General features: G+C 39.4%; 1 protein-coding gene across 2 annotated transcripts; it reads right to left on the bottom strand.

Annotated features, from left to right (window-relative positions):
* Window positions 1-6,222: 6,222 nt before the first annotated feature.
* Window positions 6,223-19,099, bottom strand: hsd11b2 (hydroxysteroid (11-beta) dehydrogenase 2). 2 transcript variants are annotated; one of them, XM_081349011.1, is made up of 7 exons: window positions 18,591-19,078; window positions 17,884-17,912; window positions 16,483-16,612; window positions 12,088-12,300; window positions 9,483-9,668; window positions 8,288-8,425; window positions 6,223-7,651 (listed from the first exon to the last, which is right to left on the bottom strand). In XM_081349011.1, exons 1-7 carry the CDS (start codon window positions 18,862-18,864, stop codon window positions 7,221-7,223), a joined length of 1,401 nt encoding a protein of 466 aa, XP_081205137.1. In that variant the 5' UTR covers window positions 18,865-19,078; the 3' UTR covers window positions 6,223-7,220. The 2 variants fall into 2 exon arrangements, with proteins under 2 accessions (XP_081205137.1, XP_081205138.1); XM_081349012.1 differs by lacking the exons at window positions 16,483-16,612; window positions 17,884-17,912 and having other exon boundaries at window positions 18,591-19,099.
* Window positions 19,100-64,512: the final 45,413 nt, after the last annotated feature.

The raw sequence follows: 64,512 nt of genomic DNA, 5'->3' as shown, positions 1-64,512 counted from the left end.
CGTGGAATGGCCAATGAAGTGTGATCCCAGGTACCGGGAATGCACCTTGTCGTCATTCCAGAACCGAACGTGTATGTCCAGCTGTTTCTTCTTGCTTGTGTGATTTAAGCTTTCATCAAACATGAGCACATAAGGCCCCGAGACCTTGGAAATTAGGTCTTTTTTAATATAATCTGCCAAGCCAAACCGGGTGATGTATGAGGTCTTATCTTTCCCGCACGTAAATGTTTTGGCTATGTCAGAGTCTGGGAACATTGTTCGGAAAAGTTCGGCAATGTCCTCGTTCCCGTTGTACGACTGGTGTTTGGTCACAGTATTCAACACCCACAGGACCTCCGCTTTCAGTGTGGAGGTTGATCCGAAACCACTGTGTGTGGCACTGGATGCGACAGAAACGGAATCCCGCGCTGTACTTGGACCGGGTAACGTTAGTGACGGAGCCGAACAAAACTGACGGATCGCCTGCACCCGCTGCAGGCCTTTTACAGCAACGATATGCTTTTCCGACTTTGCATGCGACTTCAAGGCTTTTATGCCTAAACTAGACAGCTCCAACGTCTTCTTACACAGAGTGCAATAGGCTTGATGCCGATTGTTAGCGACGGGCTTGAGCCAGCTTCTAAACTCACCGTCTTCGAGCCATAGATCGTTAAAGGTACATTTTCCCATTGTGATAGCCAGGATGATTTCAATTAAACTAAGCAGTGACTCAGTATGAAACAGTATGTTCGGAGTTCGCGCGGGTTTCTGTGAAAGTCCGACACTCCGACAAGTGCTGCCGCATGGACCTTGTAGTTCTGGAACGCTGTGATACCAGTGTGATACCACCCAGATTCCTCATACAGAACTACAACATGCGAAACCAATGAATGCTTTTGCCGCCGCAAACGCATTTTGACGGAAGAACAAATTAATGGACGAGCAAATCAATTTAAGACGTTGCTAAATGTTTTTTATGACCTTGTATGGAAAATCCGGACGTTTTTATGACTTTTTATGGCCTTAAATTCTTATTGTTAAATTTATGACTTTTTATGACCCCGCGGAAACCCTGCAAGTGTCCTTCCTGTTTGCCTGCAGCACTGTCTTATGTGTCTAACATTACGGACATTGCAGTTTATCACTCTGGCCACATCTGCAGGCCTTAAGCCTCCCTGCAGCAGGAGAATGGCATTCACACAGGTGAGCATCCCCCTACAGCTGTGGGAGGGTGTATATTTCACAACGTGGTCGTAAAAAACTCACTTGCGGCGGCCTCCTCCCCCCTCTCTACTGCTGCTCGTGTGCGTTTGTTTTGATCGGAGCAAGCCATTAGGTGTGTTCGACATCGGCTGCGGCTGGATGTAACCGATCGGCGAGAGTAGCCGAGTGCAGGCGGGGAGAAGCTGCAAACGGAGACGTGAAATCGGACACTTTCTGGTTCCCGTAGTGACTGCTCACGTGGTGTTTGCATACTTTACCACAGATGAAGTGAAATAAATGCAATATTTGCCCAAATATAGGCAACAGATGTTTCAGAGACATTTTCATTCAATATGTACTGCTTCATACAGCGTCTGTTTTAGAATAAAGTTCAACATAAGCTACTATCAATGAAGTGGAGTCTACGTTTTTTAAGCAGTTTTAATTTGATAAACATGACACAACATAACATGACAACGACATGAAAAGAGTGTTCACTGTTATAATAAACTGATTTGAGAGCTTTAGAGGAACTAAAGGTGTTCGAATAAACACGAAACACACGTGATCGTTGTCATGCGGTGAATCCGGCCAATCGTGGAACAGCTGTGTCGTCATCAGACCACGTGCAGCCCAGTGCAGCCGCTCTTGAGAAGCTGCGCTGGCTGAGTTCTCCGGCTACTCTCGAATCGCTCTTGCGGTACTTTGATGGCACACGTCACAGTCACGTGGCGTCGGCGCTGTATCAAGTCGGACAAAATTTCTAACCGGCATGAACTGCTTTAAGTCAGCCGCCGATCGGTCTGCGCAGAGCTGCATGAAGTCGAACAAGCCTATAGACCAGGCGTTCTCAACCCTGGTCCTGGAGGGCCACTTTCCTGCAGAGTTTAGCTCCAACCCTAATCAAACACACCTGAACCAACTAATTAAGCTCTTCAGGATTATGAGATAACTACAGACAGGTGAGTTTGATCAAGGTTGGAGCTAAACTTTGCAGGGAAGTGGCCCTCGAGGACCAGGGTTGAGAACGCCTGCTATAGACTGTAAAAAAATATGGACATAGTGTCCGTGACGTCACACGTAGGTTTAACAGATAACAGAAAATGGGCAAAGAGTTTAACAGTTTAACTCACTTCCGTGTTGGTTTCAAGAGAGAGACGGGGAGGTTGCCGCTTGGAGCAAGCCAATTGTATCGTGTGGAGCTATGTCTACCGAGGTGGGTAATCTGGTAATACATCATACATGCGTGTTTGTTTATGTCGAATTGCCATAAAGCAATTCGTGTTTTGCTCTCATTCTCGTTCTCACTTCTCACGAGACCTTCCACCTTCTTGCCGGGATGGTAGTCCCCAAGTTGCAAGGTTGGTTTTCCGCCTGGGAATGCTGGGGGGAGCGGGGAAAATCACCAATATCACCAGAACAGTTTGTTTAACCATCCAAATGATTTCTAGGCAGTTTTATTAAGTTAAAAAAGTTACCAAGTTCTCCTTTAAGGTCTGGATCGATTAGATGGTAAGCAAACAGCAACAAAAAATGTTTCACACACAAAAGATTAGATGGTAAATGCAAACAGTCAGTTCTCATAATCAATATGTTGGATGCAGGAGAAATTGACAGGAATAAGATCTGAGTGACTTTGACAAGGGCCAAATTATGGTTTTGGATCTACTTCAGCCTAGTGTATCTGGCCAGCACAAACGTTACCATTTTCCATCCAAGTATGCTCAGTGTTAAGAACTTAGTATGTTGATGTTGGCAAACGTCCTGTTCTGGATTTTAACATCTGCAGCTCTGGGACAGTGTGCAGCACTCCACACTCCTGAGGGGAATTGGCAAGTGAGAACCGTTGCCTGTGGCACACCTGCAAAGGTTTTGAAATACTAAGCTTTTAAGCAGACTGAAATTTGTTGCTAGCAGCCCAGACACTCACTAACGTTAATCATAATATCAGTTTTACATACAAGTACTTCAAGTACGGCTAAATGTGCTGACAACATGAAGTGTTTGAGTGGAAAATCTTGCAGCTGTGAAGTGATGCTGGATGGACCTACAGTGTTTATTGATGTAGTGGTGTGTTATTGTTCCCTATTTTGAATGGCACAATCTCCTGCCCTTTGTCCTTAACACCCCACCACAACCCAAGGGTTGACTTGTGTGTGAAACATTTTTTGTTTCTTTTCCATTTTGTTTTAAATAATTTTCCTCTTTGGAATTGGCTGAACTCTTGCCTCAGGACACCACTAGCATTATTAATCTGAACTCTTTCTCAGAATTTTCTTTGCTTTTCTCTCTGCTATGCCAGATTTCTCAACTCTTGGACATACTTGGGTCCAGTATTTTGTTTAATTTGGTCCTTTTTTGCCACGTTAGCTATCAGTTGCAGTGTAAGGAACAGCAATTGATGGATAGTTGATGCAGATTTGAATCTGTATTGTGTACATGAGCACCACGTCTCAACATGTCAGAGCATATGTCTTGTAAACATAATATCTTGGAAGTAGTGCTTGAAAATTAACATTTATATATATATATATATATATATATATATATATATATATTATATATTATATATAATGATTACTGTTGGACTTTCAGTTCATCACAGTAAATAATTTCTTACTTTGTTAAAAAAACAAAAAAAAAAACACTTTCCCTTAAATAGAGTTCCCTTTTTGTGTTTTGTGTCCGAAACAACGTCCCTGCCCCGACCATTTAGTTGATGAAACATGAAACATCTTGAGTGTCTTTTCGTTTTTTTTTTTTTTTTTTTTTTCAGACTTGGCTGAACTGCTTCCCCAGGACACCACCAGCATTGTTAATCTGGTCTCTTTCTCAGAATATTCTGAGGGGGAAGAAGATTTGGCAAATGATGCAAGATCAGACTTGAACTTGCATCACCCATGTGAGCACCACATCTTAACGTATGAAAGCACATGCAGTAACTGCTAGAACATGCTGAGACTTTGAATTTTTATTTTTTATTTTTTTGATGTATTGATTTTTAAAAGTTGGAGTTGGATATATTGTCCTTAACAGCCTTTAGTTTTACATCACAGTCTGGCAAAACCACATATGACAGCTTGTACAGAGGATGAAAACAATGAAAATACTTTAAAAATGAATCTATCCTAGCCACTTCACAATTGATGGCTGGTAAATTAAATAGTCAATGTATGAGTGTGTTTGCATAAGTTTGATGTATAAGTTTGCACAACCATGAAACAATGAAGCAGAAATGTTTGTAAAACTTTTTTTTTTTTTAAATGAATGATTTTTTTTGATAATCACACAAATTGCTGCAGCTGGGACTGGGAGAGAGGCTAAACATACTTTTCTCTGTTTATTACACAAGTGCCACTCATATTTACAGTGTTTACTGGCAGGGACACATTGCATTGTTTAGGAACAAAGTTCTCATCAATTATGGACCAAGCGCTGCTTGGTTAATCACAGGACCCAGTGTGATGTGGTGTGTGACAATGTGTCCCATTTATTCCTTATTATGTTTCAGCTATCAAAGAATGTCCACACTGCTCTTTCCAAAAACAATAAATGCAGTTAATGAGATAAACATGATTACCAATAAATCTTCTGGGATTTTGACCTTGCTACAAAGGCTAAGCTTCTTAACTGTGGGTGTTTTGACCCCATTCCCCTGCTTTTTGAATGTCTGGATCCTAATTCCATGAAATTAGAGTATGACTTAGCTCTTGGTATGACTTTTACCAGGAACTGAGCCTTTCTGCTCTGGTCAAAAAGCTTTGAAAATCATTAGGCCTATATTGAAAAGTGTAAGGCAATGGCCTATAGGTCATAAGGGGACACAGATCACTATTTACACAGTGTCAAAGATTGAGACTGAAGCCATTGTAGATCTGCTCACATTTGGCTGAATCCTCTGTTCAGTGTCCAGAATCTCTCAAGTAGAAACCATCATGGTCAATTAGAGTGGCTCTCATCCTATTTTCACTCTTCCCTCTACTGTGTGGTTTATTAGTATTTACTTCCCCTATAGCAGATCAAATTTACTGCATTTCACAACAGGCCATATGCATGTCACTTAAGTTGTGTTTGTTAAGTGTTTTAAAAACATGAACTCTGGTTGTGGGAAATTAGTGTTTCAAGACGCATTCCCCATATCAGATTAGTGGTTTACTGATATGGGGTTGTCAGTGATTTATTCTTAAATGAAAAGTTTAAAAGTTTGAGGTCGGAAAGATTTTTTAATGTTTCTGAAAGAAGTATCTTATATGCTCACCAAGGCTGCATTTATTTGATCAGAAATACAGCAAAAACAGTAATATTGTAAAATATTATTACAATTTACAATTGTTTTCTATTTTAATGTATTTTAAAATGTAATTTATTCCTGTGATGCAAAGCAAAACATTTTAGCAGCCTTTATTCAGTCTTCAGTGTCACATGATTTACTGCTCAAGAAACATTTTTTTTATGATCAATTATAATAACAGTTGTGCTTCTTAATATTTTTGTGGAAACGGTGATACATTTTTCAGGATTTTTTGATGAATAGTGAGTTAAAAAGGACTCTTGTAAAATATGTTACTGTGACTTTTGATTAATTTAATGTATCATTGCTAAATTAAAGTAGGCCTATACATTTTTCAAAACAGAATCTTTCTGACCCCAAACTTTTGAACAGTAATATGTGTACAATTCTAATTATGTTATTTAATTAGATTTATAATTATATATGCTTACTATAATTAAATAAATGAAAATGTACTTAAAAAAAAAAAAATCTGGCTCTGTTGAATCTGGCTTGTAAGACTCTCGTTTCATTACACAAACTGACATTTTCAATTAGCATAGCTACAGCCAATTGCTAATTAACACAGCCGAGTTGGGTGGCTGGGTCTCAGAGAGGTCATTTAGCATACACAAAGATCTTGACCAGCTAAAGGGAGCCATTGTTCATGTTCTCTGACAGGAAATGCAAAAAAGCAGAGGTCAATTATGTAAAAAAAAAAAGAAAAAAAAGTCAACTTTAATATACTCTAAGAATGATCAGGTAACCAATTTATAGTTTTTCTGTTTTTATTTTTCATATTTGTATAAAATTCACAGTTTAAGTGATTTATTGAGAACAAAATGGCATAAATATGCCAAAAAAATATGACATTGAAAAAAAAAAAATATATATAACAAATGCAAACCTATGGAGTAAAATACATTTAAAAAAGGACTTCTGAACCACTTCAGCCCATTGGTCACTTGTCTACAAAAAACAACCAAACAAAAACAAACCCACAATATTCACTTGATGTTACACTCTGACTATATTTGACCCTGGACTGAAAATAGTAACATTATCAACAGCCTCTCAGTGCAGTACATAAAAAGACAGCCGTGTCAGTTTAATGATCTTACATGCCTTAGTGAAATCAAATCTATTGCACATCATTTGAGGCCTTTTCACACCAAGAATGATAACTATAACAATAACTATATTATCGTCCACTTCTGTTTATTCTAAGCGCACACTGCAGTTATGTCATCTGTCACTTAAAATGCTCCAGCTCTTTAAAGTTTGGTGAATTCTGATTGGCTGTTATTTTTTTAATCGTCAATCAGCTGGAATTTTTTTTTTTTCGAAAAGTGAGTCCAGCAATATCATTTCTCTGTGCAATAGTGTTATAGTTATTGTCCTTAGTGCGAACGGGCCTCTAATGTGTGTCCATGGCGCATACCCAGAGTTAATGCATTCTGCAAAATAAATAAACCATATGTTTTGTATCTATTTGGATTTTGCCTCACCTGAGAACTTGTATTGACTATAAGTATGGCCTGTGGGCATGACCTCTTTGTTATTATCTTAATGATGTTTCAGAGTGTCAACTGCCTTCTGAGCACTGGGTTTAGATGATTTGATGCAATTCAGTGATCCCCTCAAAATATTACACAATGTATACAACAAAACAAGACAAGAGAAAAGTAATGTATACATAATGGAAACAAATCTCTAAGTAGATCACATTAAGTGGTGCTAAAGGATGTTTTTACACTCTTTACCAGAACTAATCAATAATGTTTGTGAAGCTGTTATTCATGTTACTGTTATTCATGTTCTCCTTTATGCTGTTGTTATTGTCGTTGAGGCTCAGGCCTTGCTGTTTCCTAAGGCCGCGAGGCATTATCTTCTTCTGTACAAACAGTTTCTGGAGGAACCAGTCGCTGATGCTCAAAGGGAAGTAGCTGCAGATGAAGTACATGAGCGTTAAACCCGGCCCGGCGTAGTATCGCACCCGAGGTTGAGGAGAGAGTAGTGCGTCCACAATGGTGTTGATGACAGGACTTAGATCCTCATTAGCTGTTTTTGCGTAACTCTGGAAGAGTTCCTTTGTCTCCAGCATATATTCTTCCCCATATTCTTCAAGAAGGCTAGATGGCAAGTTCTGGATCATGTTCTTGTACTCTTTCTCCCAGTACTCTGTATTACTGCTCTGCCCTGCAAGGTAAGAAAAAAAGCAGAAAGCATGATGCAACGGGCTAACAAAGGTGGGGGACATGGAAAAATCCACACAGAACAGCTTGGAGACATAGAAGGGAACGTAAACAGAGGTCTGGGGACACTTTATTAAATATTTATATTGCATTTCCAGACCTGTATTTGGCTGGACTATCTGTCAGGTCTATAAAGTCAGGACTCAAATGTCAACTCAAAACCTGATGGATCCCTGAGGCTCAGTTGTAAATAAACAGCTAAAATGAGAACTTTTTCTCTCAAGATGTGAGAAATATCTGATGGGGCCATTCACTAGGAAAAAGTCTTAATTTAATTAGCTTGTTTTGTTATGTGTCCTATAACAACACAAAAAGGTATACGTTTAGAAATGGAAGAAATAAATGGTAATTTCACATCTTGCCTGTCTTTTAATTAATTTACAGAATGCTACAAACAAGCTAATATATACAAACCAGTTCATTCAATTACTGTAGATGTTAAAAAGGTGGTTGGCCTTGGGCCATGTTACACAATTATAGAACCACTGTGATGAGAATGGCAATATACAGGTAAGTGAATCATCACACTGGAGGCATACAGTGTTTGTAACTTGATTTCACATTGTAAAATGTTAATCACCTGTCTTAAAGGCAGAGGGTAAGATAGTGGAGACTTTGACACCCCAAGGCTCCAGCTCATGACGAAGTGTGCTGATAAAAAGATTCAGCGCAGCTTTTGAAGCCCCGTATGACGCCAAACAAGGGAAGGGATGCTCACCTGCAGAATTACAAAGAGAAAGAATGATTAAATGACACAGATATCCTAATTACAATTTACAGCACTTCACATCCTTGAACATTTTAATAAGCAGGCTTTAGTTAGCACATTACTGTTTAAACCTGCCACATTGGCAGTGAACCAGTACAATGATGAAATGCATACCAAAGGTATAATTGTAGGGTTTTTTTTTTTTTTATAGAGGGATTGTCATTCATTGTTGGTGTAATAAAGATCTGTATTGAACCCAGGAAGCCTGTGGAGGTTAATTGCAGATTGTGACTGTTTATAAAACGTGGTTCTGCCTCAAGCCTTTGACATTTAAAAGAGCTTCTGTTCAAATCATCGGGAGAATGATTGGGAAGACAAGAGGCCTCCTGATAGTCCGCCAAAGTAATGACTGTTCATCTCTATTGAGACAGTAGCATCTGCTGCCCATACCCAGCTAAACCATTTTGTTTCCTTCTGCACTGATGGGGACATCTTTATTTAAAAGGGCTGTGCGCCAGTGTTTACGGAGAACTCAACTGTGTCCTGCGCCAGGCTGTTACTCATAGTATCACACTGTTTTGGCACAATGGAGGTAAACAAATGGAGACAAAATATGGGGAGTCAGGAAAAGCTAGAAAATATGCTGATTTCTCCTGCTGACTGAATTCCAGCATGAGCTTTAGCAGAGAGTTGCTCTCTGTTGAGATTGTTAGTGGACACTTGAGAAGAAAAGAAAACAGGTGGATTATAGTTTGGGCTCGGAGTAGTGTTTGGTTAGGTGTGATGAAGCCAAATGGAAGGCATAAAATAAACATCTGATGGACAGAGATACATTTATAAGTGCTGGCAGCTTTATATGCATGGCAGAGAGAGAGCGAGAGAGATTCCTAATTAGATTTAGCACTGAAACAAGAACCTAAAAACACTCATAAACATGTCATCATGTATAATTTAATTTACTCTTTCTTTTCTTTCCCTTTTATTAGTGGTGAAGTCTGAGTAGAGTAACTTAACTGTGCATAAGTGCATTAGCTACACTGGTTCTCACATGTATGTGTATGTGTACCTGAAGGGCTGGAGATTGTCACAATCCGGCCTTTAGCCTGTCTGAGAAGGGGCAGGAAGGTTCTGGTGACATGGAGGGTTCCAAAGAAGTTGACCTCCATGCATCCTCTGTAGTTGGAAATGAGGGAGAGCTCAGCATCCCCAATATTCACACACAATCCAGCGTTATTTACAAGCCCCCACAAATCTAGAGGAAAAAATCATGCCAGAGTATTATTTTGATTTCTTCTCATTTTATTTATGAAAAAATGATGAAAATATAAGCTTTAAAGCAAAGGTCGAAGGCCCCCTGTTTTTTTAACACAATATTCGAAAGCTCCCCAATATAGACTAAGATATTTTCTGTTTTCTGCTGCAATTATGACAAAAATGCCTGTTTAAAAACTTTTTTTATTAACAGAAACTGGGAGTATTGAAATATTTAATAAATTAAACACTATTCAATTTGGGATTTTGTGTGTGTGTGTGTGTGTGTGTGTGTGTGTGTTTTTTTATTTATTTATTTATTTATTTATTTATTTATTTATATGAAGTTAGATTATTTTTAAATATTTGGTTTCACTTCATTTTGATGGTCCCTTTAACACACTGTTGACTATACGAAACGTTGCACCTTCATGTCTACTAACTCTCATTAGAATGTTAGACTGGTAAGGGTTAGAGTTAGAATAAGTTGACATATACTTGCAAAGTTACTTATAGTCAGTAGAATGTCTGTTGGGGGACCATCCCAATAAAATGTTAGCAGATATTAAGCAGACAGTCTACTAATAATGTAATAACTGCTAGTTGACATGCAGGTGCAGAGTTTCTTATAGTAAACAGAATGTTCAAAGGGGACCATCAAAATAAAGTGTTAACAAATATTTATAATAATTTATTAATTTAAATACTTTTAATCTATCTTGTGGACCACTTGGATGTTTGCATGCTGAGAACCACTGCTTTAAAGTTACTGGAGGAACACTGCATCCATTGTGTTGGTCATCACATTTTCATAACAACACCCAAATTGCTCACCATTGATTTTGTCAGTGTTTAATAGCTGGTTAAATGAGAGGACAGCATGTTTATTCTGAGATAATGGTTATATTCACCCCCATCCTAGATTAGGGAAATTATTAGCAGAATAAGGAAACCAATGCCTTAACCAAGAAAGGAAAGAATCAGGGAGAGGAAAGAATAAAGGAAGCCTGAATCAGTTAGTTAAAAACAATTCACTCTTAAAGGTGGTATCAGCGATTTCAGGCCCAAACATAAATGATCACATTAATCTAATATTTCGCTAGCTGCACGCCCCATAAGCATGCTGTCAAAAAACCGCGTCTCTCTAGGTAGCCTAGGCTCTGAGATCAGCACACAAAAACAGTTGGTATCAACATCACTCAAAACCAAAATAAATAGTGTTCCAACCAATCATCGACAGGGGCGGGTGTTGTGAGGTTTTGCGCTCGTGCACGGCTGCCTATGACGGCTGCACGCGAAAATCTCACAACACCCGCCCCTGTCGGTGATTGGTTGGAACACTATCTGTTTGGGTTTTGATTGTTTGGCCAAACAGACTGAAAACAGCTGTTTTTGTGTGCAGATCTCAGAGCCTAGGCTACCTAGAGAGACGCGGTTTTTTGACAGCATGCTTATGGGGCGTGCAGCTAGCGAAATATTAGATGAATGTGATCATTTATGTTTGGGCCTGAAATCGCTGATACCACCTTTAAAAATAAAGATTCTTTAATGGGATCTATGATTTTATAAAGAACCTTTAACATTCATGGAACCATTCCCTTACACGAGGTTCTTTGTAGTGGCAAAAGTTTCTTTGATTAATTTAAATATTCTTTACACTAAGAAAAAAAAAAAAAGGTTCTGAAAGGAACTATTCACTGAAAGGTTCTTAAGGGAACCCAAAATGGAGCCAAATGGTTATTCTATGGCATGGCTGCAAAACCCTTCTTTTGGAAACTTTATTTGTAAGAGTTATACAGAAGAAAAAAAAAATCTACAAAAATGTGAGCAATTAAATATGTCCTCACTTTTCCCTGCTCAGCATCTAAATTGTGGAGACCCCACCCAGGTTTTGAGAAAGAAAGCATGGAATTTTTTTTCTTTTTTTTTCTTTTGGTCCATAAGCCACCTGGCGCTGTGGTGTGTGTGATGTTTGAAAATAAAACAGCCCCTTGATGTACTGCCAAATTACGCACCACCCTTCCACCCCATCCCCTCCTATTCCCAACACTATCTCTGAGATTAGACATTTTTGTCTAATCTCAGAGAAAGAAAAAATCATGCTAATACACTATACACATACACATATACACCAGACTATGCTGGTTTGACCACTGAGCACGAATTAATTTACTTATTTTACCTACATTAAAGGTATTTCAATGAGGTGCTTTGTTGATAGCATAGTTTCAAGATTGGGTTCAACAGAAATGTTAATGAAAACCACAAGCTGGTTAAAGTGTATTAAGGGTAACCAAAAATCATTGGCAGTTTTAAAAATATAACATTCTTACAGGGGTATATTTTAGGTTCACTGTGTTCAAACATGTTGGAGTGAGATTGTGTGTATGTATTTTCTGGCATAGTGCGAAAGTCCTCACCTCTCATGCCAAGTTTGGCCTTGGTGTCGAGGAGGGCTTGCTGTACCTGCTGAGGCTGGGTGATGTCTACCTGCAGGAGGGTAAGGCGTGATGAACAGACTCTGCGCAAGTGCTTGGCTCCCTCCCCGTCCAGATTCAATACGGTAGCGAACACTTCAAACCCCATTGCATCTAACCACTTTGCTGTAGCGTTACCAAACCCTGAATCACAACCTGCAGAGACAGGGGAGGGAAACATGAATTTTATGCCAATATATTAGAAATCAAAACACTAACTCCTTCTAAATACTCACATTTTGACAACATTTGACAGTAATTACACTTAAATGGCATGCTATGCAACACCACAGCAACATTGTTAATACCATAATAGCTGTTTTGGAATCATTTTAGAACACTTCAGCCAGTTTCAGGAAACTTTCTTATGTGAAAAACGATAGAAAACTAGGCACGAAACACCATCAGCATTGGTGACATGTAATCTCACTACTATGACCTCTGAACATCAATAAAGTTCAGCGAAACCAGAACAGTACAACAGAAAACAAAACAAAAGCACAATTACATGATCCCACATCAAGTTGCATGACAGTGTGATGCATCAGTCTCTGAAACATGACTCTTATCTCTACTAAATTACACAACTGAAAGAGATATTGAAGTTGGTGTCCTTCAGTTTGAAGATAATGTCCTTACCGTCCCAAGGGAGATTGTGGTTTTGGAGCTGTATTACTAAAATGTTAAAAATGCAAATCGGGACTCAACTAAACAAATCCAGCCATGGTTACAAATGCATGCTCATGACTGATATCTGGGATGCATACACATTTACAGAAGTGGTGGCAGGGAACGACACATTAATGAAAAAATATAACATCCGATCTTTATGAGGGTCATTTGAGTACGGATAATGTGTAAACCCATAGGAACTTTACCCCAGAGACACAGAAGAATGTTAAAAAAAGACAAAAAGGAGAATAACAGCAGACTTTATGTTCTTTTTCTACCCCTGATGTGCATATAGTTCTTGGAAATGAACGGCAATACACTACAGATTCTGGAAATAAAAGTGACATAAATAGATACACAGACATGAATATTTCTCTCAATGTAAGGTCTACAACATAACTGAACTACTGGAATTTAGAAATGAAAGTTTTCTGTCAGTGCCAATTTTTATAATCTTTGTTCTTTTACAATTGATTATTAGGAATTTTGTTTCTATCCAAAACAACCTATTCCATTCTTTGTCCTTTTTGTTTGACAGGCAAGTCAAAGTTGTAAAGCTACAAAATAAATACAAAATAAAATAAAAATAATAATAATAAAACTGATGCATGTTAAGGAAAAAAAAGGTAGAATGACTCAAGTGTATCAGAGGTCAGTAGCCTCACTTTTCACCTCAAATTTGTGAATGTGTGGCAAACAATTATACACCAGTTATGATAACAGCAGTTACACAAAACCTCAATCTCACCTCTGTATTTTATCTCAAGGTCCTCTGAGGACACACACATATCTGTCAGTGCACTAGCTGGGCTCTTTCTTTGTCAGTGTGTTATCCGTCATATATACACAAAGTATTCCTCAATAAACACGCCGAGCCTGCAGAAGGGAGGGTCTTGGGATGGGGGAGTTAAAAATACATTAATCAAGACTAACATACTTTAGATTATTATTATTATTATTATTAATAAATAATGCAACTGTTCAGATTTACCTTCCATTATAACTGTTAATCACTCTATTATCATCACTTAAATTAAACATAGGAAGATCTTTTTTAAATTTTGCCATTACCCAGATAAGTTATTCCCAGCCAGGCGTACATGTTCCCCAGCAGGTACTAAGAAGGCTCCGGGTAATTCTAATTCTGGTCATTCTAATTCTGTGGTAATGCTGTAGGAACTACATGGAAAAACAATAATACTTTCCATTTGAAATAAACGAGTGAAAGTGAAAAAGAGGATCACACAGGGAAATCTGTGTATTGGTTCTGAATGTTTTTCCCAACTAAAGTCAGAACTGCTGTCAAACTATAGGCATCCAAATAAGTACCAGTGGGAAGAGAAGAGCCAACAGACCCAACAGACCCAACATCCACAGAGACAGGCATGATTTTCACTTGCAGTAACTGCAACAGAACGATGAATGAAATGTCTTCCAAGAATCGGGCTCTACTGTCACAGCAGATGATGTAACTCAACAAATGCCTAGAGACCCCAAGGTGCAGATTCCATTGTCTTTCGCGACAGAAGGATGCCAATGTAAAATGATGATGTAGCGAAGAGGTCAGACTGCATTTCATTTGTGCATCTGTGCCAAGTAAATCCTCTCTGAACTCTAGCCCCACGATGCCACGCTTAAACCTTGCTTATCCATTTAACCTCTTCACCTGGCTTGAACAACTAAGCATAGCGGGAATGCCACAGGTGCCCCTCCCCTACATTTTTCTCCAAATATTTACAGTGTACTGTTATGTAACATTGATATGGGTATTATTAGACACTTCGGGTTGAGCATATCTCATCCCACACTCAATTGGTCTGCATTCTGGAGTTGCTCCAGGGACATTGGGTAAGGAAAAGGCATGCCAGAGCCCTGATGAGCCACTTCTGAATCCCCACACACAGATATATGTGACAGCAGTGAAGCCCACATGGTTTGGAGGACAGTCGGTACTGGCAGTGTGTGCTAATCAGTGAAGCAATATGAGGAACTTCCCTGGCTTCAGTGAAAAAGTGTTAAACACAAAACAATGAGGTTAATGGAGAGACAATGAAGCAGAAACCAAGACACACATATAGTGGCCCAAAAACATGTAGGGCACTTTGCGACACTTGATGTCTGAATGTCATAGCATTAAACACAAAATAGCAAAGCAAGTAGTATCTGCAAACAAACAATGCTAGAATTTTAGAACTAACTAAGCCATTTTTAAACAGAAAAAAAATATATATAAAAAAAGAAAGAAAGAATCTAAATACTTTTTTTGTTTTAATTTAGCTATTAATAATAATAAAATGTATAATAAATTTAAGATAATTAAAATTACATCTATACATTTCTAAGTGTAGCTTAAGTGTCTAAATAATATTTGGGACCAAGATAAATGCATCTTTGGCCTCACTCGCTTGTGATTTCACGTGCAAAACCATGCTGATGATAGAGGGATTAGCATTCAGATCTCTGAATGGTGTGGGATTAATAGTGCTTCCTCCTGCTGTCCTCAGCATGTAAACACAATGAGTGTGTCTCATGCTACCTGATCAGATTTCCTCACTGCCCTTCATAACACAATTATGCAGACTAATGTCACCTGGTACTTAGTAGCTCATTTAGGGATCCGGATTGACGCCATACATTTCAAAGAAATGTTGGGGTTCTGAATGAATTATACACTGGTTGATCCTGACAAATAAATCTCCATAACTCAAGTGGGGAGAGTCAAAAGAAGCAAGTGTTAGTGCGGACAGATGAAGAGATGAGAGTGTGTGTTTATTTAACACTAGAAGTTCACACCTTCATGGTGCTAGAACCTGGTGTTAATCACAGCTTAGTTCAATCATTATGGTTTACTGGGAAATCAAGAAATAGAGAGAGGTAGTAAGATGTGAGTATACAAGTTTCAGCTAGCTATGCAGTCTTTACAGAGTATTATTAAAGTTAAAAGAAATATTTTAATCCTAAAAAACAACAACAAAAAAAAAAAACCCATTTATACAGAGAGAACATAAATGTGTGCACCATTCCTTTTTATTGGGCAATTTATGGAAATCCTCCCTAACAATAAGCACATTTTTATCAAAGAAAGCGGCTTCATTATGTAAGAAGGAAGCATTTTTTGAGCAACAGATGCCTCAGAATAATTATGAGTCAAGATTACAGAAGTTTGCATTCTAATTCTAGTGAACATTACACTTTAAAGTTATTCTCCCATAGCTGGTGATTAACATGTACAAGGTGTACTGGCCTTGCAGTCTATAGACGTTTTTCCAGCCTGACTCTAGCCAGACTAATGGCTTTAGGTTGCTTAGTCAGCCAATTCTGTAACCTTAACCCCCTGTCTCACAGCAATTCAAGCCCTGAATGTGCCTTTCAGCTGGCTTTGTAAGAGGTTTACAGGTTTTCCACTTTCGCTTGGTTTTTGCCATAAGAGTGACTTACAGCTTTGAAAACGGTAATTTAAGAAAATATTCTAATCAAAATTACTCAAAAGTATGATACCGTGTAATTATATGCTAGCTCTGGTACAAAAGAAACAAAGACAAGGAAATGAAGAAAACTAAAATCAAATCAAGTGGCGTGCTCTGTGCCAACCTCAGAAGCTCACGCTGGTTGTGTGTGCATGTATTAAAGCAAGCAATGAAAGAGGTTGACTGAGTTGATGGTTACCATGCCAATAGACGACAGACAGCTTTGGGGGATTTAAGGAACCCATATGAGTTATTTCTGAGAAACCCATGTCCATCAAACGATTATAAGCTTCCTTGGAGTAACTGATTGAATTTAACACCTTGCCCTGCTAAGTGAATAACAGACAGTTAGTTTGCCATGGCAGCTTATGGAGAAAAACTTGACATGGTCAAAAATTAAATGACATCACTATAAAAAAAAATAATAAAAAAAACCTGCCAAATATTCACATAAAACATTACATTTTCATTCTGAAAGTCCAGGCTAATAATATAGTTTGCAGGTGTACTAGTGTGATAGATTTTTCATACATACAATAGTGCATGAGTTACTCAAACTCTTCAGGGTTCATGTACTGCTCTTGTGCTTGTACCTACCTTTTTTTTTGTTTTTGTTTTTTGTGGTTTGTCATATAGGAAAAGGTAGAATAGTTAGCAAAGAAAGTTAGCAAGAAATTGTTTGCAAAATAGGTGTTTAGAGCTGCTTTGGGCTTTAAAGGATAAAGAGATAACATATTCCTGAACAGTAAAGGTAAGTGCTCAAATGAAGTACATGACTACTGAAGGAGCTTATGATCCAGATTAAAAATGAGTTCTAAAACTGCTTAACAGTAAAATAAATCATCACATAAGTGCCTTTATTCCTCAAGGTCTGAGCAACTACACAGTGTTGTTGAGATTCTTTTTAAGAGCTGCTTATTGCACATTTCACATGCACACAGTTTTCATATAGAGCTAATATCATTTTCTATCCCCCATGCCTAAGCTAACCCCCACATAAAACTTTAATCATTTGTACGATATTAATTTGAACATTATTTTTTATGTTTATTAAGATATTTTCTCTTGGGGACAGAGGGCACTTACCCACACAGAGAAAGCGCAACAAGTAGTTTTAAAGCTTGGTGACTGGACAAAAAGTGCTGAGCAATTAGAGCAAAAAAGGTATAGTTTACTCAAAAATGAAAACTCTTGTCATCACTTATTTATCCTCATGTCATTCTAAACCTGTATGACACGAGGGTGAGAAAATTATGACATCATTTTCATTTTTGGGTGAACTACCCTTTAAAGCAATGCACTCAATGCAACTACAGAAGTCTCCAAAGAGCACTTTAAGAAACAGTGCACAAAGGTGCAGGTGGAGAAATACAGCTATAATTTGTAAATGAGTTGTAAGTAAACCACCAGGTACAACACGGCAGCTCTTTGATTTGATTTATGGCTTACACTGCATTTATGTTGCATAAGATCATTTAACTTATAATCAGATTAGCTCAGCCAATTAAGAAAAAGCCAAATAACCTTAGAGTACTCTCATCCAGCAGGACACAATTGACGTTAACACACAACACATAAGGATAACAAAATTAGAACATACCTTACAAACACCACTCAAACTTGGCTTACCTTGAATACAAAGGCACATGACCAATATAATTTGGTTCATACCACATGTTTTCCTCATTGCCATAAAATATGGGTCAATACAGTTAGTGATTAATCATAACACTGAGCTGAACATTACATTCTCTTTAGCTTGATATGATATATGGATAGAGAAAGTTGTTATACAAACATAGTACAGAGTGTTCTGGATCAGGACCAAGTCTGTACTCAAACACATGCCACAGAAAGTTTTGTGGGGTAAAAGTGAGTGAAGTAATTCATATGGAAATTCCCATTTAAGAACATAGTACAGTATGTTCTGACAAGGAGGGTACAAATTTGCCACTCATTCAGTCATAATACAGGTGGAACACATTCTAATTTTACCTCTAAAAGTTACTGAATCACTAAATAGAAAAACAACAGCAATCATAATATAATTGTGGCAATTTTGCACAACAGAATTCACCCAGCATGACCTACATTTCCCAGCTCTTTGTACAATCTGTGCTTATCAATTCACGTGCATTTTATGTCACTACATAATGATCCTCTCAATCAGCCATGAATCACAAGAAGAAATCAAAACTGTCATCAAGCACTGAATATAAAAACAGTCTGAACAATGACAAACATGATCACACATTTTATTCTGTAATTTAGTTTCGGTTTGGTTCTTCTTTTTCTTTCTGTTCTTACCTGTGATGAAGACTGCCTTGCCTTCAACTGGCAGGGAAGGTTTGGGGATGGCCCACGTAAAGTACAGCCAGCAGGACACACAGAGGACCAACCTTGCCAGCACAGCGGGCATGCACAGGGCACACAGTCTCTCCACCAGCAGAGTGGCACCCAGCCATGCCACCACTGAGGGCATGGCACCAATATGGAATGCCAGAAACTTCTTCACCGCTCCACCAACAAAGATGGACATTACTCCGATGTAAATCCAGAAAGACACTGAACAGTCTTCCATTGTACTAGAGGTGAAAATGCTTTGTACTCTCTCCCTGCCTCTTTTTTTTCTCTTTTACTGATACTGGCACCCTTCCCTCTTTTTCTCTCTCCCTCTCACTTTGTCACTGTCTCTTTCTCAAGTGGGATCACACTTACAAATGAGCAACCATGTGCCTGCTCGGTTCCCTATAATCTCGAGCTCACACACATCTCACACGTTTCAACTCTGAGTAGGCGAGTAAGAGCTAGTGAGCAGATTCGTCTGACTGCATGTGTGTATATATAGTGTACTCTCCAGGAGAGGGGAGGGACTATGCTCAAGCAGATGTAATCAAAGCCCAATAGCCCCCCCCCCCACACACACACATGCATATGTTTGTCTTCTTTCCAACAAAGCATGTGATCTTTTTCACCGTTTTACTATTTTATTTGGCTTCAACAATCCATTGTGAAAACTTTCTTCTGTGAGTTAATCGAATTGTGAGTGAGAAAAGTATTAAGTCTTTTTTTTTTAAATACTGCTAAATGGGAACCTTACACAATTTAAGACAATTTAAGCTGCTCTGAAACAGTATGTACTGCAAAAATTAAAACTCACTTGACTTGAATTACAGGTGTCAGTGAGACACTGTGACTTTCCCTTTGTGGCTGGTTGTACTACATACGTTGTGCTTCTTTGTGTGCACGTGTGGTGACTGTCTTTCCTCTGTAATTACTCCATAAAATGTCCATTTGATGTGTTTTGGCATCAGTGTATATGTGTTATAAGCCCGACAGGTCTAATTTGCTGGTTCTTTCAAAATTACATTAAACAAAATTGTATTCATGGGAATGTACAAAAGTAAGCAAAAACAGAACAAAAAGTGCTGCTGGCAAATACAAAGTAGAGAAGGTGTTTGTATGTGTGCAATGAGGAAAGAAAGTTCTCATTTACAGGGTCATTAACTTTTCTTCTTAGTGCAGATGTTTTGCATATTTTCACAAACTTATGACCAAAAATTCCAAGAAGATACATGTAATATCAACAAAACATTTAAAATATTAAAGATCATATTTACATATAAATCTCCTTTTGGTAACACTTGCAGATTCATGCTTCCCATAGCACACATTGAGAGCTGTATTACAAAGATATCAACAGTACTAAAAATAAAATCATTAAAAAAAGCATCAAAGAATAAAAAGTAATGAGGAACAGAGGGAGGAAGGGGGACAAATGGTGGATGTGAGGCACCTATGGACATTGACCTGATTCCCTCATCAGGTGTGTTATTTCATCCTGAACCTCATGTCATCATTACCCTATTTCTGTCGTTTACACACATCTTTCTTTAGAACGTGTGTGAAGTAGGTTATAAGCTCTGTTTGTTTCTTTCCATCTCTCTTTCTCTAAATTTCATCCCTCCCTCTGAAGCTATTCACATTGAGTTTGTCTAATTACACATGACAGTACAGTACACAATAAGAAATTACACAGCTCCTCCTTCACCCAGCTCAGACAAAACAAACTCCAACCCCCATTATTCATCTCTAAGCCTTAGTAGTAGTTAAAATATTTCCTGCACATAATTACTTTGGTGCTGTGCTGGACACAGTGCTCCTTGGCCTTGAGGTGAATGACCTTTAGAGGTAACAGAACATATTGCCATTCATCAATATCACCACTGGTCAATCCTGTGCCACACACGCTCCACGACATTGCAATACAGATCACATCGCATGATACTCATTCTTATGTAAGCCTCTGGCACAAGGACTAACTTTTATCATTTTGATGGGTTCAATGTTTTCAACCTGAGGTCATATAAGAAAGTGATTATAGGTACAGAATGCCTAATAAGGTAGTGTTATATTAGTTTATGATTACAAATTGCATGTGAGTTCTGCACTTTGGATGTGGAAAAAATAATGTTAATACTTAGGCATAAAGGGGGAAATTAGTTCTAAACATGCACCTGCATGAACAAGTGCAGTGTTGATATGCTTTTACATATCTGAGGTACAAGGCCACAGTAGTGAGATTCCTCCTCAAGTCTATCACTGTTTGTCCATGGGGGGCGATAGAGAGCTGTAAAACTATCACTCCTTGAAGAACAAACCTTCTGGAGAAAATGTTCTGGTCTGAGCACACAAAAAACTGAATGGCTTCAAAACAGAACAGAAAGAACTGTAAAAATTAATAATAATGGAAGTATTTATGACTTGCTTTAAGTATTTTTTTTTAACAAAAAAGGTGTATTTGGTTGTTGTGCTTCTGTTTTCTTTATTTCAAGGTAAAGGGGTAGGACAAAATAACAGAGAGACAATATATTAGTATCAATGACCCTCAGCTATAGAACAATCCTTCATGGAATGCCGTCATACAAATCCTGTGTATCGTGAGATATTGGACTACTACACTGTAAAAAGTTTAACTATTATTTACTCAATTTTATTGGTGAAACATTTTTACACTCAAAAAAATTGAGTAAATTTTAAAGCTGTGAAATCAATGAAATATACTGTATGAATTGAGTAAATGCAAGTAAAAAAATTAAGTAAATCTGAGTAACTGCATCTGGTACATTAACAAATAAAATTGAGTAGAAATAATTTAACATTTAAACATTAAAAAAACTATATTTATGAGTAATATTAACTGTTTTTATTAATGACTGAGTAATATTAACTTTTTTATTTTCTCTAAACCTTTGTAAAATAGTACTCCAGACAACCACCATTATACATTACATTGGCCTTTATTTTCAATGAGTACAGCAATACAGCACATTTTAGACTGTTTTTTCATGTATACAATATTGCCTGCATTTAAACTTATTTAACAAGTAAAAATGAAATATTTAAACATTCAGGTAGCCTAATTCAAGTGTAATCAACCACTCTGTTATCCAATATCCACCGAATCTGCGCTGGTCCTCGTGCCGGAGACAGACTCGCGCTCTGCGGGTGAACTTTGAACTTCATACCGCCGTCCTGCGTTTCACTCACAGTCACTGTCTGAGGCACAGCCGAAATATACTGCGAGCGACTGACATAACCTGCCAATAAACAAAAAGTGATAGTTCTGAGGACATTTTATCATCCAAATGATAATAATTATATTCATTATCATTATGAAAGTCAGTCATGTGTTTATGCAAAGCGTTTCAATCACGCAAAAAGACAAACGCGGCTCTCGTCTCGTTTAGGTGTCGAATTACGCCTCTGTAGGCTAGGTTGTTTTGCATTAAATATGATTTAAAGCACAGTAATGATTTTATAGATAAAATAAAACATACACCAACCTGAATTTCACAGTGAAAATGCACCAAATCTGCGACGCTGAGAAGAGAGCTGTTGTTCTGGAGACTGGAGAGTTCAAACAGCCACGCTCACTCCAACCGTCGAGTTTTCGTCACGTCAGAGGGTGGGGGAGGGGGGGGGGGGGCATTGTTTTAATTGAGTAAACTTACTCAATTTTAAGAGCGTGTTAAATATATTAATAATATTGATTTGAATTAAGTAATTTTTGTGTTTCTTGAAACAGATCAGTTTAATTAAACATTCTCAAATATTTTGATAGAAATTTCACATATATATTAAGTATATTATAAAGAAATAATTGGTTAGTCAAATACTAAATTATTTTATTGAAAAAAACTTAAATATATCTGTAAATTTTAGCTAAAATTAACTGTTGGATTTTTACTCAATTATTTTGGTATGTTTAACTCAAACAATCAAGTAAACGATATACAGAGATTTTATTAAGTTAATAAAGTTAAAAATTTCTGTAATATTTACTAAGCCACAGAATAATTTTTTACAGTGTATGCAATAAGAAAAGCCTGTAGTTCCTGGATGGATGGAGGATGTGAAATTCTACTTAGCTCTCTGAGATCCAGCACTCTTAAGTGACATTTGATTGGAGGAGTTTGACATTATCATGCTGTTTATGGACATGTTTTCATTTGTTTAGAGTTCATATGGGAGCATTATCAACCAGGAATATCAAAACATCAAGAGTGATTGCCCCAGGATGCAGCTGGCTTCAACTCAATGCAATACACAGAACAGCAAGATCAAGTTGTTTCTACTGTCAATCTCCAAAATCTTGAGGTCAACGTAAGGAGACAGTAACCCTTTCACAGGATACCCTTAAAATCTAGAATAAACTCATTGTTCACATATTTGCCTCCTTTGTGCATGACCAAATCAACACCATCTCTCAGAGTATTAGATCCTTCAATATTTCATAATCTCTTCCCATCTCCATAATCTGATTAATTTTAAATAGCATTTATTAAATATTATGACAGAGGCAGAAATGAAGCCAGAGTGTAATTCTCTGCTGAAGCAGGTTCCCCTTCGTCAGAAGTGATTCTGACGAATGGGGATCTTGCTCGAGAGCCTATCCTCTTCGAGTGTAACTAAACGAGCCAATGCACATTGGCATGCGATAATTGCACCAGCTGCTGTGCATCGCGGTGCAAGCATATAATGAGTGGCAGGTGAATCGCATCCTTGTCTTTCGCTTCGGAGCCAGACGGTGTAAGCTTTTCCTGTCTCCTGCAAGATCTACTGTGTGTGTCTTCTCTCCTGTGTATCCCTGGTTTAGAGCAAACAAGCAGCAGCCTCCACCCAGGCAGCAGGAGGCCGGCCGCAAGAGGAGCTCCCAGCCCGTCCAAGCCCCCGCCAAATCTGGCGGCAAGCATAAGGGCAAGCAGCCCTGAGACGGGCGACCCAGCGATGGAGGAATTTGCTCTCCGGGAGATGGTGACCGCACCTCTCCCTCCCCCGGAGGAGGGCCGGGGGGAGAATCTTTTGTTTCAGTTTGTTTCTGTTCCCACTTTTTCAATAAAATAGCAATTTCTTCCATCTCTGGGTCACAAGAGGGCGCGGATGGCAGTGAGCGACACTTCCATACCTTGCCACTCCCATCCCCCTCTCTCATCGCCAGCGGGCAGCAGTGTGCACGCCACCCTGGAACCAGGTAAGTGTTGCATGGCACACTAAGACTCTACTCCGGGCCGCCTCAGTGCCTCCTTGTTCCAAGTCCCTCCTGTGTCACTTCTGGCTCAGTCTCGAGATCAGTTGTGTGAACACAGGGACATGGTGCTCCGTCACCTCAGCCTGTTGGGTCTTCGGGTCAACTGGGACAAGAGCAAACTCTCCCCTGTGCAGAGGATCTCTTATCTCAGTACGAAGCTGGACTCGGTCAACCAGACAGTGCTACTTACAGAGGAGCGCGTCCAATCAGTGTTGAACTGCTTGAGTAGAATCAAGAGCAGGACAGCGGTCCCACTGAAACTTTTTCAGAGGCTCCTGGGGCATATGGCATCCGCAGCCAAAGTAACGCTGCTCGGGTTGCTTCATATGAGATCGCTTCAGCACTGGCTTTATGGCCGAGCCCAGAGATGGGCGTAGCAGAGCGTCACGTATCAGGGGCATGTCACCCCACTCTGTTGCCAAATTCTCAGCCCGTGGTTGGACCATTCATTTCTACGGGCAGGTGTTCACCTGGAACAAGTATCCAGGCATGCTGTGGTCTTCACGGATGCCTCTGCCACTGGCTGGAGGGCCACGTACAATGGGCATGCAGTTTCAGGTCTGCGGACGGGGCCTCAACTGCATTGGCACATTAATTGCCTCGAGTTGCTCACAGTATTTGCTTTGGGCTGCCTCAAAGGGCTGCTACATGACAAGCACTGGTCCATACGGACAGCACTGCGACCGTTGCGTACATCAACTGCCAAGGTGGTCTATGCTCCCACCGCATGTTGCAACTCGCCCGCCATCTCCTCCTATGGAGTCAGAAGCATCTGAGGTCGCTTCATGCAATTCACATCCCTGGCGTGCTCAATCATGCAGCCGACGAGCTCTCACGACAGCCTACGCTTCCGGGAGTGTGGCGTCTCCATCACCAGGTGGTCCAGCTGACATGGGACTTCTTCGGAGCTGCTCGGATTGATCTGTTTGCATCTCCAGACTCGTCCCATTGCCAGTTGAGGGGACCCTCGGCATGGATGCACTGGCACACAGCTGGCCCCGGGGCCTCCGCAAGTTTGCGTTTCCCCCAGTGAGTCTTCTCGCACAGACACTGTGCAAAGTCAGGGAGGACGAGAAGCAGGTCTTGTTAGTTGTGGCGTGTTGGCCCAAGCGGACCTGGTTCCCAGAACTTATGCTCCTCGCGACAGCCCCTTCTTGACCCATTCCTCTGAGGAAGGACCTACTTTCTCAGAGACAGGGCACTCTATGGCACCCATGTCCAGACCACTGGAAACTCCATGTCTGGTCTCTGGACGGGATGCGGAGGTTCTAGGTGACGTACCCCAGGCGGTGGTAGACACCATGACTTCTGCTAGAGCCGCCTCTATGCACTGAAGTGGAACCTGTTTGTTAAATGGTGTTCTTCCCACCGGGAAGACCCCAGAAGATGTCTGATCAGAGTAGTGCTTTCTTATAGATATCATTCCATAAAGTGATGATGTCACTGACCATTACATGGTAACTTGCATATTACGTACTCCTGTAATATATCATGCTGCGCTGCATTATCGATCAGGCAGAACAATCCTTCCATCCACCATAGATAATTTTTCAAATTGCTTATTTGATCTGTCTCAGCTGCTCAGTGCACCCAAACAAACAGATGAACTAGAGGAATTAACTAGCACTATGATCACCATTCTCTCTGGAAAATTGGATATTGTTGCACCCATTAGATTAAAAAAGGTCAGAGAGAAAAGTAAAGCACCATGGTACAACAATACTACGCATGTTCTAAAGAGAGAAACCCGTAATTTAGAGCGTAAATGGAAACAAACTAATTTAGAGGTCTTTAGAATCGCATGGAAAGACAGTATGTCACATTATAAAAAGGTCCTAAAAGCGGCCAGGGCTGAGCACCTCCGCAAACTAATAGAAAACAACCAAAACAATCCTAGCTTTTTATTTAACACCATGGCTAGACTAACAAATAAACAGATGTCACCTGAACAAAATATTCTGTTACAGTTTAGTAGTAATGATTTCATGAAGTTCTTCACTGAGAAAATAGAAAATATCAGAACCACAATTGTAAACGTTCAATCCTCAATCGCGCCTTATAATTCAGCCTCAATTATCGCCCCGCAAGAACAATTACAGTGCTTTACAACTATAGAACAAAAAGAGTTAAATAAACTTATCACTTCATCTAAAACAACAACATGTTTATTAGATCCTATACCCACTAAACTACTGAAAGAAGTGTTACCTATAGTGGAAGAGCCTCTCCTCAATATTATTAACTCATCTTTATCTTTAGGCCATGTTCCAAGAACATTTAAACTGGCAGTTATAAAACCTCTCATTAAGAAACCACAATTAGACCCACATAATCTAGCAAATTATAGACCCATTTCAAATCTTCTTTTTATGTCTAAAATACTAGAAAAAGTTGTATCCGCCCAACTGGGCTCTTTCTTGCAAGAAAATTACATCTACGAAAAGGTTCAGTCTGGATTTAAAATCACAAATGATTTACTATTAGCTTCTGACCAAGGCTGTATCTCAATACTAGTTTTACTTGATCTTAGTGCTGCGTTCGATACTATAGATCACACAATACTCTTAGATCGACTACAAAATTATACTGGTGTTCAAGGACAAGCATTAAGCTGGTTCAGATCATACTTATCTGACCGCTACCATTTTGTCTATTTAAATGGAGAAAAATCTATCATAACTCCAGTAAACTATAAAGTGCCGCAGGGATCTGTGTTAGGCCCTGTGTTATTCTAAACATATATGCTGCCACTTGGAAATATTATAAGGAAACATGGAATTAGTTTCCATTGTTATGCTGATGAGACTCAAATCTATATTTCATCACGGCCAAATGAAAACGCTAAATTATCCAAATTGACAGAGTGTGTTAAAGATATAAAAGATTGGATGACGCGCAATTTTCTTTTATTAAATCCAGACAAGACAGAGGTACTAATCATCGGTTCAAAAAACCGCCCACAAAACCTCTCACACTACAACTTTAACATAGTAGGTTTGCCTGTTACTTTATCCTCTACAGTAAAAGACCTGGGTGTTATTCTAGACTGCAACCTGTCTTTTGAAAATCATATTTCATTTTACAAGAACAGCCTTTTTCCACCCTAGAAACATTGCTAAGCTACATAACATGCTATCAGTTTCTGATGCAGAAAAGTTAGTTCATGCATTCATGACCTCGAGACTAGATTACTGTAATGATTTATTAGCCGGTTGTCCTGCATCCTTAATAAACAAGCTACAGTTAGTCCAAAATGCCGCCGCTAGAGTTCTTACTAGATCAAGAAAATATGATTATATAACACCAATTTTATAATCACTACATTGGTTACCAATAAAGTTCCGTATTAATTACAAGGTATTGCTACTGACTTACAAAGCCCTAAATGGCTTAGCTCCAGTCTATTTAACGGATCTTCTATCGCCCTATAATCCATCGCGCTCTTTAAGATCACTAAATTCGAGGCTTTTGGTCATACCTAGGATATCTAGGTCCACCAAAAGAGGGAGAGCATTTTCACATTTAGCTCCAAAACTCTGGAATAGTCTTCCTGATACTGTTCGTTGCTCAGACTCGCTCTACCAGTTTAAAACTAGATTAAAGACGCATCTCTTCAGCCAGGCTTTCATATAATACTTTTAATCTTACAGTTAAATCCGACCTCTAGTTTATAAACACCAGAGGAGAACTGGCCCCCAACTGAGCCTGGGATCTCCCAAGGTTTTTTTTTTTCTCCATTAGGTCACCTGATGGAGTTTTTTCGGTTCCTTGCCACTGTTGCATTTGGCTTGCTCAGTTGGGGATATTTGTGGATATTTAATTTAATTAATCAATCAACAATACTATTGATCAACATTACCAAACGTTGACGTTTTCCACTAGAAACAAACATTGATGTATTATTTTAATTTAATACTGTGAAGCTGCTTTGATACAATCTGTATTGTGAAAAGCGCTATATAAATAAACTTGACTTGACTTGACTTTCCTGCAAGATGAGTTGGAGCGAAGTATCCCTCCATCCTTAAAGTGTAGGTTGCCGCAATAGCCGCACATCATGATGCAGTTGAAGGTAAGTAAGCTGAGGGGAGCAATGAGACTGAATCTGGCTCAAATGTTATGGCAGCCAGCAGAAGGGAAAGGCTGTCTCCAAGCAGAGGTTGGCCCACTGTAGTGTTGCTTTCGTCAACGAAAATTATGACGAAATATTGTCGTCAACGAACCGTTTTCACCTGACGAATACGAGACGAGACGTAAATGCATGGTCATGTGACGATGACTAAAATACATGTATGATGCATTATCGTTGACGAATAAAAACGAGACTAAATGTGGCTTACAAAATAAAAACTATGCTAAAATGTCTCCTCATTTTTGTTGACCAAAACGAGACGAGACGAAATGTTATAACGTCACGACGAATGAGAGAGTTGTGCGTGAACCCATAGCTTTGTCGGCTTTAAATTCTGTTTTGCGATCTGGTCACCCGATTATCAGCGAATTTAACAATATTATTCCATTAGTTTTTCTATTAAAATGTCTCATTGATATATTTGACACATTCATAATCATTACTTTTGCCGGTTCTTTGTGACAGCTGTTATGTGCGTTATGGCAGCGTCTCTGGTTACATGAACGCGTCATCGCATCAGCACCAGAACATGGAGATTTTATTTTAGAGAATAATCGCACAACCTATTCGATATTCTATAATTAAATAAACTAATCGAATATCCAAAAATCGTGACTCATCCCTGCATGGAATCTCTTGTTTCTTTTCCCAAATCTTCACTCACGTCTCACCCATTTTCTAAAGGGATTATACACGTTTCTTCATTGGTTCGCTTTTAATTAGGCCTATTATATTCGTATTCTTTACTGTGGTAAAGTATAGCATACGTTTGTACTGGCATGTCAAATTCTTTTTAACACAGTTTGTGTTTCTTATATTAGACATAGGGCGCGTCAAGTTTAGTTGTAAAGCGCGTTTCACACGCGCGGGTGATTTTTAGTTTCACTTTCTCTGGCAGCGCAATCTCAAACATAGCCTAAATATTGTGATGATTAAGGGGAAATTAAGTGATTGAAGCACACGCCCCCTTTGTCTGAACAAATGAATGGATGTGTAATTAAATCAATGCGTACAGGTGAAGGGGGAGGAGTGGAGGATTATTTATTGAGGTGTGGAGTTCTGCTCGGGAGAGAGGTGGGAGAGCTCTCACTTGGGTACCCGTTTGACGGCCGCTCGCGGTAACTAGTACCACCGGCGGTGAAGATAGCCAGCCAGTGGGGAGGTAAATGTTGACAGATAGGGACTCTGCTTGGATTTAGGAGAGCTCTGGACACATGTACTCTGTTATCAAGTTAAAGGGACTGGAGAGGCCGATCCTGTCTATTTGAGGACGGTCCCTGATTCCTGTGTGCATCTATTGGATGCGAGCCCGTCTACGTGGACCTGTCGAAAATTGAGGATTTCTGGTAGCCCGCCCCTCCTTATCGGACGTGAGCTGGACTGTTTCACGGGACATTGTAATCAACAACCCAAGGGGGGTAACACGTTTTTTTTAAGAGCCTATCATGTTTTAAAATTAATAAAGAATTTTGTACGTTTCACATACCATCCGAGTGTGTTTGATCTCTGCTTCCCTAGCATTTTGTTCGGTTGTTACACTGGTGGCAGCGGTGGGAGTTAATCCCTTATAATAATAAAACAGCCGGACAATGCAGGGTAGCGGAGAGGGGCACCGGGATGCAGTGGTCACTCCATCCGCCCAGTATTTATGCCGGAGACTTTTACCGGCACGGGTCGAGAATGGTCTGACTGGAAGGAGCAGTTTGAGATGGCAGCTGTGGTGAATAATTGGAATGATGGAATGAAATTAAAATTTATGGCACTGTTATTATCGGGGCGGGCTCGAGATATTTATAGTGGCCTTTCGGTAGAGGCTAAACGTAGTTATGTTTTATTGCAGGATGCGTTAGGTAAATGTTTTGAACCATGTGAAACTGCAGAATGGAATCGCGTTAGCTTCTCAACACGAAAGCGCATGCCGAACGAAACTTTACGCGAGTTTGGTAATGCGCTGCGAAGGCTGGCGACTAAAGCGTATTCTTCAGTAGGAGCGGATACACAGGATTTGTTGGCTAGAGATCATTTTATTGCGCATGTGGGAAATGGGGAGACTCGTATTCGATTGCGCAGTGTTAAACCTATCACTCTGGAAGAAGCAATTAATATTGCAAGCGAATATGAACTTATCCAGGGGTTAGAACAATGCACGATTACACCTGATGCTCGAGTGCGTGAGTTGCACATTTCTGCGGCAGAAAGTAAAGTAGATGCGCTGACAGAAGTAGTGGATGCGCTGCGTAATGAAGTTCAGACGTTGAAGAAATCTGTACAACAACTTTGTGAGGCAGTCCCCACATTAAGGAATAGCAGTGTTGAACCGTTAAGTTTAAGTGGGGTGGGGAGAAGGCAGGGGCAACCTTTAGGAGGCGGTTGTTGGGAATGTGGATGTAATCGGCATATTAGGAGAGATTGTCCTTATGCGCAGGGAAACGGGAGGGGGCAGGCATCATAGGCCGAATGCCTGCCCCATTGCAAGATAATTTTTTTCAGTTGGCCTCATCAGTCCAAGGCAATCCTGGGATTTACCTTGCTGCTAAATTAGGTGGGTGTGACGTTAAGTTGTTACTTGATACCGGTGCACAGGTCTCAATAATACCGAAACAGAGATGGCTTACTATTACGAATGGCGGGGCTTACCTTGAACATCATGAGGGCGTGGTTAGAGTGGCCAACGGGGGGAGGATGCCAATTTTGGGTCGCTGGCAAACGATGTGCCAATTTGACTCTCTAACTGTCATTACAGAATTTCTTGTCGCAGATTTGGAGCCTCAGGAAATTTTACTGGGCTCGGACTTTTTGCTAAAATATGGTGTTGTTATTAATCTCGATCAAAAAAACTGTCGGGTGATGGGAAAACAGATCCCCCTCTTGGTTGGAAATAATAATATTATACAGTCCTGTGATGTAACTGTCCACGTGGATACATCAGTTCCACCTCGTAGTGAAGCGTTGATTACAGGGGCAGTGCATGGGGCGTCTGATAGTTTGCAGGGTATGTTAGAGCCGTCTTCCTCCCTTTATAACCATTGCGACCTTTTTGTGGCCAGGGTAGTGTGTCGGGTGGAGCAGGGGGTTTTGCCCGTTCGGGTAATTAATGTCACTGATGACACGCATGTTTTAAAGCGTGGAATGAAAGTAGGCAAACTATTCTTTGATGTAGTGGTAGAGGGAGGAGGTGTGGCTATAGATAGTTCGCCTATATCCTCTGTGGACACGCTCATGGACCGGTTGAATTTACAGGAAAAGGGCTTTGGGGAGACTGAGACGCGCGCGGTGCGCGAGTTATTAAGCAAGAATTCGTCAGTCTTTAGTATGGGTGATGCAGACTTGGGGCGGACGAAATTAATAACGCATCAGATCGAAACGGGGGATGTTAAACCTATTAAATTACCCCCGCGCCGTGTACCTCTCCATTTACAAGATGAAGTGAATGAGCATATTAAGAATATGCAGGTAAATGGAATTGTACAGCCGTCATGTAGCCCGTGGGGCGCACCTGTGGTCCCGGTACGGAAGAAGGACGGGAGCCTTCGCTTTTGTGTCGATTATAGGCAATTGAACAACGTAACACGGAAAGATGCGTATCCCTTACCACGTATCGATGATGCGTTGGACAGTCTTGCCTATGCCCAATGGTTTTCCACTCTTGACCTGGCCAGTGGATACTGGCAGGTCGAGATGGACCCTAAAGATAAACATAAGACTGCCTTTACAACACGACAGGGGTTATTTGAATTTAATGTTCTAAGTTTTGGCTTGTGCAACGCTCCGAGCACCTTCCAGCGCCTTATGGACTTAGTGTTAGCGGATTTACAGTGGACTACGTGCCTTGTTTATTTAGATGACATTATAGTTTTTGGGAGGACATTTGGGGAACATTTACAACGGCTGGATGAGGTGCTCGGTAAGTTATGCCATGCGAATTTAAAGGTTAAGCCATCTAAATGCACATTGTTTGCCACTCAGGTCCGTTATTTGGGGCACGTTATATCGGTTGATGGAATACGAGCAGACCCCGTTAAAATAGATGCAGTGAGACAATGGCCTGTACCGAATAATCAAACTGAGGTGCGTAGTTTCGTGGGGTTGGCATCTTATTACCGGCGATTTATTGAGGGGTTCGCTGAAATTGCGCGACCATTACATCGCCTCACAGAAAAAGGTCGGAAATTTAAATGGGATGAGGCATGCCAGCTGGCATTTTTACAGCTTAAAACGGCCCTGGTGACAACCCCAGTTCTAGCATATCCGGACCCACACAAGGCATTTCTGTTAGACACGGATGCCAGTGATGTTGGCATTGGTGCAGTTTTGTCTCAGGAGGTAGACGGCCTTGAGCGGGTTGTGGCGTATGCTAGTCGAGCTCTAACTAAACAGGAACGTAGATATGCTACAACGAAAAAGGAGTTGCTTAGTATGGTAGTATTTACTAAATATTTCAAGCATTATCTGCTTGGAAAAGAATTCATATTGCGTACTGACCATAACTCTTTAAGGTGGCTCCATAATTTCCAGGGGCTAGAAGGACAGCTGGCTAGATGGGTCGAACAGTTGGCCAGTTTCCAATATAAAACTGTACACCGCCCGGGAAAAAAACACGTTAATGCGGACGCGCTTTCACGCTTGCCATCATTTGGTGACAAGTGTGAAGATTTTTTAGATCCCCGTTTGCAGGTTAGTGCTTCTGTGTGCGCTGTATGTGAAACTCCTCCTTTGGGGGAGATTGAGGATGAGCTGGTGGGGGCACAGAAGAGGGATGCTGTTTTACAAGTTGTAGAACAATTGCTGTTGCGGGGGAAGGAGGGGCGTGTTGAAGCACAGACTAAAGGGGAAGTGGGTGGGTTTCTGCCTGTGTGGGACCAGCTGGAGTTTGAGCGCGGACGACTGGTGCGTAAACCGCCTCTTAATACAGATGCTGCATTAAAAGTCCAGGTGGTCCTTCCGAAGGCGATGGTTCCAGAGGTTTTGAAAATGTTACATAATTCAGCAATGGGTGGTCATTTAGGTGTGCAAAAATTACAGGCGAAAGTAAAAGACAGGTTTTATTGGCCCGGGTGGTTCGAGGATGTAAAGAGGTGGTGCAGGGGATGTACAGAATGTGCGTCTCGTAAGTCAGTTGCGCTAAATGTGCGTGCCCCTTTGCAACCCTCTTTTGTTTCTCGACCTTTTGAACGGGTAGCGGTAGATATTTTGGGTCCTCTGCCCTTAACCGGGGAAAAGAATAAGTATATCCTAGTAATTGGGGATTATTTCTCGAAGTGGACGGAAGCGGTTGCGCTTCCAAATCAAGAGGCAGCATCTATAGCGAAGGTTTTGGTGCAGGAGTGGGTGTGCAGATTTGGGGTCCCCCGCAGTATCCATTCGGACCAAGGTCGAAACTTTGAATCAAAGCTATTTACAGAGTTGTGTGCCTTATTACAGATGCATAAAACAAGAACGACAGCCTATAATCCTCAATCGAACGGAATGGTAGAGAGGTTCAATCGTACTTTACTCTCCATGCTGTCTTTGTTTGTGGATAGTAACCAGCAGAATTGGGACGTGCTCCTGCCATATGTTATGATGGCTTATAGGAGCAGTACACATGCTACTACCGGGTTCTCGCCATATAAAGTTCTGTTTGGACGAGAGATTGTTTTGCCCGTGGATGTTATGTTGGGAGTGGGGGAGACAGAACGTTTTGATTCAGCTAATGACTATGTGGAGAAAGTAGCTGAAAGTTTGTCTACGGTAGTAGAGGCTGTGAAAGCACATCAACTGAAGGCATCAGGGAAGCAGAAACAATATTTTGACTTGAAAGTTTCCCATCAGTTTTACACAGAAGGGGAATTGGTGTGGGTGAAAAATAAGGCGCGTAAGCGGGGTGTGTGTCCGAAATTACAAAGGCGTTTTGTGGGGCCGTTTGTTGTCCTTGAGCGAGTTACGGACATTTTGTATCGAATAGCTCCACAGGAAAAAGGGCCTGAACGTGTTGTGCATTTTAACCGTCTTAAGCCATATATTGTTAATTTATTTGCAGAACGGCCAGAACTGGGGAGTGTTGAGAGGGAGGAAATGTTGGCTGTAGCTGTGGAAAGGAGTGCGCTGCACCCTGGACCCCCGCCTGACGCTGCGCTGCACCCTGGACCACCGGCTGACACTGCGCTGCACCCTGGACCACCGCCTGACGCTGCGCTGCACCCTGGACCCCTGCCTGACGCTGCGCTGCACCCTGGACCACCGGCTGACACTGCGCTGCACCCTGGACCACCGCCTGACGCTGCGCTGCACCCTGGACCCCTGCCTGACGCTGCGCTGCACCCTGGACCCCCGCCTGATGCTGCGCTGCACACTGGACCACCGGTTGATGCTGCGCTGCACCCTGGACCCCCGCCTGACGCTGCGCTGCATCCTGGACCCCCGCATGACGCTGCGCTGCACCCTGGACCCCTGCATGACGCTGCGCTGCACCCTGGACCCCCGCCTGACGCTGCGTTGCACCCTGGACCATCGACTGATGCAGCACGGCATCCTGATCTTGTGTTGGATGCTGGGATAGCTTCTGTTCCCATTCGGTTGCCTGCACTGCATGCCTGTCTTAACGGGTCTGATGAGGGTCGTTCGTCGCGGGCCAAGAGGGTACCGGCCCGATTGTTGGACTATGACTTGACTGTTTGACTCGAGGACGAGTCCTTTTCACTTGGGAGGGGGTAGTGTGATGATTAAGGGGAAATTAAGTGATTGAAGCACATGCCCCCTTTGTCTGAACAAATGAATGGATGTGTAATTAAATCAATGCGTACAGGTGAAGGGGGAGGAGTGGAGGATTATTTATTGAGGTGTGGAGTTCTGCTCGGGAGAGAGGTGGGAGAGCTCTCACTTGGGTACCCGTTTGACGGCCGCTCGCGGTAACTAGTACCACCGGCGGTGAAGATAGCCAGCCAGTGGGGAGGTAAATGTAGACAGATAGGGACTCTGCTTGGATTTAGGAGAGCTCTGGACACATGTACTCTGTTATCAAGTTAAAGGGACTGGAGAGGCCGATCCTGTCTATTTGAGGACGGTCCCTGATTCCTGTGTGCATCTATTGGATGCGAGCCCGTCTACGTGGACCTGTCGAAAATTGAGGATTTCTGGTAGCCCGCCCCTCCTTATCGGACGTGAGCTGGACTGTTTCACGGGACATTGTAATCAACAACCCAAGGGGGGTAACACGTTTTTTTTAAGAGCCTATCATGTTTTAAAATTAATAAAGAATTTTGTACGTTTCACATACCATCCGAGTGTGTTTGATCTCTGCTTCCCTAGCATTTTGTTCGGTTGTTACAATATTTTGCCCATGTGGAGGATAAAATTCGCTATTCAGACCAATTTACATCAAGTAGAAAACACGAAGAGTAGATAGGCCTATCATAAAGAGATCGATGGTCTCTTTTCTGCTCGAGTCCCACATCCGGCTCAGAGCGCAGAGTGGTTGGTTATATTCTGCTATATCAGGCGTCTTTGTGTGGAAATATAAAACGAGTTTTTATTTTTTTAAATAACCCCCCAACCACCGCCGGTAGTTGGTCCATTACCGCGGTGGTAAAAAACTGCCACCGTCACAGCCCTAAATATACTAAATAGGCTATAATAAGATAACCTTGTTTTGAAATTCTATATTGACTGGGTTAAATAGAATTGCAATACTAAAAAGAGACTAAAATACAATTTTCATTGACTAAAACTAGACTAAAATGTCATGAGTTTTCGTCGACTAAAAATAGACTAAAATGTCATCAGTTTTCGTTGACTAAAACTAGACTAAAATGTCATCAGTTTTCGTCGACTAAAACTTGACTAGACTAAAAAGAGTATGAACGTGACTAAAACTAATAAAAACTAAAACGACAGCTTGACACAAAGACTAGACTAAAACTAAAATTAAAACAGGCTGCCAAAAACAACACTAGCCCACTGGATAGTGGATGCTATTGTCTTGGCGTATCAGTCCCAAGACATGCCTTGCCCATTCAGGTTGCGAGCACACTCAACTAGAAGTGTTGCTTCCTCCTGGGCACTCGCTCAAGGCCCCTCGCTGACAGATATATGTAGAGCTGCGGGCTGGGCGATACTTTACATGTTTTCTAGATTCTATAGCCTCCGTGTAAAGCCGGTATCTTCACGTATACTCGCCCCCAATGGCCAGCAGCGCAAAGGATCCGTTCTTAGTGTCGGCTTGTAACGCCACTCCCGCCCCGCTAGGCCGGATACGTGCGTCTATGCTCCAGTAGTGTTCCCCAGAAATGGCTAACCCCGTTGAGTTCCTCCAGCACCCCTTCGGCAGTCAGATGTTGCGGAGCCAGGCCAACACTTGTATGCATTGTGGAACCTGTGCTAAGCTGGATGTCCATATGTAGCAGTCCCTGCGGCGACCCCATATGTGTATTCCTCCACGATCAACTCCTCTGCGGATTAGCCCATGTCTTTCCCTCGACAGAGCCCACTCTGTCGTCTCTGCTGGTGTTCTTTCCCCTCTATAACTAGGCTGGAACCACCCCAGAGACTGCCATATGTTGTACTATCCTAATTGGCTAGTCCATATGTGTACCGTCACAGTTTTCGTAGATATCCCCATTCGTCAGAATCAATTTTGACGTACGTAATAGTGAGCTGATGAAGGGGAACGTCTCGGTTTATGTATGGTAACCCTCGTTCCCAGAGACGTACGTCCCCTCACCACAGTTGCTGAGTTTCCGCTGTACAGCCGAGTCACAAGTCCGGCTCCTCAGCTGAAAAACAAGGAAGCGATGCACCTGCTGCTCATTATATGCTCGCGCCGCGATGCACAGCAGCTGGTGCAATTATCGCATGCCAATGTTCATTGACTCGTGTAGTTACACTAGAAGTAGATAGGCTCTCGAGTGAGATCCCCATTCGTCAGAATCACTTCTGACGTACGTCTCCGTTACCTCCTTGGGGAACGAGGGTTACCATACGTAACTGAGATGTTCTCTGAAACAAGGGTTTAGACAGAGCCGATCCGCCCTATACGCACACTACACAAGCTGCGTAGGGCCCCGCAAATTACTCAAGGCCCCGCCTCCCCCTCGTGTCAAAGCGCGTCAATCAAAGTTTACAACATCGTTGAGAAATGAGAAAATGAAGCGGAACTATCCTTCTGGTCACGAAGAAAGAGGAAAAAACACCATGCGAGTGAATTGTGGGAACAGCAATCAGGTAGACTGAGTTTGCTTGTTTATAAACTGCAGCTGGGAAAAGATAACGCGTCGCACGTTAACATGATGCGTTCATATGCGCGTGCACGAAATGAAACGCGCACTTTCCAAAATAAACTACACTAGCGGGATGACAATCCTCATTATAGGCGTAGGCACACATACTTTTAAAACAAGACAATGATCATCTACTCTCCAAGTCAAGGTTAAGTTACAACTCTGCAATGCCAGATGGAAAACAATGTATTGGCTTTATAGTCTATTGCAATTAAGATGTTGATTGACTGGACATACTGGTCAATATGGATGCACATCCCTCAGTAAATAATAACCTTCAAGTATTAAGTATTGCTGTTATCATTTAAAACACAGTGACATGCTGTGGCAGTTTTAGCTAGTTTTATTCATTCACAGCACAGGATGCATTTGTGATTTCAAGAATTCAATTTGTTCTATTTGAAGTGTGAATACTTAATATTTTACTAGTAACACTGTCTATTTCTGATATCAGGAATTACCTTTATTATATTACCTTTATAATATTATTACTCAGCAAGTAAACAAAAGCTTAAATATCTACGTAATAAAATACAAATTCTGATAATTTGGGGCCAATCATGCAGTGAACCTTGATTAATTAACAAGGTTAATTCTTCACTGTTTTCCAGCTGTATATACAGTTTTATCATTGCTTTTGTTGTCAGGATTAGTAACTTGCCATTTTGTGACATTTGGAGTTCATTTTCTATCAAATGTTATTGGCATTGTGTATTGTCTACAAGTATTGAGGTCTCTGCATTCACATTATGCTTAACATCTGACATGTAGATATGGTGTCTCACAAAATATCTATAGTATAAAGTACATGGATTTCCCAAGTAAAGCACATACCATAAATGTGCGGTATAATTTAATATTATATTGTTTGAGTGAAATGTAATGCAAAGGAAATTTCAACTAAATTGATACCCAACCTTTTACAAGCCAAGTTAAAATTCTTTCACCTAACTTAGTTAAGTAACGTATACTTAATTCCATATGTGAAATTAACTTAAAAAATATGCGTGTGAAATAAAAAAAAAAGTAAATTTTACTTATTGTTTATTTAGTGTGAGTCAGGTAGGAGGGCCCCTTAATTTTTTTTCGCTTAGGGCCCCAGGGAGGTCAGGATCGGCTCTGGGTTTAGAGGTGTTATCACGAGCATGGATTCAAGATAAAATCCTCACCCTTAGAAAAGGCCAACGTGGACAATCATGTCACTTCTCAGACATTCCACGACCCGAAAAACGGCAATTAAACATTCACAAGAACAAGTGCCGACCAACACAGACAGGGGTAACACACTAATCCGACAAAACCTGGCGAAGTGTCTGTTGCCATTATTTGGCATCTGTCAATGCAGTGTGAATTGGCCTTAGCAGAGTGTAACTGAAGCTGTGGTCCAATGGTCCACTCTTAAGGCCATTTAAATGGGGTCAAGATCAAAACCATTCCTCATCCTGGCTATCCAAGATCTCCAGGAGAGTTCTGGACGCTTTGAACAGCCCTGACTGAACAAGCATGAAGGCCATGGCTGACACCGCTTAAATGTTCACTCATTTTGTACAATAACTTTGGCACTAATTTCAGAACCTTGGTGTCATTTTTAAAGAAAATTACACTTGCAGAATCATTGGTTTAAATAGACAGTTTTTTCACAAAATAGATCAACGTATAAGATACCAACAATTTCACACTATGTGTAAATACATCACTGTAACATGACTAGTCGAGAGAATACTACAGACAGTGGAATCATTGAAAAAATTGAAAATTTACAGTATTGATGTAATACAATGAAATTACAACATAGGCTTCTTTGAATCAAAGCAAAACAATTTAGCTACAAAAAAAGAAAAGAAAAAAATACAGTAAAACTTCAACTGCAGTGTTCCTCATCTGTCTTACTGTAAAGAGTATAACAACGGATTGATAACTGAACTTCTATATTTCAGTCAACCCTTTCTCATGGATTCAGACACAGACACATACAGATCAAAAACATAAACATGTCTCCATGTCAAATCTAAAACATGAACATGGGACCATAGACACAGTGTATGAAAATGAATGATGATGAAATATTACATCCATTGATAATGTAGATCAACTGGTTGATGATCCACAATAATGTTTCAATTGATAGTTACATCATCTGATATTAGTGCCAAAGTGATTGTAAAAAAAGAACTGTAATATTTCAATTATTTGTCTTTATTTTAATTTTCATATTGCTTTTACCCAAAACATCATGGACATTATGAAAATGTATGAACCATAACATGAATTCTGAGATCATTTTCATCAGCACATAAGCACACAGAAAGAAAAAGAAAAGTGGAATCGTTTTGTCTCGTTTTAAATATCTTGTTTCCATTTTGCTGAATTTACAAAAAAGCCGTTATGCAAGTCTTATTTCTTCTTGAGGGGCCTGAATGGGAAAGAAGACCTATACAGGCAAGACATTCCTACCTAAATCTCTCCTCTCAAGTCCTGTCCGCCAGATAATGTTGCTATCAGTTCAGTAGGTGTGATTCATACACACACATACACACACACACACACACACACACACACACACACACACACACACACACACACACACATGGACGGGTGCTTAGATGACCTTGGATTGAATATATTGTAATCATCTTATTTTGCTGTTCTATATATTTGATGAAGAGAGCTTTGTTTTACTTTACAACATTGTTCCGAAATTAGAGGGGTTACCAAGATAAAGTAAGTATTCGGCTGGAGATGTGACGTCAATATGATGGACACCATGGTGCAACCTTTAATATGTAAAAGAAAACAGCTTTTATTAAGCTACTAAAAATGACTGGAGTCTCATCTGAGTGAGACAGTTAACATGTTTTTGGAAAAAAGAAAAAGAAAAATATAGCTGCGAGCAGCGATGACGGGCCCAAGATGGTGGCACCGCCACACCGGTGCCTTTAGGTTAACTAAAGGCACCAGGGCGGTGGTGCCACCGGCTTGGGCCCGTCATCGCTGCTCGCAGCTATATTTTCTCAGTTGATATTACAGTGTAATTTTTATATGTTAGTTTGACTATTTTATTATTATATTTTATTACGGCTATAATGTACAGGCTGCAATGTCAAGATTGCAATGCTGGAATATGTTATGTGTGTGAGGCACGGGCGCGATCGAACAGTGAAAACACAAAAACATAGGCTACTCCGTCATTTTGTTCATACAGGACATCATTCAAAGTGTTTACTTATATTTGTGTACACTCGCAATAAAACACAACATTGTGCTTTTGTAAAATAAATTCAAGCAATCCGCCCCCGAAATGGGGCTTATTTTAAAATGAAACTAAAATGCTCATGGCTGCATGGGCATTCATACCCGTGCACATCCACGGAAAGGAACGAGCAGAACAGTCAATGTTTTTTAGTTCATTCCTACTTCCTTAGGAATTCATTGAAAAAGCTCACTCTGCTTCGCACCATTATCAGTGTCTGTGCGGACGTCCGTATTTTACTTTCGCTTTTAAGTAAGCGATTTAAAGCCCCCAGCGCTGTCCCACGTCAATTAACCGGTGGGAAAATATTCCCACAGTCACATCCCTAATATATTTATATCTAAATACAATAGGCCTACCTGATTTTGAATACAAGAGGGCAGTATAGCACTATGTATGACTTGATTTATTTATTTTTTGGACTAAACAACCATTCTGGCTGTTTTTAAACTTAAACATAATTCTTAATTGAAAAAAAAAAAGAATAAAATGGGTTTAGTTATGATATTTCTATACTTTTATATAGAGATAAATGGTGTATAATTACATTTTTAGAGATATTCTGGTAGAAGATATAGAAGATATTCTTTTGGTGTTTCCTTTTTTGACATTACTTTAATCCCTCGCCATAGCAAAACCGTTTGAGATATTTATTATCCGTTCACAATTTAGCATCTTTAATGTATTTTCATCATGTTGAAAAAGTTTGGTGGGAATAAAATAAACCACTTAAGAGGAGTAGGTAAAAATTCAGAGGCTGATTTTGCAAAAAATCCACATTCAAACCAAAATATCTGACTTCCTGTTGGTCGGAGCTAATGACTGTAAAATTGAAAGTTGTCCAGCTCGATGAGAACAATATACGTACTGAGTTTTGTTAATGTAGGTAAAACTAACCCCACCACTTTTGTCAAAAGCATTTTGAAAGTGACACACTTCCTGCTGCCAGTTGGTGGCACTATAACTTTGACTCACAATAGTTACATCCATGTGATCAGCCTCTTACAACGAACACACTGCTGAAGTATCATCAAGATCAGTTAATGTATGCTGAAGTTATAATACACTTCCTGTTTCCCTTATTCGCCATACATTCGTTTCCTTGCCACGGCCAAAGCGTTCGAGATATCAAAAATCTGTCCGCAATATAGCATCCTCAGTGTCTTGACTTCATGTTGACCGAGTTTGGTGTATTGGAGTATTTCAAATTCCACAGAAAGCGTTTTCCAAACAACCCATAATAGCCGACTTCCTGTTGGGCTGGCATAAAACTTGATACAGGGAAAGTTGTTTGGCCCGATGAGATCTATATGTGTACTGAGTTTCATATTAATTCATGCTAGCGTGTTTGATATATGGACCAAGTTTTTGGACCCCGTTCAAGGGGGCGCTGTTGAGCCCCCCTGCCATGCTTGGGTACCAGCTTCAGCCCGGCCCTGAGGGCTGCGGGTTCTGACCTGTGTGCAATGTTTCAAGAGTTTTTGAGCACGTTAAGGGCCCCAAAAGCCCCCGAAACCTTTGAAAAACAATAATTCTCTCCCAACAGACACATTCAAACCAAAATATCTGACTTCCTGTTGGTCGGAGCTAATGACTATAAATTAGAAAGTTGTCTGGCTTGATAAAAACAATATACATACCGAGTTTTGTTACTGTAGATAAAACTAACACCCCACTTTTATCAAAAGGTGGCGCTACTGAGCCACTGCGCCACACCCGTTTTTGAAACTTTGCACATGTCTACTGGCTAATAAATGTGATGTGTCTGTCGAGTTTCAAGCATTTTCAAGCATGTGAAGAGTCTCAAAAGCATCCAAAAAGAAAATTAAAGTTTGATGCATTGCCATGGCAACAGTATCTAAGATATCAATAATCCTTTCGCAGCTCTACATCTGCCGTGTGTTTACATTATACACATAAAGTTTTAAGCAAATCGGGTAAAAATAAGAGGGTGATTTCAAAGCATTTTGAAAGTGACACACTTCCTGTTGCCAGTTGGTGGCGCTATAACTTTGACTTTGAGTCACATCCATGTGATCGGCCTCTTACAATGAACACACTGCTGAAGTTTCACCAAGATCAGTTAATGTATGCAGAAGTTATAACACACTTCCTGTTTCACTTTTTTTGCCATAAATTTGTTTCCTCGCCATGGCCAAACCGTTTGAGTTATCAAAAATCTGTCCGCAATTTAGCATCCTCAATGTCTTGACTTCATGCACACCGAATTTGGTGGTGATCGGATGAATTCTCTAGGAAGAGTATTTCAAATTCCAGAGCATATGTTTTTCAAACAACCCATAATACCTGACTTCCTGTTGGGCAGAGCTAATAACATAGAGTGTGTAATGTTCTGCACGATGAGATCTATATGTGTACCGAGTTTCATATTAATTCATGCAAGCATGTTTGACATATGGACCAAGCTTTCGGACCCCGTTGAGCCCCCCTGCCACACCCGGGTACCAGCTTCAGCCCGGCCCTGATGGCCACGGAAACAAAAGCAGGTCGCACACCGGACGCGCAGCTCAGCGCCACGTCTTTTAAATTCGAACACATTATTCTCAATGAGAGTACGCACACCGGCGGCGCCTTTCGGCGTCTGTCCGCGGCGCCCAGCAACGGCTCAGGACCGTGTTCAAAATCCTGCCGCGCCACAAAGCGCCATTTACGTAGTTTAATATTAAATTTACATTTATGTGTCTCAAATCGTAGTTAATGTATATACGGACTTCACCCTGTGCTGCAATATACATTTAGTTTTATATTTATTTACAGAAATCAGAAAATTGTTGATGTTATCGGATTTTCAGGTGAGAGTTGTCCTAGACGTGGAGCGGCGCGGTGCGGTGCTGAGCTGCGCGTCCGGTGTGCGACCCGCTAAAGAATCCCTTTCAGGGTTTTAGCCCTAAAAACTAATGTTAACAATATTTAAATTGAGAATTGCTTATTTTTCATGCAAAGCTCCAAAACAGTTCAAGCAGCTTCAAAGAATTATGATATTAGCTAAATAAAGTGCTTATTGAACCATATGGAAAAAGAACAAATCAAATGGATCAACCATGAAATGTAGAGGACTGTGATCTAGGAGTCATTTTTGTTGTTGAAATAGATTTGATTTTACTTTTCAAAAGTAGTTGTTTACCTTCTGGTTGTAGGACATTTTGCTACTGAGAAACACAGGGAGAAAAGACACATAAATAGATAATCCTCTTTAGTGTCTTAGACTAAGAACAAAGTCTTGATTCAGCTCCCTGCTCATCTCAAACACAGAGAAAGAAAAGAAGTGTGTGTGAGAGAGAGAGAGAGAGAGAGAGAGAGAGAGAGAGAGAGAGAGAGAGAGAGAGAGAGATGTGGAAAAACATCTTTCCCAGGACAGTGTGTTCTTAGGATCTGTCAGGCATATACTGCAGAGACAGAGTAAATATTGGACATCTGCCAAACACAGCACAACTCATACATTCTGCAAACCCCCTTCCCACGCACACACAAACTTACACATACACAATGATACACAAAAATAAATTAGCTTACAAATACGAACACAAAAGTCACGCTAAGGCATAAATGTGAGACAATCTGCAGCGGCAACACATTCTGAACTGAATGTTCTCTTTCACACATTATATTTTCTGTTCTTCATTACTTTATCTCTGCTCCATTTTCCTCTATCTTCTTTCCACCCCCACTGTTCTGGTTTCTTTTCTCACTTTCAAACTCTGCTCTCATTTATGTGCTTCTCTATCAGCTTTTAAATCTCTATCTCTCAATTTGTCAAATGTTGTTTTCAACATTTTTTTCCTCTTATTGTTATTCAGTTAGAACATGATGGGCATCATGCACAGTAAACGAGAGAAAGAGACTGCACAAAATAGAAGTGTGAGTATTTAGGCATATGCAAACAAGCCTTTGTGACTCCCAGGATATAATTCTGGTCATGTGTAAATGTACAGTATAGTAATTGGCCTAAGTAAAAAAACATCAGTAAGTAAAAGTGAGTTAAGCACATCGTGCAAAAATATGTACAAAATCCGAATCGGGATAAATCCCAAGGCACAGGCTTACACACAAAACAAATCTGGGAACAGAGCTGTTAGGTACAACCGGGTGATTTGACAGAAAAACATCCAAATATGAAAGCTGCAGTAACATTTTATAAATAAATCAGTTACCCATTTAAACACATTTAAATTTAATTATTTTAAAGATGCAAATGACTTTATCTAATTGGTCCCTAACTCTGTAAAATCATATGTTAAGCACTATTACTACATCGCTGTATAGGCTACTATTTGTTATACCTGTTCTCTTCTGTACAATTCAATACACTTTAACAAACCCTATAATCTAGGTTAACTATATTTTGAAAGTGATTTGGGCTTATAGCCTGTTGGATTTTACTCATGTTCCAGTAATAACAGATAATTACAAATAATGAGATGATTACAAATCATGTTTCACTGCTTAATTTACTAACATGGGTTCTCAACTTTTTAATCAGCTGAGCCATTATGACCTATTTACTACTCCTTGAACTAACCACAGTTATATTTAAATAATTTAATAAAATGTATTTCATTAAATAATAATTTTAAATAAAGATGCTAAGTGGGTGCCAGTGCTTATAATATTGCTTTGTTAATGTTATGCTTTTAACAAATATTGATGTTGTTTCACAACATTTTTGTATGCAGTAATCAAATCATTATGAAACATGTAATCAGTTTTTTTTCCAAAGTAAGAGTTTACTTTTAAAGGTTCACTATTAGGAAGGAAGCAAGGCATGCTGGCACTTGACTGCAGTTTGTGTTTTTGGTGTAACGTGCTAGTCATTGGTGAGTTGTAATCCACCCTTTATCCTTATGAACAAAAACATTACCCAAATTAAATCCGCCAAACATGCTCACAGATTTCTGGAAAACACAAACACCTGCTATGATGCTAAAGGAATGTTTGTACTCTGACAATTTTTCTCATGGCCTTTTCTGCTGAAACAGATTTTAGCTCAGGAACAATCTGTTACGTTTGTGTTTTTACGTGACTGAAATTAAATCATAAACAAGAAACAAATCTTTTAAGCTTTGGATCCTCAGAGCTTTGGGCAGCATAAGACCTGATCCATGCAATTATGCCTTATCAGGGTTAGACTGGAACAACTTAAGAGCCCAGTTAAATTTCCCCAGTAGAACAAAGCACAGCATACACTTTTAAAAATAAAGGTTCCTAAAGCGAGTCATCAACTGTTTGGCTACTGACATTCTTCAAAATATAATCTTTTGTGTTCAACAGAAGAAATCATTTTTGAGTGAACTATCCCTTTAAGGTGTGTGTAGACTTAGGCTACTCTCTATTTGAAGTCTCAAACCCTTAAAAAAAAAAAAAAGCTCACAGCAATGCCATAACCATTTCGATACCAATACCAATACCGATACCGATACCTTGATTTCGATACCGGTTCCTGACCGATACTTTTTTCTATACCAATTTTATGAAATCCATTTTAACAAGATTACATAACACATTGCCTCTTCAGTTTGCGTGCGTGCGTGTGTGTGTGTGTTTGTGTTCGTCGCGTCTCATATGAGTATGTGCGCGGAGAGTTTGTGTGTGTGTGTGTGTGTGTGTGTGTGTGTGTGTGTGTGTGCGCGTCTCATTGAATATGTGCGCAAGTTTGTGTGTGCTCGCGTCTCATATTAGTATGTGCGTGGAGAGTTTGTGTTTGCGCGCGCGTGTATCATGAGTATGTTTTAGGTGTGTCGTTGTGCATTTCATATAAGCCGCTTTCCGACCAAGTAGTTCTAGGAACTTAGTTCTAGGAACTGTCCACTTCTAAACAGTTCTAAGAACTACTCTCCCCCAAACTCGGTTTTGCTGTTTGCGTTCGCACTGGCCAAGTGGCCATAGGAACTGGTAGGAGGGGTAAAGGCGTGACGCAAGCACGGTGACTTTTATTTTGACAGCGCGACGGACCTTTATTTTGGCGGCGCTGAGAACGTCAGAACAAACAATGCTCGCATTCTCTGTGTTTATTAGTTAGCGGTCTGTCTAACAGTACTGTTTAATATCTTATTAGATAGAACTGTTACAGAAAGTAGACAGTATATGAAAAAAGGTTATTAGCCTATGCCGTGTGGTTGATGTCCAGTGTTGCTAGCTGGGCAGATAAACATAATCATGTTCGGCTTGGTCCCCTCAAAGTTGCGTTGGATTTTCTCTTCAGCATTTAAGGTTTAGAGACCCTCTATCACTGTTTTCCATGTTTGTATAGTTAGTGGAGTAAATATATAGGCTATAATCTGTGTGTTTACATTCTAGCTGTTTTAAAGATGGCGGGTGCTGGTGTTCCACGTGCGTTCGGTCATCAGCGTACACTAACGTCACGGGTAGTTCCTATAGTGCTGGTTTAGACCCTACTCTGAAGTAGGACCTAAATTAGTTCCTCCAAATGGAGTTCCTAGAACTAAAATCGTTCCTAGTTCCTGCGGTGCGAACACGCCGACATCCGGGTACTTTAGCCAATAGTTCTAGGAACTGTGAAAAGGTTCCTCAGGTCGGAAAGCAGCTATAGCCTATGTTTGAGCACTGATGTTGACGAGTTAACCCCTTAGGTATCGAAATCTGGTACCGAACAACAAGTAATTTTTCGATACTCGATAGTATCGAGGCAATTCGGTCGGTACCTAAAAAGTATCGAACTCGGTACCCAGCCCTAATTTTGGGTCCCGCAAAGAACCTTTCAGTGAGCAGTTCTTAAAACAACAATTTTGTTCTTGTGAAAATCATTTTATTAAAAGTAAATTTAATACAATTTAAAAAAAATTACTCCTTGATGTAGATTGCAGAGAGAGGTGGATGAGTGACAACAGTGCTTTATTGAACAGCAATACAACAGGTAAGTGATGGTCACTGCCAATAGTAGCCTAAATGCTTTTAGAATGATGCAGTTCTTGGTATTGCAGGTGAATAACAAGTTAGAGATTTCAAATGGAGAGTAAGTCCACACACACCTTAAAGGGATACCCTTACGAAAAGTCGGTAAGTTTCATAAAGAAATGCAACATTTTAAACAAAAAAGTTGAGAAAATCACATTCTTGTCAAAGACTACGCCTTGATCAGATTCAGAACGATCTCAAAACACAGATTGAGTAGATCGAGACCAACATCCCCAATGCTTCACAGTTGTTTTCTCTTCATGGGTTACGTTTCATTTCATTTGGCAACATTAAGCAGTTTTGATTTACACGCTGTTTAATGTTTGATGATCACATTATTTGACATTTGAGTGAGCAATCTTCTATCACTTGTTTAGGCTTCTTCTTCTCCTGTGTTTTGATCCGGAGTTTCTGTACTAGAAGATGTGTCATAGCGCCCTCTACCGTATAACAGTGAAAACATGGATAGCTGGAAAATTCAGTCAATGGTGGGGAAAGAGTAAAGTAGAATTAAAGTAAATTCCTATACACTACCAGTGGACTAGCCTACACAAAAACATAACTGTTTTATATCAATATTCTAATCAATATTTTCAAGCAATGTAAGTTTCACTGTAGCCTATATGAAAAAAGTATATTTAACAGGCTACTCAACAGAGCTAACACAACTACAAGCCATGTATACTTTGAATACTTAATTATACTTTAAGTATATCTGTAAACATTTGATCGGGTTGATGTGTGCGTTTGTATGTCACAAGCTTCAAATCTGAATAGATTTTTTGACATGAGCACACTGCACGAATATACAGAGTTTCTCGCTGTTTGCGCATACTAACTATTCTCCTACATTGGTTCTTTATTTGTTTTAAACAGCAAACTTAATATTTATCCATTTATGGTCATAATTTGGAGTAAATTAGTTGTGCCGTGCTGCTTATATTTATCACGCAGTAAAATGCCCCTTCCCGCGTCATATGTGGATGAGAATCTGAAAACGGCTGGTGGGACGTTGTCCTACTCCACAGACACTGAGTGAAAGGAGAATTTTAGAATGACGGGACACTCATTATGACACTTTATTCAAAAGGAAGAACAGCTCGTTCCGAGCGTCTTACGTCATGACACTATTTCAACATCATTACACTTGCACAAGTGTTTTGTTCTCTCGATCGGATTAGAAAAGGAATAAACCACCCCTTTCAATCCTTTCGAAATTTCATTCGGATCGAGCTCAATCGGATCGATTGAGGTGTTTACAGGCTTTTCAGTCCGACTGAGCAGTCAATCCTATTACTGACAGATTATTTGGTTGCATGTAGCCTAAACGTAGAGATAAACAATGTAGGATGCAACTTTTAAATAAGACATTAAAAATGTAAGGTACACAGGTTAGCATATGTTATGTAATTTTTCTGTTTCACTCTATCTGAAATGTAGGCTACAGAAGGTGCATGTGTGTGTGCGTGTACACTTGTGTATCTGTGAAATCCACACAGATTGCAAAAATCCCACTCAGCCATGGAGGGGGTTGGTGGGGGTTTTAGCAAGTGAATTCTTATAAGGGAAACGATCCCAGTGTTCCATTTCACAGCCAAGAAAACCAGCACATGGTGTGAAAAGAAATGCTTTAAGCACCATGAGCACATTTGAATCCTCTGACTTCTGCCAAAGACATAATGGAGGCAGACACCATGTGCTGAAAGCATTGTCTTATTTTCAATCCTCATCAACATGAGATATAAGGTATAAAGAATGCTGCTCAAGATATCATAAATGTTAAGTATGGGCAAGATGCTTTAGTAAAATTCAATTGATTTATGTAAAACAGGAGAATGTTTTTTGGTGTGCATTTAGAATAAGTGCACTCTTGAAGGTCCTTTATTGGCATCAGTGGTTTCACGTGTCACAGATTCACCAGGCTCCACCATAACTCCCTCACTCAGAACCCATTCACCAGAGTATTGATCACTGCCACCAGTCAGCAATCACCACACTCATCAACCCCATAAATAGGGGCTGCATCCGAAACCGCATACTCACTGAGTAGGTACTTAATTTCAATAAGTACTTACTTAAAGCTGCAGTCCGTAACTTTAATGGGTTAAAATCATCCAAAATATATTTTTTAGCAAGTACATAACCAGCCAGTGTTCAAAACTATCTGCTTGCCTTAGCTCGATTCTAAACGGTAAGCGTGTAATAATATTTTTAATTCCAGTGGTACTGGTGGAATTTCCACAGGAAATTCAAGCATGTCTTTGCGTCATTACGTCACATGTGTACACATAAAGAAGGTGTCTCAGCTAGTAGGCTATATTGCACGTGAGGATGTTGGAGGTGGAGATTTATAGCCTTTTCTCACAGCACTTGATATAATTAAATGTATCAATTTGATGGCGGATCCAGAAAGGTTCAAACGACAATCACCTGTGACAACTGGAGATTCACCCATTGTAAAATGCAAAAGACTTCGGAGTGGCTACAGAAAAAAAGAGACTGCAACCGGGCCCATGCGAAAACAAGGATAAATATCAGAAGGGCATTAAATGTAGTCACGCAATGCTGATGTTGTTAACATTAACAATTTGAGAACAAAGTATAATTTGCACGGTTTGATGTGATATGAAAAGCAATCATTAAGATTTAATCAGCGCGATTTACTGCAATGCTTTTTTCCCCTTAGTTGGTCAGAACAAAAGTGGATGTTATTTGTTCAGATGTAGACTGGGTAAACCCAGCCTGATCTGCCGGGGATTTGATTTCACCCTGCAGCTCAGGCTGCAAACCTGTACATTTATTTCTCCTGCTTCGGTTACAAATTTGCGGGAACCAATCACAAACTGGCTTATCCACCGCGCGCTATTGGCTGGTTTAACCCAATGACGATAGAGAAGCACACACTCTTTTTGATTTACCCGTCTCTCGCACGACCGTCAATCCAATTCCATTTAACCTCTTGACGATGCTCAATGGCTTATTTAGTTTAGCAAACAAATCACTCAAGTGGGTGTAAATACCACTCACTTTCATGTTTTTTTTTTTTTGCACAACCTGCATAAATCGCTCGATGCCATTGCTGCTTCTGCAAACCGCTGATCAATGCTACAAACCAGGACTATCCAATTGCATACAGAGTCATTTGAACTATGCCCGTTGATCACGCCTCTTGTGCAGTAGAAATACAGAGCAGACTCCCCAGACCAATGTTCCATCTTAAAAGATTGAGCTTGGTCTGGTGATAGCCAGACTAGTTCAGATGACATTTTCCTGTGAAAATTCTTATGTTGGTCATACTTCCAAAAAATAGAATCTGTGATTTCGAATGACAGTATCCACACCAGCGCGGTGACTGACAGCCACACATTCTCCTCAAAACAATCGTTAATGCTGTGCCGTGCCGAGGCACAACCCACGTAAAGTTGATAATTCTGCGAATAACTGCAATTGCAGATTTCGAACAGAGATGGCGACAAAGAGGAAAAATTATGGACTGCAGCTTTAACGAGTGCTAAAAGAGTAGGTACTATATAGCCTGATCTCGTTAAGTATGAATGCGATCCGTACATCATCCGCCATGTTGATGTTATCATGTGACATACAACGTTATCACAAGCGCAACAACTTAAAATATATGAGCGACAGGTTTACAGTAGCTCATCTATCTGTAAATATCTATTGATGAAACTTGCTCATTGTGGTCTTCTTGTTGAAGAAACAGCTGCCCTTTTTTTTTGTGTGATTTCAGTATAACCAATAAATTATGGGTTGATTTAAGTTCTTATATTTTTAACCCACAGTTTTATCCTTAGAGATATTATTTTTATTAAGAAACCCCCAAACTGTCATCTCTTGAATATGTTGTTAATTTCTTCATTTAATAAGCAAAAATGTTCACCCACAAGCTAAAGCAGGGGTGGGCAAACTTTTTGGCTCAAGGGCCACACTGGGTTTTAAAATTTGACAGAGGGCCGGCCCAGTAGCAGATTATAAAACACGATCTCATTAAATTGCGTATCTTTATACCACGAATTTAAATTCTCGTGCCATTTATACGCCAAAAATATATTTTTTTTTTTTGCGTGCATATGCTGCGCACTGTAAACCCTTTGGTTAGGATTAGGGGTGCAGAGTGCGTGCCTATTACACGCTATTAAAGGGATAGTTCGCCCAAAAATGAAAATTCTGTCATTTACTCACCCTCAAGTTGTTCCTGTATGAATTTCTTTTTTCTGCTGAACACAAAAGAAGATATTTTGAAAAATGTCGGTAACCAAACAGTTGATGGACCCCATTGACTTCCATAGTAGGAAAAAAAATACTATGGAAGTCAATGGAGTCCATCAACTGTTTGGTTTACCCGAGATTTTTCAAAATATCTTCTTTTGTGTTCAGCAGAAAAAAAGAAATTCATACAGGTTTGAAACAACTTGAGGGTGAGTAAATGATGACCGAATTTTCATTTTTGGGCGAACTATCCCTTTAAGTGCGTATCATATGCACGCGAAAACTGCGTTTCATAAGAACTACAATACAATTCGTGGTATTCGCACTTTCATGAGATCGGGCTGGGCAAACACATTTACGTTGTGGCAACGTCTGCGCGAAATTCAACAACTGAGAGACGACATTCTGACAATACATTTTTTTATGCTAGATATCCCCCATTTAGCATGTTATGTTTTGAGGTTAATTTTTAAAAAACGAAAATTTTGAAAAAAACGAAATAAACGAATATACAAATTTATTTTAAGTATAATAAAATAAAACATAAAAAGCAAATGCAGATCAGAACATTTAATGAACAAAACCGGGTTCTGTACATGGCAGACGTCAGGGGAGCGTAGTCGAAAGCCGGGCGATAAAGGTTTTGTAAACGGAATCAGTCAGGAGGATACATCCACAAATCCAGAGTAGCAAAACTAAATAGCAGAAAAATCAAAGGAAAAACTTAACGTGTGCAAGCGGTTACCAAACATTTTTTTCTCTGTGAGTTTTCAAAAAAAGGAAAAAACATTAACGTGCACCAAGTCTATGCGCTTAAGTTGCTGTCTGTTTGGTTTCCATGGTGACGCGTCTAGCTTGTTACGTGACACACCGCAGCCACAACAGCGCTGAATGAATGATGATCTGCTTTTATGTCATTTTTCCTTTTTTTACATTTGTTAGCTATGGCATGAAATATCTGATATTCCGATTGTCAAATATATGCAACGCAATTTATATATAACGCAAAGTATTGCAAGAAAAAGGCTAAATTAATGCGATCTTAAGACAATTTTTTAAATACTCGACGGGCCGGATTAAACAGCCTAACGGGCCGTATGTGGCCCGCGGGCCGTAGTTTGCCCACCCCTGAGCTAAAGTCACTTAAATATCCATTGTTTTCTTCTTTTTATTGTTGAATTTAACCCTCAGGCTTATAAATAGCAAACAAAAATGCATTTTCTTTATGTATTATGATGAATTATTCAAAGATATTTAACCTTGTCATTTTGCTTTTTCCCCTGTGTATATAATCCTATATTATGATGTACACAAACCCATGATATATGTTTTCTGTACAAAGGAGACGGGCAGCTGCGCGAAGATCTCGCCTTTTGAGAAAACTGTTGATTTTATTCTGGTAAAATGTAAGCATCACTCCTTAAAAATGAAGATTACCCCAAACTGAATTGCATTGCTAGCCCACCCCAACACTTATGCACAATGAAAATGATAAATGCTGACTAATACTTAATATTACTTTTTTTAACTGAAAATTATATATTTTAGTAAAACAAGCAAAATGTAATTTGTTTTGTCATATGACATAGCTATGCATGACTACACTAGATAATTGCAGTGAACACATCTCAATTTTCAGTCAAGCAATGAATTAATGCATTATTTTATTAAATGAATTATATTTTATTTACTGACAACAATAAGAAACATGAATAAATGAGTAAAAGATTTAAAAAAGTAACCATCACTATATATATATATATATATATATATATATATATATATATATATATATATATATATATATATATATATATATACATATACATACAACAACAACACATGAAACAAAGCTTTATTCATATTTATTGTTCTAACAATCACATATTTACAGGTGGTGAACCCTACATCCTACTGCCATCTCAACACAGTGGTTCTCATTCTTCAGCTTTATTCTGATGAATCAGCTGACCATTGTGCCCACCTTCACCTGTCTCTACCGTCATGTCCCTTATTGGTGCAGTCAGACTGGGATCTGATCATGGATGGGAAAGGGACATCAAGGCTATCTTTGCATGAGTGCACCATATGCCTCATCACCTCATACAGAGAGCCTATACAGAACTTGTGAGGCTTGTCTCAACAGCAAACACTCCCATGAAGCATAGTAGAGCAAGCCTTTGGCATGCTGAAAACACACTGGTGCTCTATTTTCTTCACAGCCAGAGGTGAGCCGTGCCTGAGGTTGTTGCGTCCTGTGCTGTGCTTCACAATCTGAGGCAATAAGGGCAGGTGGAGTGGTGGAGGGTCTCATACATGGCACCATTTCCAGGATTCAGCTCTGGGCTCCTCATCTTCAGTTCTCACACCAGTCTGTAGACATTTTAGATCCTACAAAAATTCACAAACATTATACAAAAGAAACAAAATGATCTTACTTTATATTTTTATTTCAGGTTTCCCCCTGAAATATACTTAAAATTACACTTAAGTGTACTTGACTTATACTGAGAGAAAAGTCCAAGTATATTTGGCCTGTAGCGTTCGTGTAACACTACGTTCAGATTCATCAATCGGAATGAATTCAGTCCGATTGAAACAAAAGTTGTGCATATAAACGTAGCCAGTTAGTCATGACTTTCCATAATTTATACTAAATCTTATAAAAACATCTTTCCATTACATTAAGATCGAAATAAAGGAAACAGGTCAGTGAACCTGTCCACACATGCCTCCTTCCTTGTGAAATCTCCTGAACCCAGGAAGCTCTAATACACATGCAATGTGCACTGACACGCACATGCCTATACTCTGTCTCATGGTATCTGTGTGTGAACTTCAAACAACTCTTCAATCATGTACCATCTGTGCTTCAGCTTGCATGGGTTACAATAAAACATTTGTCTAAAAACATGATCTGCCTTCAAACACATGCTGAAGTCTACTCAGCTGCTGCAGCTGGACTACAATGGGCAAAATGAACTGTTTGCAATTCTAAGAGAAAGTCCTCTGTCTACCAGTCAGATTCAAGCTTGGCCAAATACAAACAAAATGATGTGGACAAGCAGAGCCAACGCTTGTCACTAATCATTTTTATATCATTTTTCTATAGTCAAAAAGAACCGGGATGGAGGACAATTCAGGTCAACAATATTCAACTTTTAATATTACAGGAAGTGAACAGACCAGACTGAGACATGTCCACTCAAAGATTACAAAGTCCTTGGCTTCTCAACACAACATTTAGCACATAGCACAATCCATGCCAGAACCATCCCTTTTGGGGAACCTCATTCTCACCACATCAGTTGAAAACCTTCAGCTGCTCGTTGGAAAAAAGTAAATAAAACTAATAATTATATAAGCCAAAGAATGCTTTGTTTTTGATGAATTCAGCCCAGGCCTCAGATAGATTTTTAACATGCATTTGATGTCTCTGGATAATGAGTATTATTAGTCCCATTTCATCCAACATTAGGGCAACATCCGCTGACCATTGAATCTCCTTTTCTAGGAAAGCAACCTGGCAGATATCCAGTCACTGATGAATCATTGGCTGCTTATACATTGGCTCTGTCTATGCTTTCATTTGTTCTTCTAGTGGCCAAATTGTGTTGGGGTGTTTTGTATTACACTGAATGGGCTCATGTTCCATGTGAGTTTCAGGGTCACTGTGCTCTTTAAATGAGCTTAAGTTAACACAGCATGGCTTGAGCCAGCTCCCTGTTAAACAATCAGAGTGCAAAGTGGCACAACCTCTCACCCTCAGTGGAAAGTTGTCTAAAAAGGGGGTCAATTATTATCCATTCTCATATAAGCCTAACATTATTTTACTGTACAGCACACATAAATATAACATGAATAATACAATTATTATATTATATCCTAATCCTTTATCATATTAGTTTTATTATAAAAATATTTTGTATCATATAATCAAACATTATTGTTATTGAAGCCTGGAGGCACCAGTTTATGCAAGTGATAATGTTGATGCCCAGCACAACTGGGTCAAGAGGGACCTTTTGTTATATCAGCAGCTGTTTGAAAACTCCCACACAAAGGGACTCGGCTGCAATTCCATTTAGTGTGTCATGTCCTAGTAACCAGCGTTTTTGGGTTCATTGACCCTTAAAGCATATTTTAAGTGCTGCATTCTTTTAGGATATTGTACTAATGAGGTGCATTAGTAAGGAAACAAAGCATACTGACAAAAAGCTATTGCACTCACTTAAGAAATCTTAAGCTGGGTACACACTGTGCGATTTATAATAGTCCTTTACGATTGTTGTTACATGATAATCGCCGTACTCCACGTCACACTGTAAGATCTCAGTTGTCATGCTCTTAGTTTCCTGTTCACACTCAGTGCGTTTTGGGTCAATATGACCCAAACATGTATAGAGTGATTGTAAAAAAAAAAAAAAAAAAGGACATTTTTAATAATACACATAATATAATACAAAGTAGTAAAAGTGTACCTATTTACCACACAATTCCTCAACTTTACCATTAGCTTGCATGTGAAATATTACATTTATATAAAAATAAAAAACTTAAATGATGATCTAAATTAAAGGCACAATATGTAACTTTTTTGCTTTAAAATTAGCAAAAATCACTATATCTACGTTATATATTTTTTTTTTTAGTTGTGTACTTACATTATCCCGACTGTTTCCAACAATTTTCAAATCAGGAGAAATTTTAATTTAATTTTTAGACACGGCCCGTTTCTTTATTTCCGTTTTGTCGCAGTTAATGGCGTCATATCCGCGTTGTCCCTGGTTTCCGCCTATGGTTTCCGCTCGTACTGCCATGGTAACCAGAGCTATGAGCAGAGCCCTCTGATTAATCAAAGCAACAGATGCAGACAACTGTGGAGTTCGCAATGTCTATTTGCACGCTGTTGTTGTTTCGTTCAAACATTATGGACCATGGCAAGCAGACTTTGGATAAAAAAGGATAACTAAAACGAGAATCAATATCAGCGCGGCGTTTTCGAGATGCCGAGAGCTCCCATAGACAAACAAGAGCTCCACGTCCGAGACTTCGACCGCTCCTACATGTACTTATTAAACAGGTGAGCACATTTACATAAAACTAATCAATGTTATATAGTTCAACAATGATAAAATGTTAGAATATGATCTGTATGTTATTCTAATGTTGATCTAGCTTACTGCTAGTCTCATACAGACAAACTAACACATACTTTTCAACACATTCAAATGCAGTGTAGTGTACCTGCGTGAAGTTGGCCCCCCACCCAACGCAAAACGTCGTCAAACTATGCTCAATCGTTTGTGCTCCGTTTGTGCTGGTTTGTGCTGTAAAAATTTTCGTTTGTGCTGTTTCGGTTTTTTAGATATTAAAAGAATATTTTTAGGTCATTCTGAGGTCACATAGCCCCCCCATATGTTCCAAATTCACCCAAAATAGTCTCGTTCGTTTGTGCTTCGTTTGTGCTGGTTTGTGCCGGTAAAATTTTCGTTTGTGCTGCTTCGGGTTTTAAAATATCAGAAATTGAATTATAGACGATGACGTCACCAGCCCCCCCACATGCTCCAAATTCACCCAAAATAGACGCAATCGTTTGTGCTCCGTTTGTGCTGGTTTGTGCTGTAAAAAGTTTCGTTTGTGCTGCTTCGGTTTTTTAGATATTAAAATAATATTAGGTGGTCATTCTGAGGTCACTCAGCCCCCCACATGCTCCAAATTCACCCAAAATAGTCTCGTTCGTTTGTGCTTCGTTTGTGCTGGTTTGTGCCGGTAAAATTTTCGTTTGTGCTGCTTCGGGTTTTAAAATATTATACATTCAATTATTTTTGATGACGTCACCAGCCCCCCCACATGCTTCAAATTCACCCAAAATAGTCTCGTTCGTTTGTGCTTCGTTTGTGCAGGTTTGTGCTGTGTAAAAAGTTTCGTTTGTGCTGCTTCGGTTTTTTAGATATTAAAATAATATTTTTAGGTCGTTCTGAGGTCACTCAGCCCCCCATATGTTCTAAATTCACCCAAACTAGTCTCATTCGTTTGTGCTTCGTTTGTGCTGGTTTGTGCCGGTAAAATTTTCGTTTGTGCTGCGTTGGGTTTTAAAATATCAGAAATTGAATTATAGACGATGACGTCACCAGCCCCCCCACATGCTCCAAATTCACCCAAAATAGTCTCGTTCGTTTGTGCTTCGTTTGTGCTGTTTTGTGCCGGTACAATTTTCGTTTGTGCTGCATCGGCCTTTAAAAAAATATATATAATATAATATAATATAATATAATATACATATATATTTTTTTTACAGTAGCTAGTTGAAGTAACAAGGTAAGACCGAAACGGATTAAATTAATCAAAAGGGGAAAAAATATCAAAAATTAAATTTTCCACAAAAAATATTAAACATAAAAAACAAAAACAAACAAAAAAAAAACATACGCAATATGTAAAAAATATAATACAAAATACAATACAAAATAAGAGCCTTTCTTAAATGAGCAGTGAGCACCAATAATAATTGAGCACAACATCAACATCTTATGATTTCTAAAGAATAATGTGACGTTAAAAACTGGAGTAATGATACAGAAAATTCAGCTTTGACATTACAGGAATAAATTACATTTGAATTATATTAAATTTGAATTATATTAACATTAAAATATTAATTTTATGAAAATATATAATCTATTTATAGGCTAATCATTTTTCACAATATCAGCAGCACTTCCAAACTGTAATACATTATAGATTACTTTGTTACTTTTATTTAAAGGAAATTATTTAGAGTACCTTACAATAAAGGCCGTCTCAGAATTGTAATGCATTAGCTACTCCAGTTACTTTCACCAAAATAACTACAGAAGTAGAACTTAACATTTCTAAAACAAACGACTAGGGCTGTGTAACAATATGCAATATGAAACCAAAATCCCGACGCTCCATCCACGGTCCTGTGTTGCGGTGTGAGAAGGCAGAATCGCGACACACCCCTTCCAACTCCTGAGTCCAGATCCAATGCTACCACATCTTCATATAACTATTATTTGAAGTTAACATTATAAAATACATAGACTTACACCACAAAAACAGTTGAGGATAAATTCTTTAAAATTGGTCAATTCCAGCGTTATGGACGTGACATTTGCAAGTCAAAACTTGAAGTATAAATTATCAGAATAAATTAATACCAATATATTGAAACTGTCTGTTATATATCCATAGGCTTCTCCCTTAATAAAGGAGTCCAGACATTAAAAAAATATCAGTCTACTCATGCGTTTTATATTTAATATGAGGGAAATAGCATGTGCGTTACATTTTTTTTTTTTAGTAATTCTGCGCAAACCAAAAGTAGCCTAATACTAGCCTACCCACCGGATGAAGAAGCGTTGTCTCTCCGCAGAACATAAATTATTCATTTTATTTAATTTTTCGTGTTTGCATTTATGAGGAAAAAACAATGTAACGGACGGAGAACTTCGTTACGGACTGACCACTCTGAAAACGACACTAAAAGACCTCAAACAGAAAGCACAAAGCCTTTCTTTAAGGTGAAATTCGTTTTGTATTAATTTTATCTTAATTTTAATCATTGTTTCATCTACCAAATGCCAGGATTTAATAGGCAAAATAAAATGTTAATAGGCCTATATCAGACAACAGATAATCAGGACATAGAGGCGCCGGCGCCTGAACTGCAGTTGGTCTCATAAATGAACCGAAACTCAGCGCCTAGACCTACTTGCATCACAGACATGTCTACTTTTAAACAGAACAATTCAAAACGAAAGAAAACAGACTGCTCTCTGCTTATGTATGAAATGTGCATTTCTCTGTGGTGCGTTCATGAAGATGCAGGCTGGTTGAAGTCATTTAATGGGCTGGTGAAATCACCGTCTATAATTCGCTTTCATTCACTGTCTAATATTTTAAAGACCGATGCAGCACAAACGAAAATTGTACCGGCACAAAACAGCACAAACGAAGCACAAACGAACGAGACTATTTTGGGTGAATTTGGAGCATGTGGGGGGGCTGGTGACGTCATCGTCTATAATTCAATTTCTGATATTTTAAAACCCAACGCAGCACAAACGAAAATTTTACCGGCACAAACAAGCACAAACGAAGCACAAACGAATGAGACTAGTTTGGGTGAATTTGGAACATATGGGGGGCTGAGTGACCTCAGAACGACCTAAAAATATTATTTTAATATCTAAAAAACCGAAGCAGCACAAACGAAACTTTTTACAGCACAAACCTGCACAAACGAAGCACAAACGAACGAGACTATTTTGGGTGAATTTGAAGCATGTGGGGGGGCTGGTGACGTCATCAAAAATAATTGAATGTATAATATTTTAAAACCCGAAGCAGCACAAACGAAAATTTTACCGGCACAAACCAGCACAAACGAAGCACAAACGAACGAGACTATTTTGGGTGAATTTGGAGCATGTGGGGGGCTGAGTGACCTCAGAATGACCACCTAATATTATTTTAATATCTAAAAAACCGAAGCAGCACAAACGAAACTTTTTACAGCACAAACCAGCACAAACGGAGCACAAACGATTGCGTCTATTTTGGGTGAATTTGGAGCATGTGGGGGGGCTGGTGACGTCATCGTCTATAATTCAATTTCTGATATTTTAAAACCCGAAGCAGCACAAACGAAAATTTTACCGGCACAAACCAGCACAAACGAAGCACAAACGAACGAGACTATTTTGGGTGAATTTGGAACATATGGGGGGGCTATGTGACCTCAGAATGACCTAAAAATATTCTTTTAATATCTAAAAAACCGAAACAGCACAAACGAAAATTTTTACAGCACAAACCAGCACAAACGGAGCACAAACGATTGAGCATAGTTTGACGACGTTTTGCGTTGGGTGGGGGGCCAACTTCACGCAGGTGAATTTTGGTCGTTTTTGATGCATTTTGAAATTTTGTCTTTTACAAAATACCACAGAAATTTGACAGAAAAATGCCACATAAGAAACACCTAGGACAAGACTTAGAGTCAGATTGTAGTTGCATTTTATTTTTTTTAATGAACCAAATGTGAAAAAAATTATTAACTTTAGAATTTAGAATAAATAAATAAATAAATAAAATAATAAATAAATAAATAAATAAATAAATAAATACAACCAACAGCAATATGGAGAAATTAACAGGAGTGACGAGTGAACACTGAATAACTATAGCATTTTTGATAATCACATTCTGAACACTGAACATAAAAGCAATAACAAGCTAATTTTTTTTTTTTTTTACGTAATACACATGGTAAAACATGCACAGTCCAGAATGTTGTGAATGAACAAGTATCATGAACAAAAATCAGTCCACGCACATCTGGCACAAGTACATGGTATGAGCAGCACAAATGGCTCTTTTGCAGTTTGCGCACTGCTTATCCATTTTTGAAATTGGCTCTTGGACAAACCTGACACCTTTTTCTTTGGATAGTGGAGGTTCAGTGGAAGGGCCTGGAGCGTCGAAAGAATCTTGTTTTCTCTGGCTGTGTGTGTGTCTGTGCGTGAGTGTACATGTGTGTGCATGTGTCTCTGTGTGTGAGAGTGTACATGTGTTTCTCTCTCTGTGTGTGTGTGTGTGTGTGTGTGAGAGTGAGCATGTCTTTTCTAGATTGCATTTGTACTCTAGTACCAGAGTACAAAGGCCAAAAGTGTGACTGTATAGATAATTTAGAAAAAGTCACAAAATTGAATTGAGATGAAGGGAACCATTATTTTTTTTTAATTAAAGAAATGTCGATTGGGGCCATACTGACCCCAAAGTAAAAAGATCTCAGTTATCATTAATGTCAGACTGTGTGGCAGTCAAGACGTGTTAAAGGGGTCATGAATGGATTATTTTATTATTTTATAATGTTTCCTGGGGTGCCTTATAATGTTAGTATGATTTTTACATACTTTTTTTAATAATTTAGAAATATAAGGCATTTTTCCAAGCCTGATTTTAGCCTCTGATTTGAACGCTCTGTTTTAAAGGACGTGTCTGCAGTGTGCTGAGATTGGCTGCTGTGATTGGCTGACATGTTTGTATATGAAATAGCCAGCATTAAATGTGGAAATCTCTCAAATACTTTTACAATGTTTTTACTATTACAGCTATCGAGATCAACGAATTGTGAAAAGACGAATTCATCTACTTTCAGACGAATACAATCAGAGTTATATTAAAAAATGTCCTGGCTCTTCCAAGCTTTATAATGGCTGTGAATGGCAGTTTATGTTTTGAAGTCCATCAAAGTACATCCTTCCATCATAAAAGTAATCCACGGAACACGGAAGCGCAGAGGATAGAGCAAAACACGAATTAGAAGTCGAAAACGTCATTTTTTAAAGAGAAATGTCGGAGTAGCTTGAGTTTGTTGCCCAGCCCTGTTTGTTTGAACCGCGAGAGCCATCTAAACTTACGATACTCCTACATCATGTGTCACTGGTTACTCTTGTGGCGTAAGTCGACTTGCGTAGTATGCATACTTCCGTCTGCCAGAAGCTAGTTATTTTAGTCGATAAAGTTTTAAATATGGATATTTTTCTTACATGAACACATTGCTTCACTTCAGAAGGCCTTTATTAACCCAGGCAGAGCCGTGTGGATTACTTTTATCATGGATGGATGCTTTTTTATGGACTTCAAAACATAAACGGCCATTCACTGCCATTATAAAGCTTGGAAGAGTCTGGACATTTTTTAACATAACTCAGATTATGTTCATCTGAAAGAAGAATGTTATATACACCTAGGATGATTTGAGGGTGAGTAAATCATGGGATAAAGTTCATCTTTGGGTGAACTATCCCTTTAATTTCATCCTACTAAGAGAAACGATGCGAAGTTGATCGTTCAGTAACTAGTTTGATTTACTAATGCATAAACAGTATTGAACAATTTTGAGAGAAATATTATCTATCTGAACTTGATTACACATCAGAAATCACTGATCACAGATCAGGCATTAGAATGAACATGGTTACATACTTACATTTTTGTGGCGTTGCTGGCAGATCCATATTGTAAAAGTCTGTTTGCAAAGCCTGCGTCGAAATTGCGACTGATTCACCAAATAATCTACAGTGGAATGCACCAGATACAAACAAATAATGCACTGCTGAGGCAATAACATTGTTGAAAAACAAACAAACATTTTCCTAGCATTAGGATCCTTTGGAAGGTAATGGTACTGATCCTGTGTCGATCTTTTCTCGTTCTAATGTCACTCTTCACTAACGCGCCAATGGGTGGCGCCAAAGATGTGGTGATGTAGACATAGGCGTTGATATTCTTCTGCAAAGGCGGTCTTTTGCTGCCCTGTGACGTCACAAGTCACCACTTTTGAGATCCTGTTGTTTTCTGGTCTTGGTTTCAATAAAAGCAATTTTTGGCATAACAAGGAAGTTTTGAGTTTTGAAACTTATATTTTTATAGGATAATGAACTCTTAACTGTCAAAAGATCCAAGGAAAATCTGAATTCTCAGTTCATGACCCCTTTAAAAACGGATGCATGCAAGAAAACTTGTCCGGAGTTTTACATCAATCAATGACACGTTCGGAGACAGTGAGCTGCATTACACGCGGGATTGAAATGATGGCTACAAAGAAATCTCTAATGTTAATTTTGGTCATGGCTTGTCTTGAAAAATGAAGACAGTTTGACGGTCGTCGTTGGAGAAGTCACACTACAGGACTGTGAGTCAAATCTGACAATACTAACACTGCCAGAATTTGTCAGAGGTAAAATTTGATCACAACGGTCATTAATCGGCTGTCGAGGGAACATGTCAAACTAACGATCAAAGACTTCAGATTTTAGCCTAGGATCAGAGGAATCTTAATCTTAGTCTCAGGCGGCCAAATCGTGGCCAAAATCGCACAGTGTGCTCTTTTAGACATACTGTAAAGCCTGCAAAGTTCTTAATGATATAGGCAGGGCTGAGCAGCTTTGGTCCTTTTAGAGTTTAGTTCCATCCCTGATCAAACACGCCTGCCAGTAATCGTGAAGACTTAGGTTACATTTTTCAGGTGTGTTTGATTAAGGACATAGCTAAACTGTGCAGGACAGTGGCCCTTCAAGACAGGAGTTGACCATAGCATAGGTTAATGATGAGGGTCTTCTTACAGTTTGCATTGAACCCAAAAATGGAAAATCTGTTGCCAAGTTGCCAAGCTCCTTGTTACTTTTTTTCAGTGGAATTTAACAAGAGTTTTCTCACTGCCAAATTCAAAATGTTGGCAGCGAAAAACAAGAGATATATTCTCTCCAGGTCTTCATATAGTGTGATCTGTGATTATTACACATTACTATAAAATTACTATGCAATGGACAGTTATGTACACTCCCAAGGGTGTGGATATAAAATATAGTGTTATATCTCTTCAAACACAGGTTCAAAGGCTACAGAAGAAACATATTTATCTTTTTTTTTTTACCTAAGCATGGCTATAATAATAATGTTTCTATTTATTTTTATTTATATACATATGAGTAATGACTACATAAATCCAGTTATGGAGGAGACGAGAACTTCAGGATAGAAATGCAGTTCAGGATTGCAGGTGGAGGAGGTAACTGAGGTCAAATTAAGACATGGAGAGTTTAAATATATATTTTTCCCTTTTAAAAAAATGGTTTATTACAGAAAAAAAAGTCCCAAAGACTTACAACTTATATATACCGTATTGTTCAGGATATAAGACAATGTTTTTTTTGGAAATATATCTGAAAAAAATGGGGTCATCTTTTATTCGGGGTCTAAACTTTTACATCAATTATACACCCACAAAAATAGGGAGCACAAAATCC

This window comes from Scardinius erythrophthalmus (genome assembly GCF_964197995.2).
Source record: "Scardinius erythrophthalmus genome assembly, chromosome: 2".
Lineage (NCBI taxonomy): Eukaryota > Metazoa > Chordata > Actinopteri > Cypriniformes > Leuciscidae > Scardinius > Scardinius erythrophthalmus.
This window is presented reverse-complemented; position numbering and strand designations above follow the sequence as displayed.

What these genes read in the sequence shown, in the direction of transcription:
- hsd11b2 (XM_081349011.1), bottom strand. Translation starts at nt 18,864, where the DNA reads ATGGAAGACTGTTCAGTGTCTTTCTGGATTTACATCGGAGTAATGTCC. An exon ending in GACAATCTCCAGCCCTTCAG is followed by an intron (nt 8,426 to 9,482) that starts GTACACATACAC and finishes GTAATTCTGCAG; the next exon opens with GTGAGCATCCCTTCCCTTGT. An exon ending in ACCCTCTGCCTTTAAGACAG is followed by an intron (nt 7,652 to 8,287) that starts GTGATTAACATT and finishes CTTACCTTGCAG; the next exon opens with GGCAGAGCAGTAATACAGAG.